General features: G+C 36.6%; 2 protein-coding genes across 3 annotated transcripts; one reads left to right on the forward strand and one right to left on the reverse strand.

The window, feature by feature from the left end:
* Positions 1-9,191: 9,191 nt before the first annotated feature.
* dph5 (diphthamide biosynthesis 5) lies at positions 9,192-18,691 on the forward strand. Its single transcript, XM_077226291.1, has 8 exons — positions 9,192-9,261; positions 9,406-9,588; positions 10,612-10,736; positions 11,748-11,856; positions 14,029-14,149; positions 15,613-15,652; positions 16,671-16,774; positions 16,951-18,691. The coding sequence occupies exons 2-8, from the start codon at positions 9,454-9,456 to the stop codon at positions 17,181-17,183; spliced, it is 867 nt and encodes a 288-aa protein (XP_077082406.1). The 5' UTR covers positions 9,192-9,261; positions 9,406-9,453; the 3' UTR covers positions 17,184-18,691.
* A 121-nt stretch (positions 18,692-18,812) lies between these two features.
* Positions 18,813-35,530, reverse strand: slc30a7 (solute carrier family 30 member 7). Of its 2 annotated transcripts, none has more exons than XM_077226289.1 (11): positions 35,343-35,530; positions 34,721-34,822; positions 33,090-33,203; positions 32,835-32,922; positions 32,608-32,737; positions 32,363-32,515; positions 32,130-32,180; positions 28,910-29,045; positions 21,786-21,876; positions 19,642-19,791; positions 18,813-19,543 (listed from the first exon to the last, which is right to left on the reverse strand). In XM_077226289.1, exons 1-11 carry the CDS (start codon positions 35,420-35,422, stop codon positions 19,496-19,498), a joined length of 1,143 nt encoding a protein of 380 aa, XP_077082404.1. In that variant the 5' UTR covers positions 35,423-35,530; the 3' UTR covers positions 18,813-19,495. The 2 variants fall into 2 exon arrangements, with proteins under 2 accessions (XP_077082404.1, XP_077082405.1); XM_077226290.1 differs by having other exon boundaries at positions 33,090-33,198; positions 35,343-35,502.
* Between the last annotated feature and the right edge of the window lie 23,229 nt (positions 35,531-58,759).

A 58,759-nucleotide genomic window follows, 5' to 3' on the forward strand; every position in this document is an offset into this window, starting at 1 on the left:
TATGATATATTATAGTAAATATATTGTCACATATTTTTCAATATATGAAAAGCGGCAATTCCTTATGTATTATTCAATATATTGTAATATATTATTACAAAATATTATTCAGTATATTTTCAAATATACTGTTAAACCATTTAATATATTGATAATTCATATATAAGAAATATATTTTTGCTCCGTAAGGGACCACTCAGAGTACTTTAGGAACCACCAAGCTACGCCATAGCAACCACCTAGCAATTACTTAGAAAGGAAACAACATTGCAACCTCTAAGATTACCTTGGCAATCATGTAGCAATCCCATAGCAACCCATTAGAACATCTTAGCAACCACTCAGAACACTTTAGCAACCACTTAGTAACCACTCAGAACACCTTAGCAACCACCCTGAACAATCTAGCATTGTAACAAAGTGTGCTGCATGGGCAAACACCTCTCACATTTTCTTCAGGAGAAAAATGATGTATGAAGCTCAAAGTAACAGGAAACTTTGCTTTGCTTGAGACAGCATACGATGTCAGTGAAACATGCTGCCGTGTTTATTTACTATGTACTTTTCTTCAATTTCCTTGAACAGATTGTCTCGAAATTCAGGAAACTCTGTCATTTAGGACTTCTCATTCTCTTACCAACCCACACAAACAAACAAACAAACAAAAACACACAATGTGCAGAGCGTGTACATAAACAAGAACAAAACACTGTGAAACTGACAAAAATCTTTTAAACACAATGGCCGACAATTATTTGGCAGCTGTTGGTGAACAATTGTGTTTAAATGATGCATTACATAAGTGGAAGTGACATTCCTGAGATGGTTTGATGATAACGTCTGACAGTAGCAGACACTCTTATCTCTTGCGCTACTACCAGGTGAGATGTCCCTAAATAACGCTGTGATGCTATCTACATCTATATGGATACAGTTCATGGAGGCTGATCAAAAACTTGGTTGAACTCGAGTGGTATGACCACAGATGACCATTTTGCATGCCGCAGATAATGGCCCGTACTGTGTAATGGTCCCATAACCCGTGGCTTTTTTCCGGCATGATTCTGGAATGACTCACTGTAATGAGTCACTGTGATGAAGGATTGAAATGTCTGCTGTGGATTAATGATTTAGGATCATGATGGGGGGAATCATATCGAAACTAGCCAGTCAGACAATAGCTACAGTATACATACTGAAACTCCCATTTTGGAGTCTCATGGCTGTAAGCTAGAAATAGGGATACTAACAGTTCAACAAGTGGGTAATAGATATTTTTTTACCAAGTTAGCGTTAGTATCTAGCAACTGTTAGCTGATCCCACCAGCTGAAATCTTTAAACATTGATGGATGATAATAAATCTCTTGTTGCCATCATTGGTTTGGTCAAAAACAAAACAAATATGGGTTAAACTGTTAGCATCTACGTTTCTTGTTTACAGCTGCCAGACAGTGGAATTTTTCGAGCTTTGCAAGATTTACTCCTGCATTTAAATGTGATTGTCACTCCACAACTTTGCATTGTGTATGTAGCCTACATAATTGATTTATTCAGTTTGGCTCTGTTCACATAGGTTTTTATCACATAAAAAGCACAAAGTATACAGAACTTCAGTTTTTGCACGTATGCTAGGGTACACATATAGTACACATGACGTACATTTTGTTATCAAACTAGTACGCACACATCCTGATTAGGGTGACTTAGACGAGCTCCTGGGTCAAAATATTTTGTTGATCCTTGAAGAACATTCCTGTTCGAAAAATTAATCTTACCAACCCACCCCCTAAAGTTATCCCTAAAATCAGAGGGAAATGATAGGTAAAGAATACTGATGTAGAAGCACCTAAACCTGATTGTAAGCCTAAACTTGACATAAACTGTAAACTTGTCCCTCAAATCTGATTGGTTGATTGGCATGTTGTTCCAGGATCAACCAGGAGTTTGATGCAGAAAGACATTGTACTTGGTGAAATCCGATTATGCAGTGAAAAGAAGACCACAAAATATCAAAATACCAAAGACGTCAACGACAAGATACCCTTGACAAACGAGAGCTTAAGAGATCCAACCAACTCCAGTTTAAAAGAGTATTAAACATTAAACATTTTATTGGTCATAACCTCTGGAGAGAAACAGAGCAGGCATTCAGATATTAAATGGAATATCTTTATTTAAAACTGAAACATTAACAACAACAATAGTAGCATGGTCATGATTAGTCAAGAGTTTCGAGGGTCAACAACTACAGATCCAGTAAACTCTTTGTTTATTATGGTTTTAATTACTGTCAAGAGCATATTTATTTATTTTTTTAATGTACTTCATAGAGCACTTTGTGGATTTTCCATGGTTATCGTTCCAATCGGTACCAAAAAGATGATGTATTTTCAACAGAGAAAACCTCAACGTCTGGGACTCTGATTCACGTCTGCGCAAGGTCTGCAAAGCAAACATTAAGCTATGTACGGATACGGATTTGGGCATAACTCAAACCGGATTCTTCTGTTTTTCCCCGTGTTTGGTCAGCTGGGATTGTGGAATTGTGCTTCAGCCAACTGAAATTGCAGAAGCTTGTCAATTGAGGCAAACGGGGAAATGGTGCACCACAAAAATAGAACATGATTCCAATAAATGCTAAGATTGTGACGAAAGCCACTCGCTACCACACAGCCTCTTCCAAAGATAGAAAACACTACCTTTCCACAATACGTTACACAAGAGATAAAAGACCAAGGTGTAATGAGGAGGACAGGGGAAAAAGAAAGATGGCAGGAAAATAGAGAGTGGGACAGAGGAGGGACGAGAGAGGCCCTGCAACTCTTTGTTAGCCACACAGGACGATCTCCAATTACCGCACAAAAGGAGCTCATTCAGGAGGCACGGACTGAACACTAGGGCTTTGCATGGGAAATGAAGACTACACGGAATGCTAAGAGGAGCTCTCCGTGCAACACACACACACACACACACACACATTCCCTCAGTTGCTTTGCCATTGTGGAGCCACTAAGTCCCGTTTTTTGCAGTAGTGTATATTGATATGTTTACCTTTGCTGCCAAAATCGGTGCACACTATTTCCTCAGCAGTTTCACCATACATCTGAATATTTCAAGTAGCATTTGCAGACTATCATTGGACTTTCCAACAGTTGCTGAGGCAGCTTACTGCACACCTGAACACCTAAGTATTCACTTGCCGTTGCATTGACGGTCTCTTTGTTGTTTGAGTTAATATATCCGAAACATGGTCAAACTCTTAAATCTCACTTTTACTTTGGGTTTCAGTGAAAGGATGTGTCGATGTCAATGGCAATTGTAGGGCACGCTGAACAGGACAAAAGTCAGCTGCTGAGGAAGTGACTCACTCTGGCTTGCGCATCCCTTGACTGGAAGAGGATGGCATTCCACAGGCCTTTCCTGGTCACTCTAGACTTTTTCCAGGCCAACACACAAAACAATCTGTAGTGCAACTGCACCATGTTCATGACCTTACATTGTTTACACATGGTGCATATCCTTAATAATGCCTGTTCATTACTCCTGAGGCATCTAATTCCTGATGCATCCAACAGTTTTGATATGTCTCAAATTCCCCAGGGTATGATTAAAGCAGGACTTGTCCATTTGTCTCACGTTGGATGTTATCGTAATCAAATTCTAATTAATAAACTGTCGTATGTTCCCAAAATAATACTTAGGAGATTATGTATCAGAGGGAAACACAAGTTTTTATGAAGCATCAACTTTCCAAGTAAGAAAGTGTGCCAGTCAAAGAATAATGGTGGAAGCTAATCAGTTTTGGTCATAATTTATTATAATGTGACTGTATATAAAACTGTTTCGTTTTCATGTTTTTTTGTGTGTACTGATGCTGATGAAATATAGTATTTAGCTTGCCTCATTTAGCCATGTTTTTAAGGTGAGTGGCTTGCACAACAAAGCTTTCCAAGTTTGAGACATTTCAGTTAAAGAATCATGGTAGAATCTACTCAGTTTTGGTCATAATTTGTTTGGTCACACTTTAAAGTCCAATTACGAATTTTGCCTCAATAAACTTCTAATTACTGCTTATTAATAGTTAGTAAGGTAGTTTTTGAGTTTAGGTATAGGATTAAGGAATGTAGAATATGGTCATGCAAAATAAGGCATTAATATGTGATCTATAAGTAATAAACAGTCAATATCTAATATTAATGCTAATAAGTAACTAGTTAATTGAGTGAATTGGACTCTAAACTAAAGTGTTACCATTTGTTTAATTGTGAATGTCAATGGAACTTTTTAGTGTGTACATCTTTTTTTTCATGTACTGATATTGATGAAATATAGCGATGAGGTTTGCCTTATTTAGCCATATTTTTGAGGCAACAAAGCTTTCCGAGTTGGAGGCATGTCAGTTAAGAAAACATGCTGGAAGCTAATCAGTTTTTGGTCATAATTTGTTATAATTTTGAATGTCGATGAAACAATTTAGTTTGTTCATCTTCTTTCTATTGTTGTTTTTGATGACAACAACATAGCGATGAAGCTTGTCTTAGCAATGAAGCTTAACCGTGTTTATGAAGTGACTGGGTTGCGCATCAAAGCAAAATGTCCTAGAATTCACTGTAACAGCACAAGAATGCTGAAATACATGGCTAAAGCATTCATTATATACCTAATTCACATTCTTTGCTCTTAATCTTGTTGAATTAGCACTAAAAGGCTAGCTGAAGTTTCCCTAATGGCCAATTTTTCTGAACACACATTGCTTGAATGCAAATCATTATTATTAAGTTTAAACTCGTAAGTTGGAACATTTCGGATTTGAAGGTTACAAGAGTTGTTAGTTGGTCACACGCACACGTACACTACTCTGGATCAGTGAAAAGCACATGTTTCCTCTGACTACATTCTAGTCCCACTGGTTATTAGTAGCTATTCAGAGCTCCATGCTGTCAGCTATGTATAACCTGGAGGGAGGATTACGGAGAAAAAGGTGGGGAGTGAAAACACAACAGACCCCAAAAAAAGACATTCTTCAGTATTCCCCTGACACGTCTGCCTCACAGCGACGACGTACGCAAAGAGCCAGAGACTTCCCACTGAGAATCGTGGGAGAAGGCAGCGGCCACTGGAGGAATATTCATGCCCGGAGCACAGGAATAGGAAACAGGGGGCGTTCTTCCTGTTATTGGTTTATTTAAACAGATCGAGGCATAATCAGCTATTTATTGTTTGTAGGTATTTGTATGGATGCAGAGAGGACTGTGTAAAAGGGGTTTTGTAGTGGTTTAATATAATAAACTGGACATTCCTGTCATAACGATAGCGACAGAAGATAAACGATGTCATATATGCTAATAATTTATCGCTAAGAAAACAAACTTGGTAAGTCCTAAGATACTTCATGACCTGAATTACTTCAAGCAGAAGCTAAAAGAAGCAAATATCCTAATTGTTTCTCCCAGACACCATTGATTGAAGGCAGAGAAAATTGAGATATTTGTCTCATCTAGAGTTTGAAAAGAGATCTCAACAATATCTCAAACTGTGCTCAGTCAGGCTCCAAGTCTACACTCAAAAGTAGAACATTCACACAAAAAAACATTCAATATAATCTTTTTCCAAGACCAAATTATCTATTCACATTCATTTTTAACTCTGTACTCCTGCTTTAGGTCAACAATTGTCTCAGAAATGTCTATTTTGTGACATTCACCCAATTACTTCCCACCAAGACAAATTTCGAAGTCACAGCAGTGATGTGATTTATTGGTCCAAAGAAACCCCAAATTCCCACCCCTTCACGCCTATGTCAACCTCTCCTCTGGTAATCTAGTGGCACCAGGTCCTCTGAGCTGATGTTAAGGTGGTACAACCAGACCGTGGCAATGACAAACAGTTCATTTCTGTAGAGACCCTCTCTCTTGCAACAGTCCAACCAGATTGGCCCTTTCTGCTGGGACAATTTGCTACTGGCTGACTGGGTCCAAACAAAACCAGGGAAAAGGGAGATGGGTACAAAGGGGGGATCCCAGTGGAAGCTGGCATCGTTCCTCATCCAGAGAAGAGCTCAATGCTCCTTATACACAAACAGGACATCAACAGAAACATTACATAATGTTGCACTCAGAAATCAGTGGCATTAGTTGACATAAATTATGAAAAATGAGAGCAGTTTTTCACTCGGGATTGGGAACTAACTTGGGATTTTTGTGCAAACGTTTCTACATTTTCTGGATCAATTTTATACTGCACAAATTAAAGAAATTAAGCAGAATTTTAAAGAAATATGCAACGGAAAAAAAAGTACATGTTCGTTTCCTCCAGTATGCCTTAGAAGTATATGACAAGTATGCAAGATCCAGGCGCCTCATTCCTTCCTTCCTTCCTTTTTCACCCCCTTCTCCTTTCTCTCCCACCCCCAATTTTCCCACCATTTGCGCAAAGTAAATTCTCATTAAGAACCAAATTGTTTTCAGATGCTAGCCTGGTCCGGTTGCCGTAGCAACGAGCTGGGAGGCAGCGAGCAGCGCTGGCAGTGGAATGGACAGCACCGGATCCAAAGCCCACAGTGCAAAAAAACCCTCTCTTTGCCAGGCTCCACTAAGCCCATTCTGCCTGGCACAATGCAGACTGACGGAATCCATTCTGCTCTTTACAAATGGCGAGGAAGCTCCACTGGAGAGGCCTCGAGACGAGTCATATGTTTTCACACATACCTCAGTCTGAGATGTGCTTAACACGCCAGTTTGAGTGAGGCAAACAACGACGCCTCTTAGTAAACACAACGAGATCAATATGCATAACAACGACAATGTACTTGTACATATGATAATACAGCACTACCTCACTCTACTAAAAAAAGTCCTTTCTTTTACTCTTCACTACTATATTTTACCCTACTATACTTTAGAAATATATTTACTATACATTATCTGAAGTATTCTACTCTTTTTTATTTACTGTTTTATTTTGCTTGCACTACTCTAAAATTAAAAATTAAAGTGTTGTCAAATCGATTAACTGCGATTAATCGCATCTAACATAAAAGTTTTGTTTAAATAATATATGTATATGTATGTGTATATATATTATTATATTTATATATATATATATTATATATATGTGTGTGTATACTATATATATATATAAATATATATATATATACACACACACACACACACACACATATATATATATGTATATATAAACATAAATATACACATATATATGTATACTGTATATGTGTTTATATGTATACACAGACAGGCACACACTTAGACATACAGTATATTTGTAATATATATATATATATATATATATATATACACACATATAATAATATATATATATATATATATATATATATATTATTTAAAAAAAAGTTTATGTTTATATACGATTAATCGCGGTAAATCAAATTGACAGCACTAAAGATTAAAATAAAATAGTACAGAGCCCCTACATGTACATGGTGATGGAACAAATATGAAAAATATATTTCGATAATTTTGAACACAAAAGTTTTGCATTCCCCCAAGAAATTTTGCGTTCGCTCAATAAACCTTTGCGCTCACTCAAAAAACATTTGCGTTCCCCCAATAAACTTTGCGTATGCATGCAAAACCTTTGCGTTCCACCATTAAAATACTTTTTCTCGCAGAAACTTTGCATTTGCTTGCAAAATGTTTGCTTTCCCTTGACAAACTTTTGCGTTCCTCCAAGAAACTTTTTTTGAGATTTACAGAAAGAACTGTGCTTAACTTGAAATAGCTTCCTGGAGGCGTGGCCAAGATGGCCACCCAGTGATATTTTCAATTCATATGGATTTTTTTTAATGATCTCTTTATGAACTTTTTGAAGTGACAAAGTGTTAGTTGCATAACTGTAAATTTAGGGACAGAAATCTCTTTAATTTCTCTTTAATCTCTAAAATTAACAAATGCCTTACAGGTTTGGAACGACATGAGGGTGAGTAAATTATGATATAATGGTGAACTATATTTTTAGGTGAACAAACCCTTTAAGGGACTTTGTCCAATCAACTGTACTTTCCTAAATAAAACAGATAGACCTAAATAATTATGTCAATCAGCACAGTCTGAAAAATCTGACATGACCTGAGCAGATGGTCCATGAGCCTTTAGGGCTTGTAAGCCTTATATTTAGATTAAGACCTTTGACTGCACTCTGTGTTCATTCATTACAGGTATCAGCTGTCTGTAACAAAAGGTCCTCACCCTAATTCACAGCCTATTAACCTACAAATAAAACAGGTCAAGCTCATGGTCCGCTAAACCATGGTTATTAAGGATTTATCCCAAATCACATTATGAGTCATAGTACAGCTTCACACAGTCATACAACCTATAGACAACAAGGGAATTATTTTCACATTATTATTATTATTATTATTAAGATTTATGCTAATTTTCCCAAGCAATCCAAACAATCATAAATCTATAAACAGTCATGAAAAACACATCTGCAACATAGTAAGAATGCTGCTCCAAATACTAAAAGTGCTGCACAAAACATAAATCAACAACACATAAAGTAGCCTTCTATGGTATTTGGGGAAGACGGTGTGCACATTTTTCTTCATAATGTTTCTCTGCAATTTGAGGGTGAAACGGATGGCTTTACAAAGTAAATACACAGTAAATAGCCCTGAACTTGGCAATTATTCATCATTTTGCACTAAACTACACAATGGTTGTAATTGCACAATGCCTGAATGTGTGGTTTTAAGGTTAGTGAGGGTTCACCCATTAAACACCTAGAATGTATTCTAAATCAATGTTTTGTGAGCTGTGTGGCGATTATAGGTCACACAATGAAACGTGCTAAAATAACAAAAATGCAAGGAAAACAGGCATTTCAATTTAGTTAGTATTATACCTGCTCAGTATAAACTACACTAATATTAATGCTGATATAAACCTTTCTATTATATAATATAGCCTATTCTAATATATACATAGGTGTATATATACACCTATATACCTTTTTAATAAAGTATATTAAAATATATTATAATACAATAGTAAAATAGGTGTATATGAACAAATATTACAATTTTATATTTATTATTTTAACTTTAAAATATCTTAATGGTAATTATTAACTGTGCACCACATCCCGACCTAGACACAATACGTCTAGGTAGTTCACTCCAGCTTATTTTGTATCTATGGTTACAGCTCGCGACATTGTCGTGAAGAACTCTAAGCTTTACGGCAGGGGTTGTCAGTTGCTCCATGTGGCACCATGTGAGTGCTGAATAACAGTGAAACTCAATGTATTCTATTCTGCAAGCTTTTTAAAGTCTGATAAAAGATCGCAAAATAGGATATTGACAGACGACTCCTTTGCATTCTTTAAAGCGCTTCTAAATGTGCTATTTTCTGATTCAGCCTTTTAGCGACGGGTAACGGTGAAATCTGCTGTTCTCTGATCTAGAGATGTTCTATTTCATCGGTCTCGGGCTGGGCGATGCTAAAGACATCACTGTCAAAGGTTTAGAGATCATCCGACAGTGTAGTCGCGTTTATTTGGAGGCTTACACGTCCATACTGACCGTCGGGAAGGAAGCTTTGGTATGTGGATCATTAAACATTTGATGATAGGTCTGAATCTTGACGGTTGACAGCTCCATACGTTATATATTTGAATGAAGACTATGATTGCATTTTGAAATATTGATGGAGAGATAGTAAGTTACTCACGTGCCAGCAATATGTAGGTTGATGACAAATGGTGGTTGGTATTATCTAGCTAAATAATAAATAAAAAAACTAGTTTAAAACACACATGCCATGAAATGTGATGTCAAATATTTCTGAAAAGGTTTATTCCATATTCTACTATATATATATATATATATATATATATATATATATATATATATATATATATATTGATCTAAAATAAGAATTAAGTAAAACGTACTAATTTCATAAACATTTTTCAAGGCTAAAAATGTGTTAGAAATGTTTGAATCATGAACATCAAGAATAGATTTTTTGGTTACTCAGTTTGACCTTAATTAGTCAACAACATGACTGCCTGCATGTTGGTTGCCACATACCATATATGGCGGACAAAAGTTTTTTCTGATATTAAGTATTTTGTAAGCAGTGATAATATAAGGTTATGCAACCGTACTTAAACCAATATTTCATTTTTAATTTTTTATATATATATATATATATATATATATATATATATATATATATATATATATATATATAAATGTGTACACCACTTTGACATTCTGGACTATTTTGGAGTGTTAGAAGTAATATGAATATTTCGAGAATCAAAACTATTTTAAATGAAATCTACTCTACCAGTCAGATTTTTTCCCCTTTGATTGTTTCAACTATCAAATTAGAAATTAAATTATTTTTATTTTTATTATTTTTATTTTGAATCATATTAATTATACTTAAAATATAATGTTATTAAATTATTATATATGTCTGCAAAATTAATATCAAACATTTAAGTCTAAAGTGCAACCATTTAAAAGTGCAACACTGATATAAAAACCCACATATGAAACATCTGAATCATCTGTAATATTGCTATATTTCTGCTGCGGTTGTTTTCTGTCTCAGGAGCAGTATTATGGGTGTGAGTTGCTGCTGGCAGACAGAGACATGGTGGAACAACAGGCGGATGAGATCCTGAAGGGAGCAGATGTCAGTGATGTGGCGTTCCTGGTGGTTGGTGATCCTTTTGGGTAAGACTAACGAACTACTTAAATCTACAATAACCAGGCTCCGCTGTTAAAGACATATTTGATCCATATGTACAACTGCAAACTTGACCTGAACTAAAACATCCATTCAGGCTGTTGATGAGCACTTACTCTCAACAACAATATAGTTGGCAATTTTCATTTGAGGTTTCTGTGCATATTTGTCAATTGATGTTTTGAGTCACTCTGATGTTGCTATCACTTAGGGCAATGACTTAACAGGAAATTTAAATTCAGATGTTGCACAGGCTTTTATTGGAAAGCTTTTTCACAAGCCTATCCAATTCATATTTCATCATAAAATGAAAAAAATGAATTACATGAGAAATTGGAGGAAAAGTTCAGACTTACTTGGTTCATTTTGATCCTGATAATGCCCTTAAGTACAATCAAGTGCACTTAAAAGCATGCACGTCTTGAAATAAATTTCCCTTTCAACCAAATGTATATATAAAAAAAACCCATCACAATACATTTCCTACAGCCTAATTGTAGTTAAATAATGCAAATGTTTCCTATACAGAATATTTGAACCACAGAGTGGTTGAGCACCAATGCTCTGGCCTGCAATGTTATCGGTCTTACGATAAGTGGGATGTGGACGCCTGAGGTCTGAGTACTTTGGGAACTCTCCAGAAGAGATGAGCTAATTACGCCGCACTTTCCCGTCTCTATCGTTTCTCGTCACGGTTGCGAAGTGTTTGGCTCCAGCTTTTTTCCATCCAAACCACCAAAACCCACAAAGCTGGGAGGAGGGATGGGGGGACTGACTCCTCATTTTCCTGTACTTAAGAACGTGTGGGTGTAATAAAATGTAATGATATATTCAAGATCGAAAAGGATAAGCGTTTGTGGTGCAATTTGGATTACTTCCAAATTGTAAACCGCACAACACAGTAGTAAGAAAAGATGTTGACAAGTCGCCAATCTGCGGTGGGCGCATATTTTGGATTAATGTACGAAAAAAACAAACACATTTTTGATTCTCTCCAGGGCCACAACTCACAGCGACCTGGTTCTGCGAGCGCTGAATGCTGGGATACAGTATCGTGTTATCCACAACGCCTCCATCATGAACGCCGTGGGCTGCTGTGGATTGCAGGTACATTAACCGCTGTTTGGCGAATTTTCACAGGCGAAATCCAGTCATTTCAATAGGAATCTACGAATTGTGAATTTCGTGTCAGGGTGAGATATTTCCCGACGAACTGGTTCAAATTGGTCATGCAAATTAGCTGCGCTGACCAACAAAAAGCTGCTTGGTTTGAAATAGACGACTCTGTCAGTTGTGCTTCATACATGGCTACACAAAAGTTTGCCGAAATGCCGCTAATGTGACCGCACCTTAATGCAAAGCTTCCCCATGGTGTCATTGTCAACGTGTACTTTCCAGAGTCCGTAATTTGCTATTGCGTATCATTCGTGCCCAGTCTCTCGTGAAAATGATCAAACGGCATTACGGCCTTTGTGCTGTAGGCGTCCCAGCGGAGTCTATCAATGAAGCCTAGTGGCCATCAATAACAGCCCCCTGTATTGACCTGTCAGGGCAGCTTTGTGTACCAAGAGGCCCCAGATGCCGCCCTAAGCTCACGATGGGCATTTCTGTTGATCTGAGATCAGTGGCACCATTTCTAAAGGATATTATTTAGATAGGAAAAGCAGGTCCTAAATCATGTACCGCAGCTGCCGCTCTCAGCTACAGAGGGATTTGGTAGGTTAACTCACACTTTGCAATTACTGTTTTGGGTGCAGATTAAGATGCGCTAATTGGACTCGATCAACAAATAGGGATGCCAGAAAAAAGCATGACATTCTCCAACCCATGTGTGTATTGTTTTTTTGCAACTATTTGCTACCCAGAACACTAATTATTGTATTAGAAGGATTAGTTTTGTTCTACTTCCCCATGACTAGGTAGTTTATTCTGAATGACGGTCTTCAGTCATAACGAAGTGGAAGTAGTGACAGATCTTTTCCTCTGTAAGGTGGATCTGAATGCGAGCTTGCAGTCGATTGTAAGAAAGGGGCGGAGTTTAACCAGACAAAATGATTGGAGTCCAGCATACATCACTAGAGTGAAGTCTGGCGTTTCAACGGATCATTGTGACTTTTTGATTACAAATTACGAGGTCAAAACAAAATCTTAATAATGAAACATGCAAAAAAATATATATTTCATGCTGAATTCATATGGATATTTCACATGAAAAATGTAACTTCTTTCCTCATTTCATTCCAAACCTGATGACTTCCTTTTGCTGAAAACAAACGATATTTTGAAGAATGTTTCAAATGTTCAACTGTCCATACAATTAATGTCAATGGTGTCTAATGTTGTTGTTTTGGACCCCATTGAGTTTCATCGTATGGACAAAAAAAGACATTTTTCTAAATATCTTCTTTACTTAGACTATCAGCATGCTAAAACCTACTGAGCCCCACACAACATTTGACAAAATAAGATGTAGTGGGCATGAATTAAGAATTTGTTCACATTATTTTGTGGCCATGTTTTCTTAAATAATTCCCTCGTTTTAGTTATATTGTTCGACAAACATATTCATTAATTCCCCTTGTTTAGTTGAATTGAGCACATTGTACTAAATTGTTCCCACGTTTTAATTTAATTACACCATTTACACAATTTAACTAAAACGAGGGAATGAATTTAAAAGTATATCTTGTTTTTTTCGCCAACATATTATGTGTGGCACCTCATAAAAACCCTCTCCATGAAGTTGACTCTAAATGTTATCCCTTTAATCATCACTACTGAATGTATTAGAGCTGAGCAAAAATAAATGCATCTAGGTCACTAGTTTACCTAAACTAACCAACTAGGTTGGATGTTTGATGACTTCATCCCTACCTATGTGTTGGGTCCAGTGTTATTTAAGAATATCAAGTTAAACAAATTGAAAATGAGAAATGTTGGTAACAACCTGAATTAAAATAAAAAATAAAATAAATTAGTTTAATTTAGGTTAACAATTGTTTTTCAAGGTTTTAGTTTCAGTTATCTATAATAACGCTGGTTGGGTCATATTGGATTAATATGTGCTTTACAAGGTCTGTAGAACGTAAAGTAACCGTAATGACACTTTGTTTTGTCAGCTGTGTGGCACTCTAGTGTTTACAATGATGTCATGCTTACTGAATAACAGGAAGCACCTTGTCGCTAAAACAGAGCTGAAAATGGTCTACATCAACACACTGAAACATAGATGCTGTGCGAGTAAATTAAATATGAATGTGATTGTGTGTTCCTCCTTAGCTCTACAACTTTGGTGAGACAGTGTCCATTGTGTTTTGGACGGACACATGGAGACCTGAGAGCTTCTATGATAAGATCAAGAAGAACAGGGATATGGGCCTGCACACGCTGTGCCTGCTGGGTAAGCACTTCCTTCAAGTCTTTGTGAACGTGATGTTATATTTAGATAGAAAGTTATATGATGTCGTGCAATTGGCATGCTCTCCGGTCTGTCCCGTAGCTCATATGTCCCCAAGCATTTAATCAAGCATGCATGTTTGTTGCATCTTTAATAGTCACTGTAGCAATGAATGTGTCAAAACCAGATGCGACAACCCCCGTATTTTGACGTCCCGTCAAATAGGCTTTTCCCTTCAGGGGGCACATTAAACTTGGACCCGTTACAAATGCTTTGGTACCCCCAAGGCAGATGGTAGCAAATAATTTACGTTTAAATCTGTGTGCCGTAGAGATTTCCAGCCAACTCTCAATAAACCCCCAAAAGTACCACTGGGATTTCCCAGTGGAAGGCGTCTTTGGTAATGAATGTTGGTAAAATCGAAGTCTACGGATTGGTGGTCGTATCTCATTGGCTGTTGGGGCCAGAGAAGGAGGGGTGGGAGTCCCCAGGTGCTTCCCAGCTGAGGAGTCGGAGAGCAAGAGCAAGGACCAAAATGAGCAAGAGAGGGATCAGTGTTATTAACCTCATTATTCAAAAGCAAACAGAGGGAGGCGGGGATCGGACACCCCCCCTTTCACCCTTGGCCACAAGTCCGCTTATCTAACACAATAACCCGCAGACACAACAAAAGCACACACACAGACAAAACACAAGGACTATACACTGCATCCATTCATCATAATGTTGCTAACAAGACATGGGCTATTAATCAAGCTGGCAAATATTGGTCAATTTATTTGCTGATGTTTCTAAATTAATTTCGAAATAAGCTTTGGAAATCTTAAAAAATCTAGGAAAATACAGTGTCTACTTCCAACACAGTCAGATCATTGTGTTTCAAATGTGGGCATGCTACACAGCAACTACAGCCACTTCATTATTATTATTTATATTAATTATGAATTTTATGTCAATATTCTGAGTTCTGTTTTTTCCTGCAAATATAATTTCTTAATAGTAATTTTTATGTACATTTTCTGGTATTTAGACTACTTATTTCAATAATCTTTTTCAAAGTTGGAGGGGTAAAAAACTTAGACGTAAAAACGCTTTAAATGCATTTAAATGAAATCAGCAAACAAAGAAATGGGCCTATTTTACTGTAGCCGAAGTCTAGCCTTGAACTTTCAACTGATGGCTGTTATTCATGAACATTTTGAGGTTAACATCGATGCTTTCGGTGTAGACACGGTGTGAGAACATGACTGGTCATGATTTGTACATTTGTCTTTGCTTTGTTCTCAATATGGGCCTCTCTCAGGTGCAGTCTGAAAATATACTTAACTCCAGACTGCGTGGGGTTAACAGCCCCAGATGGGGGGCGACCTTCTATTTATGATGTGACAGTAACATCCAGAGAGGCCTAGTTTATAAAACCCAAGCTTATTGTATCGTAAAGCACTTACAACTCCCCTATTTCGCAGATATCAAAGTCAAAGAGCAGTCCATGGAGAATTTAATGAGGTAAGACTCTCACTTTTCTGATTTTCTGTGGGGATGAGGGGGTTCTGCTGATTTATATCAAGTCTGTGGTGCTTTTCCGGGAGGGTCGATTTGCGGTTTGCAGCAGACATTGAGTTAACATTCATGCGAGTTGCTGGGGGGCAGACTGGTTGAGCTGGAAAAAAATAACAACAGTAAAAACTGTGGCAGCTTGTTTGACTTGGACGCATGATATGTTATCATGGACCTTCCCTGGGCCGCCTCCAGAATTGCCACATTATAATTTTCCCATCTGAAGCCTTCACAAATATGTTTTATCGGCAATAGGGAACTTCATCCTCTGCTTTCAAACTTGAACTCGAAGTCTTTCCGAAAAACCTTCACTGTTGTTGAACTTGAGTTATTTCTCCTCATAGAAGATGGCTGTTAACTCCTTGCTCTCTCCTTGGTGTCCTATAATTATCTCCCCCCATGGTTGCGCACTTTGTGTCATTTTATATCCAATCCACATAAACCCCAAATGGGTTTTAGTGTTCCACTATGTACGCTATAAGGAGACGAGCATTAGGCCTGGTGCGTGTTCACTGTTCAAGGCTGGAAAGTGTGCTAATGTCTCCCAGATTTATTGGCACTGTTGTACCATTACTCGGAAATGGAATAACCATATGCTGCACGATTTTGGTCACAGTCAGATGCTTGTCCAGTGAGGTTGATGCCCTTCACTGCAGGAAGGGGAAAACGGCCCCAAAAAGAAATTCAAAGCATGTTTCCAACTTCTTCAAGTTGACTGATTTCATCAAGGATGGATGGCTAATGCACCTTAAGTAAAGCATGCAAAGTATTTTACTTCAAAGCTCAGATGTAAATTGCATTAATGGGCACCTTCTTGCCCAGTGTTCTGGGACCAACTGCAACTTCAAGTTACAAGTAACAGCTCAGATTTAATTTCAAGACTGTCAGGGATTGAGACTAATTAATAGAAGACACCAGACCCTTCTGCTCACTTTAAAGTTTACAAGTACAAGTACTTTTTTTCCAGGGGTCGAAAGATTTACGAGCCTCCCAGGTACATGACTGTCGCTCAGGCAAGTGAGCAACTCCTGGAGATTCTACGGAACAGACGGGATCGTGGCGAGGAACTGGGTAAGAAACTCTTGCAAACCTTTCTGAATTGCATGAAAACCTAAATGAACTCTGTGGTTGAACCATCTGGACGTCTGGCCAGCTTGAGATACTGGCAAGCATTGACGGAAAATTTAATTAGATTTGATTGAAAGCTGTTTTCATAAGTTTATCCCATGTTCTTTCTTTCAATGCAGCAATGACTGAAGACACAGTGTGTGTTGGTCTGGCTCGGGTCGGAGCCGAGGACCAGGCCATCCGTTCCGGGACGCTGCGTGAGTTGGCCTCCTGTGACCTGGGAGGACCACTTCACTCAATGATCATCAGTGGACACCTTCACCCTCTGGAGGTGGACATGCTGAAACTCTTCAGCGGTCCCGAGGGATTGAAGACCTTGAAGATGACTGATAGTTCCACATACATTTCCTGATATCCAGGAAGCTTGTGGTCCTGAAGAGAAAGGTTCCCTTCCCAGGACAAGTGGACAGAAGTTGGTCCACATGAGAGGCCAGAGCTGCTGGAGGGTCAGAAGAATTCCAGATCAAATTTGGCCACTTTAACCTTTAAGCAGCGGTTGGGCCAGAGTTGCAGAAGATTTAGATTGGGAGTGGGATGGTTATTTTGATGTGTGGCAGTCATGTTCATGCTGTCAAAAAAATAAATTATGGAATTATAATAGAGGAAATGGAAAAGGTTATTGTGGACCAACTGCATCTGGGTTGCATTAGAGCCTATGAAATTGAGCTGTCTTCAAAATTGGCATCATGTTTCAGTACCAAGAGCCTTTCTTAATGGAACTTTCTCAGTAAGAATGTAAATAGGATAAAAGTGAATTCAGAGATTCTTTTGAGCATGTACCCACCCATGTCATAATGGATGAAGATCGATTTTCATACAATAAAGACACTCATTTCGTTGCTACTGATTACATCAACGCTCAACATGTGGTTTGACTGTTTTCATCTACATCTGTGGTTTTATTTGTGATCTCTCATTTCATTTCTGTCAGCATGAATTGCATAGAAAGTGAGCCAAGCAATCGTTTGCCTCTTTCTATTTTGTCTATATAAAGTCAAATTCATAAAACATTTACTGTTTCAAATGAAGGTTATGTACTTTTCGTCACACCTTTGAGGAAAAAAACTAGGGGAAAAAAAGTGGTGTTCTTGTATTTATGTAATGGGCTTAATTGTTTGAAGAAAAGTTTTCTAACCACCACATATTCTTCAGATATATTTGATTTTTTTAAGAACTTGCATTGTCATGGTGTAGGCCTGTTTTGTCACCTTTTTTCAGAACAGTTTTATATTTACAGTTAACATTTTAAGAAGTAGCTGGTTAAAACTGGTTCTGTGATAACACAAAGAAACATGGTTTATTCTTACAAAAGAGAAGTGAAATTTCAGTGTGAATTTCTTTATACCCTTTTCAGCGGTAGGGTTGAAAACACTGTATTCAACCCATCTGTAAACAATAATAAAGCTATATATATATAAAGAAAATCTAACATGTTGGTGCAATTTGAATAGCTTGGCAAACATAAGGTTTAACAATTGGTTTGACACTTTTTTAATGTGATATTGTCCTGAAACTCAAAACCTCAAAATACAGAAGACCATTCAAAAGCAATGTCCTTTCTACAACCTATTGCAGAACAGAATAATTTTTTGTTTTTCTTAGATTTATAATTACAGCTGAAAACACAAGGTAAAAGGTTTATTTATATTTAGAAAATCACTGAAGGAAATCAAGCCATTTTAACTGGAAAAGGTCTGTGTGTTCAGACAGGACTAACCGATCTTGATTAACTGTTTCCACCGATTACTTGAAAGTAAAAACAGTAATAGCCTCTGACATTTTACTGCAAATATGTTGAAGTTGGCTTCTGATGCTTGTACCTTCTTTGTGCATAAAAATAAAAGTGAAATAGGAGTTTAACGATTTCCATTCAAGTCCATCATATGTTTGAAAACTGCTGCTTCCTGTCGTTCTGTTGATATGAGGTTTTAGAAAGTTGTTCATACAAACTTTACACCATGCATTAAACAGCAAAGCCAAATGCAAAGGAATGTTTTAATTGTAGACAACTCAAATTCATAAAGATCCAGTTTTCATCGCATTCATGTTGACCATCAAAACACGGTCCAAGCGATTGTCCATGATTGTTTTTAAAAAGGCACTTAAGAAATATGCAGGCAAATCTGTTTATGTTTACATAATGGCATTAGCAAACAAATTCTGCACCTCTTTACAACTGTGCAACTGATACACAAAGCAGGCGATGTACAAAAAGAGACAATGAATCACATACTGCTATTTTTTTTTTTTTTTTTTTTTACAAATGTCCACTGAACTCCACATTCATACCACCAATAATTAAAACCCCATTCTGATCATGGAAAAGGGCGACAATTATGAGGAAAAGAAACAGTTTGGTGGGATCATAAAAGTAAAAAGCAATGGGGAACTTCAAAAAACAAACGTCAAATGACCAAGAGGGTGCAAAAATTTTGCAAGTTCTTTCTACCCTCCAAAACCTCAGATTGTTGTAGCTGGTCAGTTGTCGTTTTCTGGCAAGAGTGGAGTCAGACTGCTGGACTGCACCAGCTCCATCTTGATCCAAGATGGAGGTGGAGCGACAGAAACCCAAAGGGATGGGTTGAGGTGGAGAACTTCCCCACAGCAGCACAGAAGGTCTTTGGTCCCAGGACTCCCAAAGATCAGGAGAAATTTGGCCGACTCCTACATGGCAGCCACTTCAATCTGAACATACAGTTGTCTGACGCCAACCTGGGCACAGGGCGGAAAGATCATGTAATGGAAACTTTGAAATTACCTTTAATGAGCGAGATGACTTTGTTAAAGCTGTATTTTCCAACAGTCCCCACCTGTGTGAAAATGTTGTGCGTTTGGCTGAGAAGCCATCTAGAATCTGCATTGGGCGCCACAAGGAGTTTGAGTGTACCGATGTAGACGTCTGTGCAAAGGGTCCAGAAGTGAGGTTCTTGAAGGTTATAGACCCCCTGAAGCTGCTGGACCTGCGAAGAACATTACTGGTTAGCAAATGCAACCTTCTTTTTTTGCAATCTTGCAACGTGACAAATTGAGGAGGTTCTGGTGGTCATTAAGGCCACATTTGTTGGTTATAAGGAAATGTTTAACCTTTTAACCGTTGCCAGAGCACCGGCGCACTGAAGCGTTTTTTTGTTTAAATAGTTCAAAGTTACTATCAGATTTAAAGTTATTACGTGGACAAACTATACATCATTAAAAAGATAAAAGACTCAACTTTCAGTATTTGACCACTATTGTATTCTAAGAAACTTATAGTGACAGTTGTGTCTTAATTTGTGTCAGGAGTTATGCAATCAAAAAATGAGTCGATACCTTTAATATGAATTATGAGCGTCAGCCGGTCTCATTCAGAAAAAAACTCCTGTGAGGTCGTCATGACAACGCTTGACAAAACAACGTCTCTCAGGGCTTTTAGCTCAAAAATGTGCAGATTTGGAGAAATATTGATAGATTCTCATAGGTTTACTTCAGATTTATATAGACAGGAATAATATTTATTGAATTTATGGGCCGTTGTAATCATTATGAGCGCTGGATACTCTGATGTACTATGTTTTCAATCCATACTGGCAGCCTGAGGGCGCCGTGTGCACATGCAGTCCATATTTGGAACACATGAAGAAGTGCCATAATAATGTGACATTCAGGAAGTCCTGACACAAAAACAAAGCTTCCAGAGATCGCTGTAACATGCAGATAAAGACGTTTTGAAGACAATAAACATGATTGCAATGATATTTGATTTACCTGTGTTCTTTGAGCCATGAAAGAAAATACTATAAAATAATATATTTTCTGTCCGATTTTTTTTCATAATAATATATTATATTTATAATGTAATGCTAATCGATATAGACTTTATCATTGTGCAGAATACTATAAAATAATATATTTTCTGTCCGATTTTTTTTATCTGACGCCAAATCAGATCACAGAAGGTTATTTAAAACACTCGACTTGCGTTATAAAGTAAATTTGGAGAACAAACATGGTTTTAATCTCATAAATTGTCGTGTATTGATGGTGTGCTAAGCTAACCTGCCACCTAGCTGTTATTTTTATGATTTTTTCTAAATAAGAATGCTTACTGAAATGTTTCTTTTTTTCAAGAAGGACGTGAAGTGAGAACTTTGAAAAAAGAAATTAGGGATTGAAACAGTGTGAATAGCCGGTCGTTAGTAATAATAATGAAGACAAAAGAAAAACATATTTAGAGCCATAACCAGGCCGGACAGGTGTGAATGTGTGCAAGGAAGACTGAGACTGAATGGGGCTCGTTTGCACCACAAAACAATATAGACAATAGACTGAATAGATGCTTAGAACATGGCAATAAACATCAGTTTGCATTTTAGAGTCTAATCAAAATAAAGTCATATGACATGATCTTGAAAAACATTTAACTAAATACAGAGTTTTAGACTTGTCATCTTCAGATTTTAAATATAACATGGTCAGACATGTGGCTTTAGCTGCAGTGCATTCATAGATTGATACAATACCAACTTCAATATAATTTTTATGAAGATATTTCATAAAAATATATTTCTAATAACTTTTCAAAACTTTGAAGCTATTTATAACTATTTTTTCATTATGACAATAATTAATTCTACATTTACAATAAACTGGCAGGTGTCAGCTTTCAAATGAGATCATACTTCTGCTTTTAGTACAAAGGGTTCATGAACTGTATCTGTTTTAGTTTGGGTATGCCATTTCTGGGGATTTTTCAAAACTGGGTTTTAAGCTTAACAGGTTAAGGACTATCTGGCATCGCCATTTTGCAGCTGGATAAAGTTTAAAGATCAGACCCTCAATATGGTGTCAAGTTCCTGAATCTTCAAATGTGGCTACTTGGTTAGTTAATTTTTGTTTATATCCCAGATTATCCTGAAACTCCCTAACCAAGAAGTCAAATACGAAGAACAGGATCCAAGAGATGGAAACGACTCACCCTTTGGTAGCATTCAGGAAGGGCATGGTCCAGAGAAGGAGGCGTTCGTTGCATCAAGATCCCTATGGACTCCCTGAGCAGAGGAACCACACTGTGGGAAAGAGGAAAGTCAGAAATTAGTCGCCGTTCTATCAGAAATTAACTCAATAGGCGCCAAGTACAACTCTGGCAACAGGAAGGGACGCCACACATAACGTCATTGGGTATTGATTTGGTTTGTAATTTTACAGCTTCCCGCATCTTGTTATAAAACTGGGGAGAGGAAATTCTGTCATAATCCTAATGAAAAGAGTTCTTGTTTGTCATGATTTTTCAGAGCGTGCTAAACATGGTCCAACAAACTTGCGCATCTTATAGTTGGGTTGGAGTTGCAGAGAGCTGTGCTGATGTCATTCCAACAGCTATAGTGCGCGTGAGTCGGCAAGTAACCCTGAGCACACTAGGATAGACATCCAAACCCATCCATTCTGCAGAAGAATCATTTGGCAGAAACGGTTGACTGGTTAGGAAAGGACTAAGACTATTTCTCTCCTAACCAGTCAGCCGTTTCTGCCCCATCAAAGCTAGGTCTTGGCTAGGCCAGCATCTTAGAAAGTCATCAGTCCTCTTTCAAACCTTCAAGGCCTGACCACTGCTCCATCTGGGAATCATTAGAGGGTTCCTTGGTTTGGACTCCTTTACCGGTCCCTAATCTACTCTATCACCCCCACATTCTCCTGAACTCCTCCCTGAAACCCCAGCCTCAGTTTGGGACACGCCAAAGTGGAGAAGCTGATCGTTGTCTCTTTTAGACCTTCACAGAACTGAAACGCAAATGTGGCAATCAACAAAGAAGCATTTCACAGCATTTGACCTTCTTAAAAAAGTTAAAACAGCAACAATGTCAGCCTTAAAAATATTTTGCCCCAACATTATTTTGATAACTTATTATAAACTGCAATCATATTACTCACAAGGCTTCGATTTCACAATGGTCATGTCTTGACTCGGCTGAAATGTTCCTGTCAGGTGCTACAGACTTTCAGATGAGTAATATTAGCACTGTGCTCCAGACCAATCTATAGCTTTACTGACTACTCAGCACTCTTTGTGGTCAAGTAACATTAGGTAATGCGTTAAATGCACTTGTTAAATTGCAATGCATGCAAACATTTTTGTTAATACTTCACTTAAAATGACTGTGGTTTACCAAACAACCGAACAAAAGCCATATAGGAACATGACACCAGAGCCTGATTGGTCTGTCTCGTCCTTTGGATCGATCAGCTTGAGTACACCTGGAAAGTAAAAAAAATCAAGTCTACTAGCAGACTGACCGCATATATATATAATTATTATTTAATATACTATATACGCAATTTTATATACTACTATTTCATGTAGACTCTTAATTAAAATTAGGTTACAAAAGAGCCATTTATAAATAAATAAAGAATAATTAAGAATAAAATGCTGTTTAAAATAGTGTTATATGGAGTATAGCATGTCACATCACAGAACATGCCAACTTCCTGAAGGATTTTCTATTGTCTGTTACCTATTCCACTGCAACATATGACCATTTGTTTCCATCGACATGACAGGTCATCATAAAACTGGCCACTGTGCATTCCTCTCAGTAACTGGTCTGTTTGTCCCTCTTTTAGAAAATAAAATGAAAACAGGAAAGTACTGGATGAGGGTACCTCAGACCTCTGACATCATACTATTGTTCCACACCTTCCTGTTCATTGAAACGGAGGCACTCACCGTTCACTGGTGCTTGATCGCTAACCTGCCCGAAAAAGCCCGTAATGCAGTTACATTAGTGACTCAGCCAGCCAAAATGCAATTACGTGCGAGTGTCAAGGGTAAGCTGGCCAGTGACATAGACAAAATGTCACCACCTAGGTCAGGGTGACAATCAGGATAAATTATTTCTGCACGGACGAATGTAATCATCTATAAACTTAGTCACAGTAAAACACAAGCACTTCTAAACCGCACAGAAATTATTAGTTATCACGCCCAGACAACCCTAGCCTCTAAATTGGAGAGCAGAAGCATTTATGACACCAGAACCACCACAGGAATGATGTGAAGTCTGTGTCTGAATCAGCACAGTGGGAATTAGAGCAGGTACTTTTAACTTGAGATTTATATGGAAAAGGAAACAAACTTTTCCATTACTAGGGCAAGAAGTTCTTGGGATTCTACCACAAAAAGCTTAAGGTGCTTTACTGCTAGGAACCTACTGCACTCACCGTTATGGTCGAATAGCTATTAGGCCTTGAACATAAAACGTATGTCTGGATTCAAGGGCATATTTTTGTAGAATGAGTGTCTACAGACATTTGAACATCTGACCAGCTCCGCCAATACTTTACTATAAATTATTACTAATACTATAACTTTTTCTCTTGCCACAAAGCTGATTGTAAAAAGGGGTTCAATCTGAATATACAAGACAATTTACGTAAACCTGGATGAATCGTCTGTCTCATTTCACCTAAAAAATTAAGACTGTAAAAAAAATTAAATATTTTATTTTTAAAATACAAAAATATATTTAGAGTCTACTATATAAATATAGCTAAATAAGTGATTAGCCTATATATTTAATAATTTATTAAATTAATACATATATATTAATAATATTATCTAGCCAAATAAATATATACTGTATGCATATTTAATATATTTACATTATTATTGCATAACATTTCTTTATTAAATTATATATAAATCATGTATTTTATTTTTGTATGTATTTTAATGAAATGTTATGCAAAAATAATCAAATAATTGTTTCTAAATATGCTCTATAATAGCTAGAACTTACCAGTTAATATGATATTAAAATGAAATCAAGTTAACGGTGAACGTTCATTATTTTAATGTACAGAGCTGAGCTAAAATAAAGTGAATGATGTTGCATCATGTAAATGTGGCTTGCTCCCCACCAATTAAACACCATGAATCAGAATTCTGAAAAAAAGTAGTGTAAAGTAGCTAGTTATGCAGACAGCACAGTGTTAAAACACATTATGTGAAGAAATACAGTAAATCAAATAACAAAACAGTAACATGAAACAAAAGCAGCTTTAGAGAGACAAACGAATCCATCCTCAAAGGCCCAGCTTAGTTCACCCAGAACAAATGTTAATTACTGTTAACGTTCCTTACTCGCCCATTCCTTGGGCTTTAGGCTGCGACCCAAAGCGTGGTGGTGGGGGACTGCTGTAGGTCACAGCAGCAGGACTCCTCCACTCCCTCTTACTAATCACAGGGTACCAACACAGCTCTCCAGATATCCCCCTAAAGCAAGGCTTCCGCACCCAGAGCGGCCTTAGCTAAACACGCCCCGGTTCGCGTACAGCAGGGGGTCTTTTGCGGAGAGTCCCGCGCACATGGGTCACGCCTCAGGTGCGGCTGATGAAGGAGAAGTCCATCACCCTAGTGAAAGGTCAAACATCTGAATGTGAGCAAGATGGCTGGATCAAAATCTCTAAAGATCAGGCACTCTACTGAGAATATCAATCTCACAATGTGGGGTGCATGGGGAAAACGCTGTCCAAACAAAGCAGAGTCCATTTTAACGATCAAACGAAGAACCACAGACATTCCACGCGGCCAATTATGGTTTATCTCTCACAAGACTCGAACAATAAATGATTCTGCTGCGCCAGACGTAGACAGACATGACGTTCAAACACATAAGAGAGTCTACAGTTGCAGATAAATTCGTGCTTTGGTCCACATCTTTCCTACTGGTATCATGTGTTTAATAAATCTATATACATAACAGGCAGGTTTCCCCAAACACATTAAGCCTAGTTCTGGATAATGCATCACTTTTTCTTGGGCTGTTTTCAGAATAGCATACTAGAATACAACTATTTCTGCAGTATATAGTATGCAAATTTCGCAAGTACCTTTGACCTTCTACATCTGGCAAAATGGTTGTAGTTTTGTCCCACAACTTTAAGTGGAACACAACATAAAATACTTTGGAAAAAAGTCAATGGGTTCCAAAATAGTTTTGGTCCCCACTGACATATTATATGGACGAAAACAGCGGTAACGTACGGTGAAATCTTGTCATGGGTAGGCTGTGACCTATCAATGTGGCATATATGTTCATATATTCATTCAGTTAATGTAGCAACCCAAGATCATATCAGGCATCATCACATCGCTGCCTGCATACAGCAAAGTCAGTCATATGTGAGGCTAATGCACAATCAAATCTAATAATCAAATGAATGGACACATCTATCTTATGACTTATACAACAAACAAATGTTTTGTGCGGGACACAGTAAGAGAGGGAGGCGGCGCGTTGTCAGCGAACCGACAAGCAGCCTAGTCATTCCATCAAAATGCGCAAACGCGCAAAGACAGCCACATACACACTATTGGTCTGGTCACTCTGGTGACGGCGCACCAGGATTTGAATAGGCTACAGTCAGAAAACATTGTGTCAGCAGTACAGCTTTACAGTACAAAAACAGCTTAAATTCGCTCCTACAAACTGCGCAAGGCGCACACACCGACACGCAATGAGCGTCTGGCGACGGCGCACCAGGATTAAAAAAAAAACTACAAAACAGCATTTTAACCCTTACGAAATGCACCATAATCGCACAGATAGACCTACAGTACAAATAAGGCAGAGGTGACGGCGCACCAGGGTATGGAAGAGAGAACATTTTGGTGTTCTCATAGCGCATAGCAGGCCTATAACTGTTAGCCCACCATCAGACAACAAACACAAGCCAATATAAGGGTTTTAAAAATAATAAATAAATGAATAATTTACGTTTTAAAGGGGGTGCTTACTTTTATTTGTAGACGAAACTCCTTTTCCTCGATTTACTGAAGCCTATAAAACGCATTTGCAGCTGCACAGCTAACGTTAGCACAGTGAGCGTATGGCTCGCTCATAGGCTGTGATGCGGCAACTGCCCATCCAACGGCGCGGGCGCCTCTGACGTGAATGGAGCAGAACAGACTTTCCTCCTGGCTCTTATTTCCATTGAAAAGGAGAGACTCGTGAAATTGAGAAATACACCCAACAAAGAGGACTTTTACAACAAAGTAATTGACATCTTTGCCCAGAGGGATAGACGCATGGACTTTCCCGTTAGCGACCACAGCTCTTTTTCTTCATAGGTGGATGCTAAGTAGCTTGAAGCGAGGAGTGATTGAGAGCGAGTGGATCATGTGACATGAAGCACGCTCGGTCTCTGCCGCAATGTTGATAATTCAAGACAGCACGAGAACTGACTGCGCATGCGCAAATCTACGTAAACTACGTTCTATGGACCAAAGAGGCACTGCTAACCTCTGCCTCAATGGCCATGGCCTAGAATTTTCTGCATGAAACAATGATTTTTAGGAGCAAACAATGGCAAAAGGAGTATATTATATGTGTATTCCTGAAAAATTGTGTTACAAAAATTAATATTTGGAATAAAATAAATACAATTAATAATGTGGTGAATTAATAAAGCTCTTGGAATTAATAAATGTAATGTCAACATTTCCTTTGGTGAGGCACTGCCTACCCTGCCTACCCTGACTGCACGTCCCTGGAAAACAGGTATACTACAGTACCCCACAATGCAATGTGTTTGACATGGCCTTCCAATTAGAAGTTATTAATTCCTCAATTTAACTTCTTTTAACTCCTTTGACCAATTTTACATAAAATTTTATTAAAAATACAAAATAAAGTTTTAATTTGGGCCATGTGATTTAGAACGTTGTTTGGAATGCTTATCGTTCCATAATGAAGCAATTTGACATACTGTTCCACATAATAATTTTTAAGAGTAGCAGACAGAAGTGTTAGAAGAGCAGGAGAGACTTCTTACCAACCCCCCCCCCAAAAAATCTTACCAACCCCAAACGTTTGACCAGTAGTTATACTGCCCAATATAATATACTGAATGCTAATATTCAATTGTGAACTTAATCTGAGGTCTGAGAAAACCAATACAGGTTTAGTCATATCAAAATCTGTTAGCGTCAAAAGATAATGTCTACATATGTACCACAGGAACGAGACGTCTAGAGCTTTATGTGAGGGAGGCTAAGCTCCATTCTAGTTTGCAACTATTTTAATTATGTGCTCTGGAAATGAAGGACTTTCCATTTTCATGTGATACCTTTGTGCATGTGCCATACCAGATCCGCCTCCAGATTGCACCTGAATGAGACAGAGACGTCGCCACGCAGGTGCAATGTGGGAAAGTGTCCATACTCTCAGCCTTAGTCTCAATTCTCAGTATTTGCCACTCTGCAACTGCATGGAAAACTCAAGAACAGAGGGGAAAAAATGTCTAAGCTGGGGTCTATGACATAAACCTCCCCTCTTTGTGAAACAAAGAGAAGGAAAAATCCATCTTAAAAGATGCCTTTGTTGCAGTAACATTCACAGATCGCCACCACATTCCAGAGAGGGAGAAGAAAAGCCTCAAACATGGACAAGAGCGAGGAAGAGGGGGGTTGGAGAAACGAGATGAATATACGGGAAAGACTTGTGCATTTTGCAAAAAGGGGCCACGTTCTCCATCAGAACGGTGGTATTTTCACTGAAGCACGGTAACCACAGGCCATCTGCAATTTAAACATGGGGCACACACACAGCAGCTCCTGCTCAAATTTACACAGTCTTTACACACATTTACCTACATCACACAGAAAAAACTAAGCCTATTCATCACCATAATACTATCTGATACTTTTTCCGAGATTATGCAGGAGGAATGGTGGATTTGGTAGGTTTAAAAAGCGAACAAAGGCACAAGAATGCTAGACAAGCATGCATTTTTCTTGCTCGACTGGAGTTGTTTGAAAAATGCCACATGAGAGACTACAGTCCTAGGTTTTCTGGCTTTGCCACATGTTGAGAAAGTGCTCTGGGCTCCACCCTCCGAGCGTGTATCCTGTAATTCACCCGGCTGGAGTGCCAACGGCTCCACAAGGCTCTTGGTGAAGGGCACTGTGAAGTGGCTTTTGTATAATCTGTGTTGCGTGCCGTTGAGGGTTTCTGGGTGGGGTTGAGGGTGGAGGTGTCTTGAGCAGAGAAGAGAGAGGTCAGTGCTCATAACAGCGTGGGCCGAGGTGTGCGTACTCACCTCACTCCTATGAGAAGTGCGATGAGCATGGAGCAGATAGGGTCTGCGATCATCAGGTCGTATTTCTGCATTAGGATGGCTGATATGATGACTCCGACACTGCCCAATGTGTCCGCAACAATGTGAAGAAAAACTCCTGCAATGAAGAAAATTTGCATTTTGTGAGTCGCTTTGGATTAAAGCGTCTGCTTAACAAATAAATGTAAATGTTAATTGTTCCAAAACCTAAAGAAATACACATTACCATTTAAAATTTGGACTTGTTAAGATGTTTTAAATGTTTTTGAAAGAAGTCTCTTATGCTCACTAATGCTTCATTTATTTGATTAAAAATACAGTACAACAGTAATAATGTAAAATATTGTTACAATTTAAAATAACTGTTTTCTAATTCAGTACATTTTGAAATCTAATTTATTCCTGTGATGCAAAGCTGAATTTTTAGCATCATTACTCCAGTCTTCAGTGTCACGTGATCCTTTAGAAATCATTCTAATATACTGATTTTGAGCACAAGAAACATTTCTTATAATTATTATCAATGTTGATCATCTGCTTTATTCTTGTGAAAAAAAATTCAGGAATCTTCGTTGAATAGAAAGTTCAACAAAACAGCATTTTTTGAAAAATAAATCTTTTGTAGAATTATAAATGTCTTTTCTGCCACTTTTGATGAATTGAATGCATCCTTGCTGATGTATATTTATATTGACTACGGATGAACAGATATAAAAAATTTTAGCCGATACCAATAACTGATAATTCTTTCTATTTCAAAGCCGATAACAGATATATTTTGGCCAATAAATCAAAATCTAAATTCAAATGTTCTTATCGGACCGATAACGCTAACATTAAAAATTAAAATATGGGCCGATACCGATAGGGTGGCCAATATATTGCGCATACCTAATAGTGACCTCAAACTTTTGAATGGTAGTGTATATAAATATATAAATTATATACAAAAATATCAAAAGTATATTTTACGATATCTCAAATTAGTATTAATAATGTAATAATTAATGTAACATTAATATTATAACTAAATCTTTAATAAAACAAATTGAAAACCCCCCACACTAGGGCTTTTGTCTACATGAAAGGTTCTGGTTTTCACTTAAATATCACTAATATTGAGTAAATATTGAGTCTGAGATGAGGATACAACTTTAGCTAGCACCCATATTCAAAACATAACTGTGGACAGAACTTGCTGTCTGGGATCTAGTGGTAACCCTCAAACTGATGATGTCATTTCACAAAGAGGTAATTTGAGAACATCCGAGAATGAATAGCTAACCTGTAAGACTATCCTCCCAGACAAAATCTCCAGAATATATCAAAACATACAATACTACGCTAAAACCTTGAAGTGAGTTAGTCAACATTTCCTAAACTCAAAGGTCTGTACTGACTGTCCTGTCTTGACACTGGAGAATAGTTGTGGACTGTGGTGTGATGGCACGCCATGAGACAGTCCACTAAGTCCTTTCCTTTCCCCAGAATGAGATGACATACTTGCGGTTACTCTCAGTTTTGCAGAAAGCATGACCGCAGTATTGGAGCAAACTCCCTAATAAGTGAAGACCCCATCCAAATGTGGTCAAAGCAAATACGAGAAAAATAACGAGAATACTGGAGCTCACCGCGGCGCGTCCTTATAAACAGGCTGTGTTTAGAATAGAATACTAGCTTACTATTTACCAAATTCTATGCAGTATATACTGCCAACAATTAAGACAATAAAATAGCAATGGGAACAGTAGAAAAATGAAAAAGAAAATGACCTGAAAGTATTTATTTTGGTAATAACATATTTATATAAAAATTATATTCAATACTATTATTAATTAAAACTATTTTTTACAATAAAAACACTTCTAAAACACTGGATAAAACATATCACTCTTTTTATTATTATTATAAATATATTAATTTCCTTAATATTTTTTTTTGTAAAATAATACAACTGTTTTAATTTATTAATAATAATAATAATAAAAAAATTAAAACAATGTTTTTTGCCAAATTACTTATTAAATTATTCTATTACTCTATTATTAAACCATTTTTTTTATTATTATTATTAATGAAAACGTTTGTCTTTTGTAAAATAATATCAATATCTAATTAATATTTTCATCTCATAATGATACTAATACTACGACTACTACTACTATGACTACTACTACTACTACTACTAATAATAATAATAATAATAATAAAATTAATATATTCCATTATATTTTTTCCAAATAACATTATTTTGGGAAATTAATAATATTAATAATTGAATTTATATTATTTAAAAAAAAAGTTATAATATTGAAATACAATATAATAATGATGATAATTGTGTGAAAATGTCAACCATTGGCATTGCATTTTGGGGCACAGTAGTCTGTGCAGTGCATTATATTGCATACTGCACATTTTGGCAAATCTAATTATACTACGCATAGAGAAAATTAGCATACTAAGCTCTGCGTAAAAAGTAAAAGTAGAACACTAGTATGCAATTCCAAAGAGCCAAAATAGACGTGACGAGCTTCAGGGTGGAAGGTTGGTACAAACTACTTGCAATTCATCACAGTGAGTGGAGAAGAGGATCCTCGGCTGGGATGGAGGCAGTGTAACCTTTTGCACTGTCACCTCCTCTCCTCCCCTCCCCCTTCTCTACGTGGTCCTCCCTTCGGTGCCCCGTTCTTTCTCCCTCGAGCAGGCCTCCCAAAGGATCCATTCTCTCTCTGTGTGTGCCAGGGTGAAGGGGACAAACTACTTTCTCTGCTCTGCTCTTTCCCACAGAAGCTCGGACAAAGGGATTTAAAGCGACAGTGTACCGCACTTGCTCTAGTGTCAGTGTTAACCAGGTTAGAGTCCAAGTCAAAGGTTAGAGGTTGGGATGGTCAGAGGTGTCACTTCGTCACACATAAAAGTCCATCATCCAGTCACATCCGATGTAGACCACTCATTTCAAGTGTTTTCCTTGTTTAAATGAAGATGCAGAATTTTCGGAATTGTTACGACTACAGAACCTCATCTACTAAGATTTCAAAATATTGACCGCCTATAAAAGAGGAAAAAGATGTCTAGACCTGATAGATGTGGTTCTAAATATTTTCATATCTGGTACCTTGCTAAAAGCATGCTGATTATCGTTAAACAAGAGATCTCTAGTGCCCTCTGGTGGTGACTAAACATAAATAAGAAAACATACCTTGTAATATCTGCTTGCTGGCACCTTTCCCCGGTGTGTGTGATTGGTCATCTGAGGACACAGACAGATTAGAAATGAATCATGCTATACCAGACACCATCACGATGCATCAAAACAGCTTCTAAAATTTTGACACAGCATGAGGACACCAAATAACACATCTGATGCATTATAACAGTACTGGCTCGAAATAGATATAACACACAAATCAGAGAGATAACTTGAGGTGTTACCGTGGCAGTGGGGATCGTCATGCGAATGGCCATGTCCTCCGTGTGAATGCCCATGATCATGTCCATGTTTGGACTCATGACTGTGGCCGTGGTCTCCATGACTGTGTCCATGTCCCACATTCCCATTAAATAGAGAATGACTGTGGCCATGACCTTAAAATATGAAACGAGAGGACACATCTATGAAGAAGCACGTGTGTGAACGACTCGGGAGCGGTTTCACCTAATAGTTACAAGATACTTACCTTCACCGTCGTGTGAATGTCCATGTCCTCCATGCTGAAAAACGAATATTCCTACAAGATTCACCAACAGCCCTGCTATAGACACCGGGAGCAAGCGTTCATGGTGCACATCAGGGGGTTCCAGCGCCCTCTGGTGAGAAGACGAGATGGCATCATTCATAAACAGATTTTACTGGATCAGCGTCACTTGGCAAGTGAATCAACTGTAATCTTATAACCGTACGTACCTCTACTCCTTCTGAGAAGATAAAGAATGCGGTAAAGATGAGAAAAAGGCCGTTCACAAAGCCCGCGAGAACTTCTGCTCTGACATACCTACAAAAATAAATAAAATGGGCATGCATAAGAATCCAGTGATGCAACCAAAGACACCGTTTCCTGTCAACACCACGCAAGCAGAAGTAAATATATCCTTCATAGGAAACTTGTGTCATTGGTACTCTAGCACAAAAGTTGTTTTAAGTTATGATGTGGTCTCTCACCCGTATGAGAAGGAGTCGTTGGACCTCCACCGTGAGATGACTGATGCTGCAAGGCCTGCCAGGAGAGCAGTGCAGTCAAAGAACATGTGAAAGGAATCGGATATCAAACCTAAACTGAGAATCAAAGCAACACAAAAAGGGAAGTGTTTAATAATCATGAAACCTGAGAACTGCATCCCACCCTATATTGAGGTCAGTCACGTAAGGCCTTTTGTTAGACATTACTCACTCTTTCATTTAAAGACAACGATATGTTCATCGAGATTTGGGTTTCAAGTATTGTTGGTTGCAAGTGGGTCAAACTGTGCAAAATTAAATAGATAATTTCAGTGAATAAAAAAATAAATAAAAAAACAAGATTATTATAACTTTTAAAATGTACTAATGCAATGAAATAGTTCATCATAATAATTCAGTTTATCAATTATCGAATGGCAGATAGTCTATTAAATTATTATAATAAAAATAATAATCCTTATTTCAGGCTTCGCTGCAAGCACTCCCATTTGTATACTATTTTCATATGAAAGTGTATTAAATCAATTATAATAATTAATAATTTCACATCAAATTAATTGTAAAAAAAGTATTATTTGTATTGATATAATAATAAATAATAACATCTTCACTATCTGGATATTCATTTGCATAATATGATCAGTGTATAAATAAAATACTATAAACAACAATAACAAAATAAAAAATAATAATTGTTATTGATAATAAATAATAATAATAGTAATAAAAATAATAAAAATTCAATTTTTGCTGTCTGCATTACCATTTTTGAGCTTGTATAATTTGCATAATATTTTCAGTGTATAAATTCATTAATTATTATTATTATATATTTTATAATTATAATAAAATTGTTGTTGTTATTAGTATCATCCATATAGTATTGGATAATAATAAAGATTATTATTATTACTACAATAATTACATATTATGTTTTTTGTTATTATTCATCAAGTAATAATAAATAATAAATAAATGTCATGAATAAATGATCAGTGTACAATAATAATAAAATATACAGGCCTACATAAAACAAACAACTGAAAATAAAAAAAACTAACTTTGCTAACTTTGTCACAGGAAATTGCTGTCAGTGTGCACAACCTAATAATACACATCAGAAATATGGATAAAAACAATATAAAACTCTTTAAGTTTAAACAATTTTACAACCTCAAAGAAAGTGCATGTATGATGAACATATGGCAAAATACACCCTAATATCCAATGGCATACAAATGGTTAATCCCCTTTTTCCATATTTGGTATATTTGGAATATTACAGCTGTTTCTCAAAACCAAGCCAGACCTGCTTCACTAAAAAGCTTTTTGGGGCATTAAAAGCATTGTTAAACAATCAAATATACCTATATGCTCACATATGCTCATCTAGAAAAAACACCTCAATATGTTGAGCCACATCCTGTATTATTATTTTTTTTACTTCGATCAGCCATCAATCTCACTTCAATGACTATGATAACAGATCTTGAGAGAAACTCAATTCAAAACATCCCTAACAGACCTAAGGGCCCTAAACAAAAGCACACTAGCTCATCCCACATTAGACCTACGTGGCATATTCTTATTTGGCCCCCTACAGTTAACGTTACCTGTTACTCCATATGCCGTAACTCAGCTCCACGAACGCGAAGGACAGGTTCAAACACAGGAAGAAAAACAGATTGCGAGAGGTTTTATCGGCAAGAATTGATCTGGAGAAGAACACACAGATAAAAAATAAAGAGGGAGTTTTCAGACTGATTCATTTAAGAAAGTGGCCTGACCAGACAGACTGGCTGTAACGTTAAACCCACAGCTAACAAATACACGACTTCAGTTTATTAAAATGAAATGCTCTGGGGAAATGACATGGGGTCCAGATACACTCTCAATAGACGTGTTTTGTTGTGGAATATATTTTAACACGTGTAATAAAGTAAATTGAGAGACATTATAAATCTTGTTAAATGTTTACTTCGCTTTGCTAACATCTGTCTGCCTGAACGATAACCTGAAACGGTCTTGCTTCCTTGTCATAACAGTTAAATTTACTTTTCAGGATGTATTTAATCTCTTTATATGTTTTGTAAAGGAATTAGTCTAAATAATGTTTTATAGACACATTTTGAATACAGTTTCGCGAGCTAACTAGCATGCTAACTGCATTAGCCACACAAAACCGACAGCTGTGAGTAAAACTCAATGAATTATTATACATTTAAGCGTCGTTACCTGAACCAGCCCGATAACTTGACGAACAAGTTGAATTTGGCAGGCTTGTACTCGTCATCTTTAATGGATAACGGGAGCATGTTTCAGCGAAGCGTCTCCGGTAAGCCGTTGAGCAGCACTGCGGCTTCACGAGCGTCTGGACGCAAAACAGCGGAAAGTCATCGCGCCGACGTCGCGTGCGTCATGTCACTGACCCGGTGTAACTTGTATTGAACAAACCTCACAGATTTCTTAGATAGATGTATATTAATTGTAATGTTTATGTTTTGTAAGTTCGTTCATTCATTAATTCATTCATCTTTGATTATTTAAATAGTCAATCCATGTAGGCCTATAGGTCCATGTGTGAAATATTCAAAATATTCAAAATGTATTACAAAATGTAAGTGAAGTTGAGTTTTTATTTATATATTTGTTTATTTATTTATGTTAGAAATATCCTTCTGATAATATAGGCTAATGAATATTGCCCTTCTAACAATAATACATTATTCTTTTATTACACAGATGCGAAGTGAAGTATTTATTTATTAACTTTTTGATCTATCCAACCTGTTTTTAAAAATCAAGAAATAAAATGATTAGAAAAAAAAACTAAATTAAAGAATATAATTATTTTGTATTTTTACATTAATGCTATAAATAGACTGAATATTTTATGAAAATTATTTATTAGACATTCATAAATTATTATTTTCATATGCAGAAGTTTAGCGTATCTAATAAAATCATTATTTATTTATTTATTTATTTATTTATGAAATATCCTTCCTAACATTCAAACAATATATTATATATTATCCTTCTCTAACATCAATAATTTTTTCTTTTCATGAAAAGTTAAGTAATTTATTTAATTCTCTATTTAATTGTTTCATCAATTTTTTAAACTTTCAGATATACAGCTAATAATTTTTATTAATATTATGAATAGAAAATAAACTAATATTTTATAAGATTTATTATATAGTTATGGTTGTATACTGTAAATGTATGTTAATTGAGATGTTGTGAATTTAAATTTATTTATTTGTTTCTTAATATTGTGAAACCGTGAAAGACTTTGAAAACTGTCAACATAAACTCCTGAAGGTCGTGTCTATGGTTTAAATATATATATATATATATATATATATATATATATATATATATATATATATATATATGTATATATGTTTTCCAATTAACATGTTTCTTCTTTGTGTGAATGTATTGATCAGAGATAATATTCAAAAAGACAGAATGGAATATTAATTTAGGAAATTGCTTTGATTACGTATGTTAGTACAGTCAGCTCAGCTGGAGTGTTTCTGTTCATGGAAGAGTATTGATTATGCATTTTTACAGCACACAACCGCCAGGTGTCACTCTTTTATCATAAAAGTGGGCACACGATTTTAGTAGAAACTTTGGTCAAAGACCAACACCCAACCCCCCACTCCCCCCCCCCCCCCCCTCCATTTACTGTTTATATTGTATTGAACAATAGGCCTATATACAGACAACAGATATTAATCTTAATCAGACAGAAGACAAGCATCATAGCATAATACAAAGAAAATATAAATAAATAAATGAGTCAATAAATAAAAATACATTCAAGTAAATAATAAATACAGAGAAAAAAACTATAGGGGTTCTCAGCTAGTTTAAGATCCTCTATCAAAGTACATAAGATTAAGGCACTATTTTTCTTCATTCATTTTTACGATAAGAATTGTGAAAAGGTAAAGTAGGAATCTATTCTTGTGTAAAAAGATTTTCCCATGAAGAATAATAAATGTGTTACAGTGCTTAGCATAAGTGAACACACCCATGCTGACAAAAAAAGAGGAATAAAAAAAATCATCTTTTGGAAATTGATCTTAATTCCTTATTTTAAAAAATGAGGAAAAATCCAACCTTTAAGAACACCATTTTTCTTTGTGAATGAATAATGTATTTTAAATAGATAAATGTTCTTTATCAATCAATTTCAATTTCCAAAAGATGACTTTTTATTCCTCTTTTTAGTCAACTTTAGCATGGGTGTGTTCACTTATGCTAAGCACTGTAACTGCCAAGTCATGTTTCATCTTCCATTAACATACCAAATATTATACATTTTCCTTTGTTAATACAGGTAAATCTTCAATCATTTAGGAAATGATCTGTTTTCTCAAACTTAATTTATAACAAATGTCTTTGACTATTATAACACGTGTAAATATTTTCTCTTCCGAATAATCTTACTGTATGATAAGCCAATCTAAAATAAAAACTGATGAAGGAAAGTAAAGATCTATTATTACTGTTACAGGAAACAGGATATAGCTACAGTATTGAACGGGGTGGATTGGAATCCATTGCTGCTTCAATGTAATGACTGATTATAATCAAGGTATTAATCGATATGTTTCCTTCTAAATATCAAATTAGTTGAATGACTCGGAGATTTTACTTTGTTATACACTGTAAAAAATGATTTTTTGGTAAGGCAAATACTACTTGAAAAAAAACAATGTAATTTACAAGAAAAGTTTAGTTCAGGCAAGAATTTAAAAAAAACTAAGTAAATTCCATATCAGTACTTAATTCAAGCGAGTAGAAATGAAAGCGTAAATATCAACTCAATAAAATTAAGTAAAAATTACTCAACTTTTCTGATACTGGGGTTCCCATCATGCACTGGACCTTGCATAATTAATGAGGTTCATTTTTCACTGGTTTCCAGCTGTATTTACACTGTTTTATCATTGCTTTTGTTGTCAGGATTAGTAACTTGCCATTTTGTGACATTTCGAGTAAATTTTCTGCTCAAAATGACACATTCAAACACAAAAACGATCCATCAAATGTTACCGTCATTGTACATAGATACTCTAAGTAAAACACATACTATATATGACTGGTATAATTCAACAAAATTGTTTGATTAAAATGCAATGCAAAGAAAATTTCAACTAAATTGATATTAATCAACCTTTTACAAGACAAGTTAAAATTACTTATTTTCTTTGTAACTTTCACTTAACTAGGTTAAGTAAATTTTACTTAATTCCACAATCCAAGTAAATTTTAACTTAAAGATTTCTAATTAAAGCTACTGATAAATGTTTAGGTTTTTACTTGGCAAATCTTTGTAAATTTACTAGCATTTTCTGAGTGGAAAAAGTTGCCTAGCTTTTTTCAAGTAAATCCTACTCCAAATTTTTTTCAGTGTAGTTACCAGTGTGATTAATTAAATTTTCTTTTCATGTATTCTTTAATTTCTGTATTTGATATCTGAAAGCAATAACAGTGCTTGCTTATTTAACCTGGCTTCCAGAAATGAAATATGGATTTGTTTTGTGTTTGAGAAAGATCTTCAACGTGTTAAAACATATAGGGTTCATTGAAGCCAATAGTTTAAGAGACCATTTCTTTGTTAAAGCCTTACTTTCCAGTTAGACTAAAGTTTAGCTTTCTATGAGAGAAAGAAAGCATCCTCTTGATGTTTTGACAGGACTCTCCTGTTTATAGTTAGACCCTGGCCAAATCCAACTTTGGAAAAGCTTTGTGACGGTGTGTGTATTTGTCTTCTTGGTTGCAGGTTAAGGAACCACTGGCATTATTGGAGATCGACTGAATTGTTGTTCGAGACTGACTGGCGCCCAGCAACCCAAATCTGCGACCTGGAAGGTCATGACGAGCCTAACTTCGGGGTCCGAGTGTCCAACGCTATCTCACGAATTTGTACGATTTGTCTAAACCCACGTGATGGGTAGGTTTAGGGGCGGGGTCATGGGTAGGTCATTTGTACAAATTCATACGAATTGGGCAACTCGTAAAATATGTACGATTTAGCAAATATCTTACTTATTCGTACGAGTGAGGTCGTATGAATTCGTACAGATTAGCCACCTCGTAAAATTCGTACGAATTGCCGTGAGATCGGGCTGGAGTGTCAGCTGTATAATCGATGGAGATGTGCCTCAGTCCATCTGTATATGTGTTGAAAATACTGTTTATCTCTTTCTTAGCCAATGAGAATCATTCAACCTAATGATGTAGCTTAGACCTTGGAAATGGTATAACTGCTGTGATCTTTGTAACTGTAAGCGGGGCGGCCTACGAACTCCTGTGTGAGTCTTGAAGCTGACTTCTGCTAAAGAAACTGCAAACTATCTTCAGTAAATCTTTTCTTTAATTTATAATAATTCTTCATATCTGGTTCTGGGTCTTTGACTGTAAAATCCCCTTGCAGTTATGGTGGAGGATGCAGGCAATTAGTCTTTGGTGACATCCCTGGCTAATCAACAAACAAGGTAGTAAGATTTTATTATTTGGTTAGAGCTGTCTGAATGGAAGAGATTGGAGAAGGAGAGCGGAAGAGCTTCACTCCGACGAGGAGAGTGAAGATTAATTATACTAAAGTATATGTGCTAAATAATTATGCTGAGAGTATAAGAAGTCGCTGATAGCGTCGTTACGGTTAATGGCAGCAGACAGTGCAAGCAAAGTGTGCTTCTGTGGGGGTCCCGCTGGGCAATGTTGGTGCAGCACCACCCCAGAGTACGTCCCTGGATTGTAGGTCCAGTGAGCTGCAAACCTGCTCCATCTCTTCCATCTCAGACAGGGGATCCCCGAATTTATTGAATCAGGCAGTTAGGGATAATAACAAAAATTGAGTTGTTTGCTAGGGATGCATCAGGAACGATTCCGAGAGAAAATAAAAATAAAAATTGTGACCCAAATTGTCGTGGACCAGTATATGTAACTGTCATTTTGGAGTATAACTGTCCTTTTGCAGCTGTGCTCTGACCCCAAGCCCTCACAGAAATTATTAAGTAAATGGTTGTCAGGGTTTTGATTCTGTTTGGAAATTTAAACAACTACTTGACTGGCTACAAACAAAGATAGAAACTAAAAAAAGTTTTAACCTTGTATTGCTTACGATGATAACGATGGTTTAGAGATCATTTCCTTGGACAAGTGTGACTGCTAAACAGAAACTTTGAGTAAACACATTAGAGAATGTTAAGTCATTTTCCGTGCAGCTTAAGAAAATTTATGTTCTGCCAATGATAATGATGAAGATTATGATTCAGCTATTGTGATTGAATCCGCCACTGGTGGACTGTAAAAAATACAGAGAACTGCTTATCAGGGGCTCTGTTTGAATTCCTGTTTGCAGTACTGCCGTGCAAAGGCAAAAGACCTTAACTGAGTCATTCCACGAAACGGGTATGATTTGAGTCTCTCTGACATTTTTAAGTGTATTTTACCTATTGGGTCACCAAAATCTACTATTAAAGCTTTTTTTTATCAATTGAAATGTCTCCTTTAATAAAATTTAAACAATGAGATAAATTTTATCTTTACATTAGAAATTATCTTGTTTTTTCAACTGACACCACCTATTTTGTCATGTCCCTCATGGCCTTCTATGAAAGTGTACTTGGGATATGAATAATAAAATTAGAAAAAAGTCCATACATTTTGCCATTCCCATGAATATATGTGGGGGGGTTTTTGCTGGTAATGTTTTTTTTTTTCAAAGTAAATTCATGATTATTAAAATCACATTATTTAGTTCCATACCTCAGTAAACCCTCAACCCAGTTACACAAATCATTCTCCCTCCATAAAAATAATGAACAGATCCTTATGTGACATCAACAACAAGTAACATCATAGAAGTCTTCTGAACAACATTGTGTGCGGAAACAGGCAAGTTACCACCTTCTTTTATTACTTGTGAAAATCATCTTTGTTATTTCAAAAACATACATGATTTCTTAATATCATGCATGCCATGTGCTCTCCTGTTATTCACTTCATGTAGAGCAGTGGCCATTTTGAGCTAAAAAATCACAACTCCGTCACACTCAACTCCGTTACTTCTTTGCCACGAAGCGTGCGCACATGCAAAACACACACACACACACACACGTTATGTTGTAGTGAAGGTTCAGTGTAGATGTGATGGAAGAAGACAGGGGTCGGCGTGACTGGGAGTCATACACTTTTATTTGGTCAAAAACAGGACAGAAAAATGCACTATGTGTGCTTTAACATAAACTCTACTCACGTCGAGAGAACACTCTTTCCACTATATAAGAGAACACTCTTTCCACTATATAAGAGAACACTCTTTCCACTATATAAAATAACACTCATTCCACTTTAAGGCAACACTCTTTCCACTATCAAATAACACACATTCCACTTTGTCAGCGCTCAGCTCGCGTGTCTTGCACGAGTTCCCAGTCCTTCTCTCTCTCCGCTCTCTCCCATTCGGCTTTTATGCGGTCTCCCCACGTCAATTACTGCAATCAGAGACAGGTGTTCGTCATTTTGCACTTGACCTACTTACTCACCGGTCGGCTCCTTCCTCGCTTTCCCACTACAGATTTCGCTGAACCACGCCCCCCTCGCCACATATGCGTTTTATTTTGATGACATATTCAGTCATTTTATAATGTTCTAATGTATTCTACATTATTGTTGTTTTTCCTGCAGTCGGGTTAATAAAACTGAGTTGCAATTGCAATTTATATCTGTTGTTTTTATTGGTTACATAATAAAATACAGTGCCTATAGAAAATCTTACAGTGAATTTGAGTAAAAAACAACTATTTATATGTTAAGATGTATTTGTCTCTTCAACCCCGTTACCATCTTCAACCCTGTTACCCTAGTCTCAACCCCGTCACACCTGCATTTTTATTAATTATTTTTTTACGTTTATAAAAAAGTAATTTAATGTTTGTTGAACTCAGTCTGAAATGTTCAGAGCAATCATAAGAATACTAATTTTAGTTCAAATTCTGAAGTTAAGCCACATCTTTGATCAAAAATGATGAGGTTGCTGTCACAAAAAGTGCCCATTTCAGGCTTTAGTAGCCTATAGCATAAGTGTGAAATTATATGTACATTTTAAATTTGCAATTACTGAATTAGTGCGAGGGACATCTGATTAACAGGAAAATGTTGATTTCATTACAAATATATTTTATGATTATATTCAGAGAGCTCCCATAGTGTCCATAACGGGCTTGAAGACTAATAGTGCCTATATCTTAAAATAATTACCAATAATAATAAGGATTTGATGCCTGAGGTGGGAAAATATGTTTTTCTGGAAGTTAAATATGTCATTAATGTTGTGGGGTGTTCAGAAAAGAAATACATATTGGTAAAAAAATCCAAAAATGTGTAAGCTTAAATCATACCGGTTTCATGGAATGACTCAACTTCGTTTTTGGTTGAAAAAGTTATTGATATTTTTGGCTCATTCAAGACCTCCTTTATCATGTGGATAAGTATCTTGAGTCAATTCCTTTTTTTCCCCAGAAAATAATGGTTTGTCTTAACAGTAACTTCCAAAAGCCCACGAGAAACCAAGGCAAAATTACTGTTTATCTATTTCTTAGCCAATGAGAATCATTCAACCTGTAAGCAATGATGTAGCTTAGACCTTGGAAATGGTATAACTGCTGTGATCTTTGTAACTGTAAGCGGGGCGGCCTACAAACTCCTGTGTGAGTCTTGAAGCTGACTTGAAACTGCAAACTATCTTCAGTAAATCTTTTCTTTAATTTATAATAATTCTTCATATCTGGTTCTGGGTCTTTGACTGTAAAATCCCCTTGCAGTTATGGTGGAGGATGCAGGCAATTAGTCTTTGGTGACATCCCTGGCTAATCAACAAACAAGGCAGTAAGATTTTATTATTTGGTTAGAGCTGTCTGAATGGAAGAGATTGGAAAAGGAGAGCGGAAGAGCTTCACTCCGACGAGGAGAGTGAAGATTAATTATACTAACGTATAAGTGCTAAACAACTATGCTGAGAGTATAAGAAGTCGCTGATACAAAAGCATTATTATAGATCTTATTATAGAAAAATAATATTATAGATCTTTCCTTCAAAAGGATTTCCTTAAGACTTTAATATTTTGATCTTATTTTTATCTCTTATTCTTTCTCAGACGAAATGGCCCTGCTGACCACAATTAAAACACTCTCTGTCATCTTGTTGGTTCGTGTGTCAGCCTCAACTACAGCATCAGACACCTTGCCAGTTTGATCACTGTGAGCTTGCAAACGGCTCCAACTTACTGCACACCTTTGAAGCAGTGTGTTCCAAACAGGAATTCAAACAGAGCCACTGATAAGCAGTTCTCTGTATTATTTTACAGTCCATCAGTGGCGGATTCAATAGCGAATCATAATCTCCATCATCACTAGCAGAATATTCATTTTAATTTTTTCAGAACAAGTTATTTTCACAAGGTTTCTGTTTAACTTTACTCATACTTGTCCAGGGAAATTATCCCCAACCCAGAATTTCCTTTATAAAACAGACAATATCTTTTTTCCTTCAATGACATAATATCAACAAAATATCTGATTGATTTCCAGAATCTTTGGACATAGCTGTCTTTACATCTTACTAATTAGGTATTATCATCAACAACACTGATTACAAAACAAGTACATATTTAACATATGGAAGCCGGGCTAAATAAGCAAGCACTGTTGCTGTACTCCCAGCTGGACCCTCAGTCACTCCTCAAATATTAAATACAGACATCGTCTACAATCATAAATACCAGGATATATGCATTCGTTTTTTATAAAAACTATAACCAATTCCTTTTATAATAAACAAAGATGGATGGTAAATCCATTCCTTTCACTACCCCCATTATAGACCATTTAGGTTCAAAACACAATGGTTGTCAAACTAAAACTAAACATAATTTCACTCATTATTTTACCACTAAAATATAGAATTGTTCCCCATTTTGCTTAATGAAACATTACTTATCTTCATATCCCTGCTAATCATTCTCAATGCCTTATTTTTATCTGAAACTCACTTTTCATACCATTTCAATTTAATTTGACTTAACAGGCGCTCATAAATAGTTCCATTAATTCTATCAGAAATTTTATTTTCATAACATACATTTTTCTACAGTTGTTTTCTTCTCAAAATCATTAGTCTGCAGCTTGAACAAGTATTATCATTACTGTCTCAGTCCCACTTATCTTTACTGTTTTACAGAAACCAAAATATCATATTACTCATATCTCAATCCCCTAAGTAACTGGGTAATAACAAGGTACTAACCCCGAACCTACCCCCAAACCTAACCTTAACCCTGCATGAAGTACCTTATATTACATATTTTCTTACCTTATATTACATACTTTCTTAGGTAAGTACACTGTAAAGTACATGTAAGTGCACATATATTTTAAAAAAGTGTAACCGTTATATAGTATTGATATTTTGGTATATTTTTTCCAGTTTATTTTTTGCTGGTTTTATAGTCTAGTAAATCTACACAATTTTAAGGGTATTTGATTCTTTTGAATCATTTCGTTGTTGCATCAGAAGATTTCTTTTCGGCATATTATTGACTCTTGATTCTTTTCTAACACTGAAGATGCCTCTGATGCTGCCCAGTCTATGATTACAAAAGTCCTGGATGCAAAGATGGAGAACGTTTGGTTCCACCTGTTACAGGCGCACAATCTCACAGAGTTGTGTTTGTGATGCACACTTTGCTTGCACACAGCAGACAGTGCAAGCAAAGTGTGCTTCTGTGGGGCAATGAATGAACATTGCTGGGCAATGTTGGTGCAGCACCACCCCAGAGTACGTCCCTGGATTGTAGGTCCAGTGAGCTGCAAACATGCTCCATCTCTTCCATCTCAGACAGGGGATCCCCGAATTTATTGAATCAGGCAGTTAGGGGTACCAACAAAAATAGGGTTGTTTGCCAGGGATGCATCAGGAACGATTCCGAGAGAGAAAAAAAATGTGTGACCCAAATTGTCGTGGACCAGTATATGTAACTGTCATTTTGGAGTATAACTGTCCTTTTGCAGCTGTGCTCTGAAGCCCTCACCCAGCTGTGCTCGACCCCAAGCCCTCACAGAAATTATTAAGTAAATGGTTGTCAGGGTTTTGATTCTGTTTGGAAATTTAAACAACTACTTGACTGGCTACAAACAAAGATAGAAACTAAAAAAAAAAAAAGTTTTAACCTTGTATTGCTTACGATGATAACGATGGTTTAGAGATCATTTCCTTGGACAAGTGTGACTGCTAAACAGAAACTTTGAGTAAACACATTAGAGAATGTTAAGTCATTTTCCGTGCAGCTTAAGAAAATTTATGTTCTGCCAATGATAATGATGAAGATTATGATTCAGCTATTGTGATTGAATCCGCCACTGGTGGACTGTAAAATAATACAGAGAACTGCTTATCAGGGGCTCTGTTTGAATTCCTGTTTGCAGTACTGCCGTGCAAAGGCAAAAGACCTTAACTGAGTCATTCCACGAAACGGGTATGATTTGAGTCTCTCTGACATTTTTAAGTGTATTTTACCTATTGGGTCACCAAAATCTACTGTTAAAGCTTTTTGTATCAATTGAAATGACTCCTTTAATAGAATTTAAACAATGACATACATTTTATCTTTACATTAGAAATTATCTTGTTTTTTCAACTGACACCACCTATTTTGTCATGTCCCTCATGGCCTTCTATGAAAGTGTACTTGGGATATGAATAATAAAATTAGAAAAAAGTCCATACATTTTGCCATTCCCATGAATATCTGTGGGGTTTTTTTTGTTGTTGCTGGTAATGTTTTTTTCAAAGTAAATTCATGATTATTCATTAAAATCACATTATTTAGTTCCATACCTCAGTAAACCCTCAACCCAGTTACACAAATCATTCTCCCCCATAAAAATAATGAACTGATCCTTATGTGACATCAACAAGAGACGGGGGATATAATTTAAGAGGACATTGTGTGTTTAAACAACCTATTGTGCGAACTACTGTTAAAAGCATGTGTGTTTCGTGTTGTGGGGTTACCTTATGGAATGGACTGAACAATAATATCAAACAGAGTCATAATATCATTCAATTCAAAAATAGATTAAAGAAAACATTATTGGACCAATACAGAAATGAATAGATCTAGGAATGGAATTGTAATTTAAAGGTATTGATGTATTGCTGTAAGTTATTATAAGATCTGAGAGAGCATGTGGTAATTGAGTATATGTGGAGAGAGAGTATATGTGTATTTGCACATATTGTAAGTTGTACTAATATTATTTTCTGAAACAAGGGGCAGGATTAAATAAGCTAATTGTTTCCTCCTGCTCCTTCTCGAACTAACCCTTTTATTTATTTATTTAAATTTTTTATGTATTTTTTTGTTAAATCTTGATTGTTTGTGTTGTACTTGTGGTTTTCAAATTTTGTGTTGCTGATTGTTCGAGACAAATAAATAAACAAACAAACAACAAGTAACATCATAGAAGTCTTCTGAACAACATTGTGTGCAGACACAGGCAAGTTACCACCTTCTTTTATTACTTGTGAAAATTATCTTTGTTATTTCAAAAACATTCATGATTTATTAATATCATGCATGCCATGTGCTCTCCTGTTATTCACTTCATGTAGAGCAGTGGCCATTTTGAGCTAAAAAATCACAACCCCGTCACACTCAACCCCATTACTTCTTTGCCACGAAGCGTGCGCACATGCAAAAAAACACACACACAGTCATTTTATAATGTTCTAATGTATTCTACATTATTGTTGTTTTTCCTGCAGTCGGGTTAATAAAACTGAGTTGCAATTGCAATTTATATCTGTTGTTTTTATTGGTTACATAATAAAATACAGTGCTTATAGAAAATCTTACAGTGAATTTGAGTAAAAAACAACTATTTATATGTTAAGATGTATTTGTCTCTTCAACCCCGTTACCATCTTCAACCCTGTTACCCTAGTCTCAACCCCGTCACACCTGCATTTTTATTAATTTTTTTTTACGTTTATGAAAAAGTAATTTAATGTTTGTTGAAATCAGACGGAAATGTTCAGAGCAATCATAAGAATACTAATTTTAGTTCAAATTCTGAAGTTAAGCCACATCTTTGATCAAAAATGATGAGGTTGCTGTCACAAAAAGTGCCCATTTCAGGCTTTAGTAGCCTATAGCATAAGTGTGAAATGATATGTACATTTTACATTTGCAATTACTGAATTAGTGCGAGGGACATCTGATTAACAGGAAAATGTTGATTTCATTACAAATATATTTTATGATTATATTCAGAGAGCTCCCATAGTGTCCATAACGGGGTTGAAGACTAATAGTGCCTATATCTTAAAATAATTAACAATAATAATAAGGATTGGATGCCTGAGGTGGGAAAATATGTTTTTCTGGAAGTTAAATATGTCATTAATGTTGTGGGGTGTTCAGAAAAGTAATAGGCTAATAGGTTTAAATCGCTGTTATTTTAGTGTATTACACGCTGTTCTCAGGGCAGGAGTACTCAATAGGTTTAAATCGCTGTTATTTTCAACAGAGGGGGAGAGTGTAGAGTAAGAGACAAAGAGAGAGAGAGAGCCAGAGAATGAAAGGGCCAGAGAAACTATTACAATCTTCTGTTAATCATTCCTTGACCATGTGACTGTAACCCAAATGTGAGACGTTCAGATAGTGAGACTGACCAATCAGATAATTGAAATTTCCCCCATTGTGTGACAATTCATAGACCCCCGATGTACACACATTTCGGCCCACAGGCCTTGAGCACTTTTTCAATTACAAGTCCTTGTTTCTCTGCAATACTCAGTGAGAAAATGAAGTGTTTCCACATTAGGATTGTTTCACATTTATGCATCACAAACACAACTCTGTGAGACTGTGCGCCTGTAACAGGTGGAACCAAACGTTCTCCATCTTTGCATCCAGGCCTTTTGTAATCATAGACCGGGCAGCATCAGAGGCATCTTCAGTGTTAGAAAAGAATCAAGAGTCAATAATAGGCCGAAAAGAAATCTTCTGATGCAACAACGAAATGATTAAAAAGAATCAAATACCCTTAAAATTGTGTAGATTTACTAGACTATAAAACCAGCAAAAAATAAACTGGAAAAATTTTTACCAAAATATCAATACTATATAACGGTTACACTGTTTTAAAATATATATATATATGTGCACTTACATGTACTTTACAGTGTACTTACCTAAGAAAGTATGTAATATAAGGTAAGAAAATATGTAATATAAGGTACTTCATGCAGGGTTAAGGTTAGGTTTGGGGGTAGGTTCGGGGTTAGTACCTTGTTATTACCCAGTTACTTAGGGGATTGAGATATGAGTAATATGATATTTTGGTTTCTGTAAAACAGTAAAGATAAGTGGGACTGAGACAGTAATGATAATACTTGTTCAAGCTGCAGACTAATGATTTTGAGAAGAAAACAACTGTAGAAAAATGTATGTTATGAAAATAAAATTTCTGATAGAATTTATGGAACTATTTATGAGCGCCTGTTAAGTCAAATTAAATTGAAATGGTATGAAAAGTGAGTTTCAGATAAAAATAAGGCATTGAGAATGATTAGCAGGGATATGAAGATAAGGAATGTTTCATTGAGCAAAATGGGGAACAATTCTATATTTTAGTGGTAAAATAATGAGTGAAATTATGTTTAGTTTTAGTTTGACAACCATTGTGTTTTGAACCTAAATGGTCTATAATGGGGGTAGTGAAAGGAATGGATTTACCATCCATCTTTGTTTATTATAAAAGGAATTGGTTATAGTTTTTATAAAAAACGAATGCATATATCCTGGTATTTATGATTGTAGACGATGTCAGTATTTAATATTTGAGGAGTGACTGAGGGTCCAGCTGGGAGTACAGCAACAGTGCTTGCTTATTTAGCCCGGCTTCCATATGTTAAATATGTACTTGTTTTGTAATCAGTGTTGTTGATGATAATACCTAATTAGTAAGATGTAAAGACAGCTATGTCCAAAGATTCTGGAAATCAATCAGATATTTTGTTGATATTATGTCATTGAAGGAAAAAAGATATTGTCTATTTTATAAAGGAAATTCTGGGTTGGGGATAATTTCCCTGGACAAGTATGAGTAAAGTTAAACAGAAACCTTCTGAAAATAACTTGTTCTGAAAAAATTAAAATGATTATTCTGCTAGTGATGATGGAGATTATGATTCGCTATTGAATCCGCCACTGATGGACTGTAAAATAATACAGAGAACTGCTTATCAGTGGCTCTGTTTGAATTCCTGTTTGGAACACACTGCTTCAAAGGTGTGCAGTAAGTTGGAGCCTTTTGCAAGCTCACAGTGATCAAACTGGCAAACTGAAGTTTATGAAAATGCAGTGTACCAGTCCTGAATGCCTCAGAGTCTCTCTCTCTCATTCAATGTCAGCTAAAAGCTGTTATCTGAGCCTTTTCAGTTGAAAATCATAGACAGAGATGTTAAAGAAATAATGTCTCATTTTAGTCTCCACCATATCCGGCTACAGATGTAACAGTACACTGAATGTATGGTTGTGATCTAAATTCACTGAGTATAATCACAGCAGTGCTATGTTGCTGCTTTTAAGATGTTAAATGGATTTGAGTGATTAAATACTGCTGTTATTAACCTGTCTCCATGTGTTAACACTATTCGGCAGTCCGAATGGCTCTAGTGACTCTTGAATGTGCCTTCCCTAAGCTCCAGAAAACAACTTATTATGTTGAAGAAATCAGTCAAAGATTTCGTGATGGGAAAGAGCGGTTACCAGTGTGCACGAGGTAATTACTCAACGACGGGTAAGATCCTCTTTGGCCAAGGGAGGGCAACCTAAGGCAGGGGGTCACCTCGCCACTTGGCATCTCCTGAAGGACGTGTTTTATGTCAGATGGCTGTGGAACAGATGCCTGTGAGGCCAGCGGCATCATTACATCATGAAGGGTGGATGAGCTGTCAGGAGTTACGGACGGCAGTCTGAATCAGACATGTGAGTTCCCCTATACCACTCACCAGAAACCGCTTGCTGTACATTGCATGGTTTGTTTTTCATTGTGACAAGTGTCTGCAACTATCCCAGGGGACAACACCCTGATGGAGATTATAGATAAAGAGCTAATGGGAATGAAAACAAACTTAATTTATATGAGGAACATGATGTTAGTTGCCTTATGGGCAAGAAAAGTGTATAGAAGTGTTGATTTTGAACTAATATGTCTATAACATAGTTTTAACTCCTGAAGGTCGTTAGACAATGAGGTGGCTAAAGATGAAGACCGCTGTGTTGATTCAAGAGAAGTTTCTGGATAAACAAAGGTTAGGTGAATTGAGTATTTAAACTAAAGATAACCTTAGGAATGTCCATAGCATAATTTATGGCATTTAATGGCTCTAATTTTAGTTAAATGTTTGTGTTTTAACATGTGTGAACTATTAAGGGTTCTGGAATATGATTCATTTAGTTAAAGTCTTAGGAGGCTGTTGAAAAGATTATTTGTGTATAGTGAGTGAGACTGTTTGAGTGGAGGAAGGGTTGGTACTCTGTCTGTCTTTCTGTTATCGGCCTGCTAAAGCAATGATGACCAAAACAATCCAGCTGACTTTTCTGAAATCAAGTAAATAATGAACAGACATGCTTTGAACCTGGTTAAGAGACCATGTAAAATTAGATAAAAGCTAGAGGAAAATGTGAAGTTTAAAATTGTATTTAAAATTTAAATCTTTTTAGAATTAACATCAAAAGATATGAATATGAGAATATTAGCAGTTAACATATGAGTGTATGAGTGTGTGTGATGGTGACAGCACTTTATGTCTTGTATGTGTTAGTTTGGGGTACTAATACTCCGCCTGAATAGTGTATATTGTGTCATTAGCCATGCACTGGAATGTGTTAAGCCAAATTATAAATTTAAAAAAAGCTGTTAATTCTGAGTCAATCTGATGAAAAGACAATACAGAACATGGGACAAGCTTTAAGTTGATTGGTCATCAAGCTCTGTAGGGGAGTAATTACTTTTGTCATTTATGATGTAGATTTGAATTTCTTTCTGGATCAGTTTAAGGATTCATGTAAATGGGTGAAGTTGTAGATCGCCGTCCATCATGGGTTGAGATAAACTATCTACTTTGATAGATAGACAGACTTTGACTTTGAAAATATTTGTAGATGACTGGCTTAAGAGACCAAACAATAGGCCTGAAAAGCAGGATACACCATGAGACTCAGGGCCATTGCCCTTCAAATACTATGATAAGAAGATCTGATTGTGGCTTTAAGTAATATTTTTGTTTCAGAGGCAGAGAAAGTTATCTGAAGGAAAATTGGCTGAGGGACAATGTTTGGGTTAGTGTTGATGGCAAACTTTTATCCAAACACCATTATGTTAGATTGATGCACGAGTTGGGTCATGCATCAAGAAGGGGATGGTAACAATTACCAAATATGGTTTACTAAGGGGTCCATATTTGCTGAAAGCCATCACACAGTTGGGAAAATAAATGTTGGGAGGACGCTGGGCTTGATAAAATAAAATTTTACAACTTTTTCTGTTCAGATTTTATTAAATAGGGGATTAAATAAAGCTTACTAAGTAAAATATTGCCTGATTGAATTAAAAGTTAACAAAATATGGTTAGGAAAATGGAGGTGATATATGGAAATGGGCGTGGATTGATGGTAAATGGATAAAAATGTTTGGATTAATCCTTGGGGGGTTGGTGGTAGTGGTTGAAAACTGTACTACCAATTACAGCGATATGATTATCAATATTGTTATGTTTACCATGCATTATAACCTGTTTCCAGCTAAGTACAGAGACTGGTTAAAGCTGGGCTGTCTGTTCAATTGCTAAAAATGACAATCTATCCGGATGATGATGAACAAAAATATGATGATACAAGTATCATCACAAGAGCTACTGTGAAATGTGTTAAAATGAGGTATGCGTTTTCTTTCTTTCTGAGAATTTTTGATATATAAAGAGGGTTACAAGCAGCGGTCATCCATGTTACGAGATGGCGTACAGGGATAGGGTTTGAAATGAGGGATTTTTGGACTTCCGGTTTGAAAGTCACCGTGATGCCAGCACAGTGAACGGGGCTCCCTTACCCCATTAAGACAACACAAATTTGAGCTTCGAAGTAGATAAGTGAGGGGGTAAGCGAAATACATCCAAAACTAACGCTTCGACGGAGCAACATAGTGGGTGCTTAAACCTGGGAAAATAGCTCAAGCTTCCCTGCTAACGCTAATGTGATTTACTGCTTGACACGAGGCTGCAAACAGGTGTGCTGCTACTGCACAGTGAAACGATATTGACCAACATAGACGTGGTACTTCAGGAATTGAGGGACTTTCGCCAAGAAAACAATGTGAGTTTGGGGGAAATTAAGGAAGAAATGTCCAAGGTGAGCGCGAGAATGGACAAGGCTAAAGGACGGATTGAGAAGGCGGAGGAGAGCATTCAGAACACGGAGGACGCCATGACTGAAATAATAAAGTTACAAATAAGGTTGGAGGATAAATTAATGGACTTGGATAGCCGTACAAGAAGGGAAAACGTTTGCTTCTAAAGTCTACCCGAGACAGCAGAGCGGGACTCTCCAACAATGAGTGATTTTGTGGAGAAGCTGCTGCGTGACGGTTTGGAGCTGTCCCAAGATGAGCTTGACATATGCATCGAACGGGCACATCGCTCCCTAGGCCCTCCACTGCCAGATGAAGCACCCCCATGCTCTATTATTGTGAAATTCCTCAGCTTTAAGACCAAAGAACGTTTGCTCCGTAAACAGGGCCGGATTAACATAAGGTCTAGGTGGGGCTGAAGCCCCAGGGCCTGCGGGATTATAATAACAAGAAGTTATTGGAAAATGTGCCTGACTGATATAATTCACCGCCCAAATAAAATGAACTCTACAATTTGTGCCATGACGTTGGGAAACGCCTCTTTTCGTTATGCTTTCTTTCATGTAGATAGAACATGGGTAACGTATAAATCGCTCGCTAGAGTGCAAAAATGATGAAAAAAAGTGATAGTGGTGCACAAAAAAGGAAAAAAAAACTCGAAAGACAGAAAAGGGATGCAAAAATTCCTAAACTAACTAAATACTTTGGTTCACTTTCATCCATGCCCGTGGAAGACCCCGAGTGCAGCGGCAGTAGCCCACAGTCGGTTGAATGAATGACTCGCTTATTAAGACAGTGACAGGATTTTAATGGATTTTAATGATATCATAAAGGATTTCTGCTCTGCTAAAGCTAGAAAAAAGACTATTTAACTGTAAGACAGTTAGGAAAGTTCACCCAAAAATAAAAATTCTGTCATCATTTACTCACCCTCATGTTGTTCAAACTGAAAGAATTTCTTTCTTATGCTGAACACAAAAGAAGATATTTTATGTTAGTAACCAGACAGTTTACGGTATTTATTGACTTAATATATATTTTCCTGCTATGGAAAGTCAATGGGTGCAGTCAACTGTCTGGTTACCAACATTCTTTAAAATATCTTCTTTTGTGTTCAGCAGAAGAAATAAATTCATACAGGTTTTGAACAATATGAGGGTGATGTTTTTGAACAACCCCTTTAAATTATTCATGGTTAAGTACATATTGAGGAAGTTTGACTAAAGTATGAGTAATGTTTTTGCTGATTTTGGCAACTTTTATGTTTTTGAGTTCATATCTGAAGTAAATGCACTTATGGAAAGGGAGGGGATAAAAATGTTTTATCAATAAAATGTTCCCAAAATGAACAAAGAAATTATGTGGAGTAATTTTTATCATGATGTTCCATATCAAAATTTTCCTGTCGTAAGATGTTTATATTATGTTATATTATAACACGTTTATGTATAACAGGGATTGTGTTCATACACCGTTTATTTCATAGTACTATGATCGTTATTTGTTTATACAAAATAAGATTTACTGCAATGCTTTTTTTCCCTTAGTTGATCAGAACAAAAGTGGATGTTACTTGTTCAGACGTTATTTTCCGTTGAAAATTCTAATATTGCTCATACTTCCAAAAAGTATAATGTCTGATTTTGAATGCACGTATCCACACCGGCGCGGTGATTAACAGCCGCACACCCACCTCAAAACATTGAATTCATCCGCGCTGTTTCATGCCGAGGTACAACCCACGTAAAGTTGATAATTTCGCAAATAACTGCAATTGCAGTTTTCGAACAGAGATGGCGACAAAGAGGAAAAGTTACAGACTGCAGCTTTAATAACAATAAAAAAATATTTATTGCGGTAGAAGACTGTGGCGTGGCAATCAGATGAAAGGGGGCCCTTGGTGTTGCTATAGTCCCAGGGCCCAAATTCCTCTTAATCCGGGCCTGTCCGTAAGGCATGGCTGAAAAAAGGATTTACCTGGAATGGCAAACGAGTAATTTTAGACCATGATTATCCTCCTCTCATCCTAAATAAATGAAGAGAATACGCAGTGGTGCACAAGATTCTGAACGAGCAGCAGATTCCCTTTCAGACTCTCTTTCCTGCTAGGCTGAAGGTGAAATACTCTGAAGAAACTAAAATTTACAACACAGTTGTGGAAGCTACTGCAGATATGTCCAGAAGACCTCCGGTTGTCCCGGTTACAAAGAAAAACTCAGAGCCTTCAAGAGGACCTCTCCTACGCCCTCGGGAAATTGAGGTTTACCCACTTTGTAGTTAAAAAAAAAAAAAAAAACCTTACTCAGTTTAAGGGTGTGTAATAAGCGGATAAGTAAGGTTTTTGGATGGTGTTCTGCTCAGTGAGGCCTTAGCCATTAAGGGCCTCCTCCACCGACTGATGAAGAAGTTGCCTTTAAAGGCGAAGCAGGGTCCACACCAGGGACCCCTACCTTGGAAGTTAGAACTACCTCAGTTTGATTTTTGTCTTTTTCTGATGTTATTTGTTCACGTGTTCCATGTTCAGTGTTTACAAGGCTGTGCGGGGAGCCTATTAAAATGTGTGTACTCGTTCTATAATTTAAATGAGTAGCAGATCAGTGAAAATGGTATCAATCAATATTAATGGCTTACATAATCCGGTAAAAAGGTGGAAAGCCCTATCCAAATTTAAAAGAGATAAAGCTCAGATTGTCTTTAAGCAGGAAACACATCTGTCGGATAGCGAACATGAAAAATTGAACAAGCTTGGTTTTAAACATGTCTTTTATTCTTCTCAAAGTTCGGGGAGGCGAAGAGGTGTGGCCATCTTGGTGTACGGCGCCCTAAATTATGAACATATATCAGAATATAAAGATAAGGAGGGTAGAGATATAATGGTAACTGGTAAGATTGATGGTAAGAGACTCTGAGTCTCTTAAACGTGTATATTCCCCCAGGATGGAATTGTTCCTTGTATAAACAGATCCTACAATTAACAACAACAAGGAGTCAGGGAATTTTATAATGTGGTGGTGATCTTAACCTCACATTTAATGCTAAATTGGATTCTTCGAATGGGAAAGGTGATGCGAGAAATATTGGAAAAAGAATGGTACACCTTATGGATGAATTACGATTAGTTGATGTGTGGAGAGATTGCCATTCAACAGATAGGGAATATACCCACTACTCATGTGCACACAATGTCTACTCAAAGTTAGACTATATCTTCATGTTTAGAAATGATCTCTTTAGGTTAAAAAGGTGTGGAATAGGTCCCTGTACTGTATCAGACCACAACCCGGTTTACGGTAATATCTGCCTGAACAGGAAGAATAGATCTACCTTATGGAGGGTTGAATACAAACATTCTTAATTACCCAGAGATTAAAGAGCATTGAAGAAAGAAATAGAGGAGTACTTAGTATATAACGATAAGGACGAGGTGTCATAGAAAATAATGGAAAATAATTGGTGTTTCCTCTTACCTGAAAAAGTAGGTCAGCAAAAATTCCAGCACTTAGAAGATAAGTTGTTAGATCTGCAACACCAACACTCTAGGTCTCATAATGGTAACATTAAATCGGATATGATAAAATTGAAAAAAGAAATAGATGATTTGAACACCATGGACGTACAGAAAAAACTCATTTTTATAGAGCAACAGTACTATGAGGTAAGGGGGAAATCACTGAAACTTCTTTCTTATAAGCTTAGGAAACAGCAAGCAGAGAGAACTATTCACAAAATAAAGAATCCCCTAAATGATCAAATAGAAACAGAGCAGGGAAAAATTTAACAATGCTTTCTTGATTATTATAAGACATTATATTCTCAACCTCATAGAGACAATAACCAGGACATCAATACCTTCTTGTCTGAACTCGAGTTACCAACAGTGACAGAGGAACACAATAAAAATGTATTATCTACAATAACTAAATTAGAAATTTATTTAGTAATTAAAAGATTAAAGGGAGGGAAGATGGGAGGGGCAGATGGATTTGGTCCTGAATGGTACAAAATAATGCAGGATTTTTTGGTCCCAACGTTGCTGAAAACATTTAATTGGGTGATGGCAAATAAGACAATCCCACCCTCATGGAGTGAAGCAATAATTTCTATCATGCCAAAAGAAGGAAAGGATAGATTGCAATGTAGTAATTATCGCCCAGTTAGTGTTCTGAATATAGACTACAAGTTGTTCACCTCTTTCAAGTCAAGAAGATTAGAAACAATTTTTCCAGGGTTAATACATAAAGATCAGATGGGTTTCATCAAACAAAGACAGACTCAAGACAACATTAGGAGGGTTTTACATATAGTGAGACAGGTTGATAAGCAAAAATTAGAGACGTTGGATGCCGAAAAGGCATTTGATTCAGTAAGGTGGTCTTTTTTATATAAGGTGCTTGAAAAATTCGGTTTTGATAAATCTGTAATTGAGGTTATTTCAGGGTTAATAACCCAACTGCTAGGATCAAAATTAACGGAGACCTCACTGAATCATTCATATTGGAGCGCGGGACTCGTCAAGGGTGTTGCATCTCGCCTCTCCCCTTCGCCTTGTTTATCGAACCTTTAAGCCAGTGGATCGGGCAGAGAAAGGATATAACTGGAGTAAGAACAGTAGGAGGGGAGCAAATATGGGAATTTTGGCTGATGATTTACTATTGACTATATCTTACCCCACACAGGTTGTTCCTAAAATCATTAAACTACTACTAGATTATGGCTCTTTTTCAGGGAACAAGGTTAATGTAAATTAAACACAGGTATTAACTCTGAACTATGCCCCAGAAGAAATCAAGGATTTAGCCTATAGTTATAAATGGAAACGGGAGGCAAATAGTATCAGATATTTAGGGGCGGTATTGCACCGAGACTCTAAAATGTTTGAAGCTAATTATGGCCCTCTGAATATAGCAATAAAATCGGATATACAAAGATGGAATACCATGCCATTTACATTCTAGGATTGATTCAGTAAGATTAAATATTCTCCCCCGAATGCTCAACTTATTCAAGTGCTTACCAATTTTCATACCTCAAGAACAATTTGTAGAGTGGGATAGAATGCTGTCAAAATATATTTGGAAAGGGAAAAAATCCAGAGTTAAGTATAAAACCTTACAATTGAAGAAAGATAAAGGAGGTCATGGTCTTCCTTGTTTACGAGAATACCACTGTGCTGCAGAGTTAAGAACATTAATATGTTTGTGTTCTGTATATTACACCGCAGGATGGAAGGATGTGGAGGGGACAACTATTGAAGGAATACCAGTTGAAGCTTTATTAGCAGACATCAAACTGCAGAATAAGATTCATTGAACAGACGAACCCATTTCACATGTAATGATAGCTGCTTGGAATGAATGAATTTGTGTTTTGTAAGACACTTCAAAAATCCTAAAATGGTGTGCATACCATTCAGACTTTACCCCGAATCAGCATGATGATAGATTTAAGAATTGGATTTTAAAAGGATTGACTGATTATTACTCATTTGTTCACAAGGGGGCACTCCAATCTTTTGAGTCCTTGCAAAGAAAACATGGATTGGGCTCTGCTGACTTCTTTAAGTATCTTCAGATCAGGCACTATTTTAATCAGGACCTGAAAGCCAACCATTTCCACATTTTTTGGGACTGCCAAATTATTTCTCAGTATTGGTCTAGAATCCATGAGCATATACAGAATGTTTCTGCATTCGTTTTTTCCATTTACTTTTGAAACCCTATATCTAAGTAATATATCAACGGATAATTTGGACTCGAAGGACAAGACACTTCTATACATCTTATTGGAAGCAAGTAAAAAGGCTCTAACGAGGAGATGGCTCAAACCAGAACCACCAACAACTGAGGACTGGATAAACATTGTGCAAGGATCTACATAATGGAAAAACTGTCCTTTTCACTCAAAGTGCAGAGGGACACTTTCTATAGGATATGTTCCAAGTGGACGGAATATGTTAAGCCGGTTAGATCCGTGTTTTTGTAAACACTGCTGCTTCTTACTAACTGTGCACAGATGTAAAAGTGTAAATGAATAACATAAATAATATGGAGGTAATTTGGTTACCCCGCCACCCTCACCTGAGTTCTGATGTTCCTGTAATAGAAAGTTAAATATGGTAAAGCAACGTAATGTACTTCAAATGTCAAACA

Source organism: Siphateles boraxobius, unplaced genomic scaffold, assembly GCF_051911475.1.
Source record: "Siphateles boraxobius isolate OS27281-9 unplaced genomic scaffold, OSU_SipBor_1 13, whole genome shotgun sequence".
Taxonomy (NCBI): domain Eukaryota; kingdom Metazoa; phylum Chordata; class Actinopteri; order Cypriniformes; family Leuciscidae; genus Siphateles; species Siphateles boraxobius.

Coding starts and splice junctions, on each gene's coding strand:
- slc30a7 (XM_077226289.1), bottom strand. CDS start 35,422: ATGCTCCCGTTATCCATTAAAGATGACGAGTACAAGCCTGCCAAATTC. Junction 21,877..28,909: donor GCACTTCTCATAGGAGTGAG/GTGAGTACGCAC, acceptor TCTTTCCCACAG/TGTGGTTCCTCTGCTCAGGG. Junction 19,792..21,785: donor TTCCTGAATGCTACCAAAGG/GTGAGTCGTTTC, acceptor TGTTCTTCGCAG/GTCCAGCAGCTTCAGGGGGT.
- dph5 (XM_077226291.1), top strand. CDS start 9,454: ATGTTCTATTTCATCGGTCTCGGGCTGGGCGATGCTAAAGACATCACT. Junction 10,737..11,747: donor GTGGTTGGTGATCCTTTTGG/GTAAGACTAACG, acceptor GATTCTCTCCAG/GGCCACAACTCACAGCGACC. Junction 16,775..16,950: donor GGATCGTGGCGAGGAACTGG/GTAAGAAACTCT, acceptor CTTTCAATGCAG/CAATGACTGAAGACACAGTG.